The sequence below is a fragment of the Eptesicus fuscus genome, chromosome 1 (genome assembly GCF_027574615.1).
Source record: "Eptesicus fuscus isolate TK198812 chromosome 1, DD_ASM_mEF_20220401, whole genome shotgun sequence".
NCBI classification, from domain to species: Eukaryota; Metazoa; Chordata; class Mammalia; order Chiroptera; family Vespertilionidae; genus Eptesicus; species Eptesicus fuscus.
Window position 1 is genome coordinate 130,432,039 of NC_072473.1, and position 72,089 is coordinate 130,504,127.

Here is a 72,089-nt window from a genome sequence, read left to right on the forward strand (position 1 = left end):
AGCCAAACCGGTTTCAGCTATGTTGCATACTTTAAACTCATATGTCAATTATATCTCAATGAAACTGGAAAAATTATGACCATCCATATTAATTTTTTTAAATCCTCACCTGAGAATATTTTTTTAAAAATTTCTTTATTGATTAAGGTATCACATATTTGTCCTCATCCCCCCATTCCCATCCCACACCCCTCCCCACACATGCCCCCACCCCCCTGTTGTCCTTAACCACTGGTTAGGCTCATATGCATACACACAAGTCCTTTGGTTGATCTCTCCCCTTTATCCCCACCCTCTGAGGCCCGACCTGAGGATATTTTTTCCATTGCTTTTCAGAGTGGGAGAAACATCAATGTGAGAGAGAAACATCAACTGGCTGCCTCCCACACGCACCCCAACTGGGGATGGGGAGTGAACCTGCAACCCAGGTACATGCCCCTGCGGTGTTTGGGTCAACGCTAACCACTGTACACACCAGCCAGGGCTGCCGTCTATATTAAAATGAAACAACATTGGGATGTAACAATAGATGGCATTTTTATTAATACATCAAATGATAAGATATCCATAATTCCAATTAGTGACGAATGTGAACAATATTGCATGATGCCCATACAACCCTACTATAAAAATGAACTGATTTGATTTGGTTTGGCAGGAAAGTTGCAGGCACTGCTTTTATAATTATGATTTACTGCTAGAAGTTTATATTTGGGACTATAGCTAAATTTTAGTCATATTAGTGAAAATAAAGATGTACTATTTTCCTTCATCAAATTCATGGATACCCCTGGGAAGATTCAGAGAAGAGGCAAGATCTCAGTCAAGAACCCGTTGTGTAGTTCAAACGAACATTCCATGGTGTTTCTTTCCTGGCTGTGTTCCTGGTGGTCATTGCAGGTTCCCACTCGAAGCTTGTGTTCAGGGCCCAGTGACGAGATATTTGAAAAACAAGTTCATTAACACAAGTTCTGGCTCTCCTGACAGCAAACAGCTTCCAAGTTGTCGCAGACTGCCAGCTATTAAAAGGTTAAAGAAAAAGTTTTAAACAAAAACGCGTTTCCCCACTTTCTTCTACTTAATCATTGTCCACCCGGCTACTAACATTTTTGTGAAGTTTCCTCCCTACTTTTATTTTATTATTATTTTATTTTTTAAATATGTTTTTATTGATTTCAGAGAGGGAGAGGGAGAGACAGAAACATCAATGAGCATCAGATTGGCTGCCTCTTGCACGCCCCCTACTGGGGGTTGAGCCCACAACCCAGGCATGTGTCCTTGATGGGAATCGAACCTGGGACCTTTCAGTCTGCAGGCTGACGCTCTACCCACTGAGCCAAACCAGCTAGGGCTCCTCCCTACTTTTATTATAAACAGTGACATACAGAAAAATGCATAAAACACATATAAGTTCCGTTTAATGAGTAATAATAGGGTCTTATTTCATATAATCGTAGGATATTCATTCTTGTTGCCGATAATGCTCTGCCGTGAACAAACCATGATTTAATAAACCATTCTTTTTATTGATTTCAAAGAGGGAGAGATAGAAATATCAGTGATGAGAGAGACTCATTGATTGGCTGCCTTCTGCATGGCCCCTACTGGGGATGGAGCCCAAAACCCAGGCATATGCCTTGACTGGGAATCAAACCAGTGACCTTTTGTTTCCTGGGTCGATGCTCAACCGCTGAGCCACACCTGGCCGGGCTAACAATCTATTCTTCAGTTGATGGATGTTTGCACTGTTTCTAGTCCCGGGGTACTACAAATAGTGCCAACTAGGAAATTCTAGTACTTATTTATAAGCCATTGTCAGAAAGGGATGTTCCTTAACTTGAGGGCCTCAGGATGAGAAACTCCGGCACTGACAGGTTTAGCCCACTCTGCTACAGGTAAACTGCCCCCCCCCCCACTGCTCCCTTGCACACCAGGCACAGTTCCGCCTCAGGGCCATTGCATTTGCTATTTCCTCTCCCTAGATAGATACATGGATTCCCTCCCTCATCTCCCTCAGGTCTCCGCTCAAATGTTACCTCAGTGAGGCCTTCCATGTCAACACTATTAGAAAGTGCACACTGCCACCCCCAGAATTCTTGATTCTCTTTACCCTGCTTTATTTAAACTTTTTTCATATCCAATATTTTTTAAAAATATATCTTTTTATTGATTTCAGAGAGGAAGGGAGAGGGAGAGAGAGATAGAAACATCAATGATGAGAGAGACTCATTGATCGGCTGCCTCCTGCATGCCCCCTACTGGGGATCTAGCTCAAAACCTGGGCATGTGCCCTGACTGGGAATCTAATTGTGACCTCCTGGTTCAGGGGCCAATGCTCAACCACTGAGCAACATCGACTGGGCCAATATTACTTTTACATATTATATATAAAATACTAGAGGCCCGATGCACGAAATTTGTGCAAGAGTAGGCCTTCCTTCCCCCGGCTGCCGGCACCGGCTTCCCTCTGGCACTCCATGATCTCCCTCACAGCCCTGGCTTCGTCTGGAAGGTGGTCTGGTCTAATTAGCATATCATGCTTTTATTATTATAGATATGTCTATATAAAACACATTATATTACAATGCAAGCTATATAAATACATAGTGAAATACAAGCTGTAAGTGTGTATATATGTGTGGAGGGCAACTCTGCCATTCAGACCGTTTTATTTATTACCTCTTCCCCAATCTAGAAGCTCTACCAGGGCCATGGCCCCACTCTACCTCCAAACCTAGAACAATGCCCAGCACACAGTACAGGTTTAATAAATGTTTACCGAATGCCTCAATATGTAATATGTAAAATGCTTAAAGCAGTTCCTGACATACAATTTCAGATGCTTAGTAAAGGTTCGCTGAATGAAATCTTATCAGTTGACGTAAAAATGTCAAAGGTGAAATTTTACTGATCTTTTTCTTAAAGGTGTCCTTTACTCAAGCTCTTAGATAAAAAGGCAGATTTACCTTGATGTGTTAAGGTGAACAATTCATTCCACTGTCTTCCACCTACTCAAGAAAAAGAAAAGAGTCTCAGATGCTTGGCTAAGCTTTTCCATTCATTATAGTTGGTTTTACCCATTGATTTTTACAGCTATTGGGAGGCAGGGAAGAGAATTTTGACCCCGGAAGCCACATGATTTGGGGGCAGAAAGAGGAGTACTGGGCGGGGTCACTATGGGCACAGAGAAAGGGCACAGCAGTGCCCTGGGCCACATGTTTCCAGACCTCAGAGGCCTTCAGGGTGTGGCGCTGTGGGGCAGCCAGGGGCTGGGCCAATGTGTCCACTGTGTTGATGGGGCAGTCCTGGGAGCGGATCTCCTTGGCCAGCCGCCCCTTCTTCTTCAACGTGCAGGCTTCCTGGTATGGCGGTGAGATGGGGGGCTGCGTGGGAGGCGTGTACTTGTACTCTGAGCCATCCTCCAGCTGCAAGGACACATAGCGGGAAGCTGGTGAGGATCTGGGAACCTAGGAGAGCACCCTCCCTCCATCTGTCTACCGTCAGTTGGGCACTCACGGCCAGTGGGTAACTGCGGTCCGAATCATAGGAGCTCAGGTCCCCGCAGGCTACAAATGGCACAATGATGCGGGTGGGTCCATCTAATTGGTTGAGATCTGGATCTGACAAGCAGGGAGAAATAAGACAGGACAAGGCTCGGATGCCTGGGATCGGTCATGAATTGGGCTGCAGCATGGATACCGAGGCCCCCCGCTTTATCCACCAGCTACTCTCACTCCTCCACCGGAAATCCTTTATTTGGTTCAGATCACTTTCTCAGGGAGGCCCTCCATGATCACCCCTTCTAAAATATCAGCCCCACTGCTTTTTTCCACACTGTACTTTCTTTTTAAAAAAACAACAACATTTTATTGATTTTTTTACAGAGAGGAAGGGAGAGGGATAGAGAGTTAGAAACATCGATGATAGAGAAACATCGATCAGCTGCCTCCTGCACACCCCCTACTGGGGATGTGCCCGCAACCAAGGTACATGCCCTTGACCGGAATCGAACCCTGGGACCCTTCAGTCCGCAGGCCGACGCTCTATCCACTGAGCCAAACCGGCCAGGGCTCCACACTGTACTTTCATGTCTATCTGCCTTTCTATCATATACAGCCTGAACCTTGTCTCACTCAATCATGCTGTTACATGAGAAGGCTCTGTGCCCTTTCCCACTCAGAGCCAGGTGAGCCCAGCTGGTGTGGCTCAGTGGTTGAGCATCAACCATGAACCAGGAGGTCATGGTTCAATTCCTGGTCAGGGCACATCCCCGGGTTGCAGGCACAGTCTCCAGTAGGCGGTGAGCAGGAGGCAGCCGATTGATATTTCTCTCTCATTGATGTTTCTATCTCTGTATCCCTCTCCCTGCCTCTCTTTCTAAAAAAAAGGGCCAGGCGTAAGAACCTCATGGGGCAAAATTCCCACATGGGTAGGGTTTCCACATGGGGGTATGACCGAATCTTCTTAGGCTACAATCTCCTTAGGTGGGTGTCTCAACTGGGGCAGAGCTCAGACCTGCCTGGGACAGAATTTCACCAGGTCCAAGAGTAGTTACCACTAGAGGACTGGGCTGAAGATCCTGCTGGGATATAATATCCAGATGGTGGTGGTGGTGGGGGGGTTTCCACCAGAGGGTGGGGCTGATTCTCTAGAGACAGAATTCCCATTAGGAACAGTGTCTCTACCAGGGGGTGAGGCTGAGAACCTTCCTGAAACACAAATTCCACAAGGGGGCAGTGTCCCCAGGGACAAGCACAAGGCTCTGGCTCTCACCGTAAGAGTGGTCCAGCAGGGGTTTGGTCAGGTCTGGCAGGAAGCCCTCAGGGGGGTCATAACCCTGACAGACAGCGAAGGCCTCTGTGGGTGAAAAGTAGGGTGAAGGGCGACTGTCATCTCCACCTCAGGGCAGGACATGTCCCTGAGATGGCATTGACTGCCCAGCCCTTCCACCCCACTGACCGATGCTGGAGTTCCGGCTGCTCCTAGGCTTGGCACAGAGCACGTTGGAAAAGAAGACACGCAGCTGGCTGTAGATCAGGGTCACATCCCGGCCTCGGAAGATCTGCAGGGTGGAGGGGCAGAGATGGAGGCATGAGGGCGACCCTCAGGGACCCATCTCTGTCCCCCACTAGGTTTCCCAAGGCTTACCTTGGCTACAAAGCAGCCCCCTGGCTTCAAGACGTGTGTAGCAATGTTCAGAGCCTGTGGACAGGGCAGATAGCTAAGGCTGAGGCCGAGATAGCCAGGAGGGGGCCAAACTGAGGCAAGGGCAGCCAGGGTTACTCACGGCTAGGAGAAGCTGGGCCTGCATATACTCATCAACATCATGGAGGCCAGTTACTGCGGCAAGAGGAACGGCATTAGGGGGGGGGGCATCCAGTTCTAGCTATCTTCTTGTCCCAAAGAGGTTAGAAGGCTAAACACATTTCCCAGGCTCTCTTATTGCTAAGGTTCTGCATGCAAATTAATATCTTTCAACTAGATGCACATTCTGAGCTCCTAATCCCTAGGAGCTCATTTTCATTCAAAACAACCTTATCTGCAATTCTCTTTATCATCATGTTTACCTCCAGTTCAGATTCTGAAACTCCAGACTCAGATCAGAGTTGACATCTCAGACTTGAGCTGTCCAAAACCAAACTCCTGCCCAAACCTGTTCCTCTCACCATCTGCCCTGTCTCATCTGATCCTGCCAGTTGTTCAGACCAAAAACCTTCGTTACCTTTGACAAGCTCCATTCTCTCCTCACACCCATATTCAAGCCATTTGCAAATCCTGTCGGCCCTACTTTCAAAAGATCTCCTGAACTGACCCTCTTCTCGTCACTACTGTCATCAGTCACCTGGAATACTGCAATGGCCTCCTCCTCCCCAGCCCCCCCGGCTTACATCCTCGCCCCTCACACTGCTCACAGCAGCCAGGGGGATCCTGTCACAACCCAGAGTCAGGCATGGCCCTCTACTGCTTATAACCCTCTCATGGTTTTCTCTGAGTTCTCATCTCAGTGAAAAAGTCAAAGTTCTTACTGTGACCCATAAGGATCCACACAAGGATCTGTCCTTTTGTCACCTCATGACCTCACCTCCTACCACTCTCCTCACTCTGATCCAACCACACTGATCTCCACACGGGTGTTCACACACACCAAGCACCCTCCCACCTCAGGGCCTTTGCACAGCCTGGTCCTTTTGCCTGGATTGTTCTTCCTCCAGGCATGCCTCTGACCCACTCTCTCACCTTTAGGTCTTTGTGAGACCTTCCCTATCCACTTCATTTAATATTCCAATAGGTACTCCTTCCTTCCCCTTTTCATGGATTTCCCCAGGGTGCTTATCACCTTTTGCTATGCCACAGAGCTCAATCATGTTTCTTTTCCATCTGCTCCCACTAGACCACCAGTTCTATGAGGTCAGAGACTAGTGGAGTTTCATTCACAAATGTTTTCCCAACATATAGAACAGTGCCCAACACACAACAGGTGCTCAGTCAATGTGTGTTGAATGGATGACTGACTGAATGACAAAAATGAATGGGCTGTAAGATAGATTGGAGAGCTGCAGAGAGAAGAAAGACAAGATATGAAAGGAGGGAAGGGTGGGCAACAGACAAAACTGAGGTGGTAGGAGGGAGAAGACAGAGGCAGAGAGCAGGCAGCAGGGTAGAGAGAAGTTGCCAGATGTGGGGAACAGCTGACAGAGGAGGAGAGGCAGGGAGTTGAATTGGTGAAAGAAGCCAACAAAATGGGAGACACAGAAAGACACACATGGGACCCCCCACCTGGTCTCCCAACCCGTGTTTACCATCGGGAGCCCCGTCACACACCACTAGGTCCGCTGGGCAGCCCTCAAAGTGCCGGATGATCTCCTTGGCAGTGGACAGCTATGGAAGAGAGGGCGGATGAGTAGCCCCAAGGTCCCCGCATGCTGTGGCCATCTGACCCCACCTGTCCATGGCCCTAGCCTAGTGGTCTGCAAACTCATTAGTCCACAGAGCCAAATATCAACAGGACAACGATGGAAATTTCTTTGGAGAGCCACATTTTTTACACTTAAACTTCTTCTAACACCGCTTCTTCCAAATAGACTCGCCCAGGCCGTGGTATTTTGTGGAAGAGCCACACTCAAGGGGCCAAAGAGCCGCATGGGGCTCGAGAGCCGCAGTTTGCTGACCACGGCCCTAGCCCATAGGCCCAGAGTCAGACAAATGCTCATGCTTTGCCTGTCTAAGACCACACTCCGTCTCTGAGGACCCAGTCCCATAATTTTTTGCCATCTCTCTGGGATGACAGCCTGCTGGCTCTGTTTCTCGGCTTCCCTGTCGCACTCTCTCTGATTCTCTCCGTTACTTTATTTCTGTCTCTCTCTCTGTTTCTCTGTCTCTTCCACTTTCTGTAGCCCCCAGGTGAGAGGAGCTTCACCCAGGAAACACCTCCCACACCCTCAGCCATGCTCTTACCTGGGTGATGTCCCCCTGGATCTGTAACACACCTGGTAGTGGAGCCATAGCTTGAAGGTCTACAGCCACCACATGGCCAGACCCCTGTGGACTCCTGTGGACAACACGACCCATGTCAGCCCAGTTTTCATTCCTGGCCCGCCCCTCCCCCCCCACCTAGCCTGCCCTCCAGGAACCCCCCATCTGGGACTCCACACTCACCCAATCTTCTGGCTCAGCACCTGGCTCCAGCTGCCCGGGGCTGCACACAGGTCAACTGCCCGTGTCACACCTGAGCACACACAGGAAGGTGTAGTGTCAGATGCACCTACTGCTCCAACCCGGGGACCCTGAAAAATTCATCCCTCTCCCCTGGGGAGCTCCCACATCTATCTTCTGCCCACGGGCCCAAGACTTCTTGAGTATCTGCACACCTTCCTGCTTGGCCCCTGCCTCACGGACCCTTCAAGTTAGCCCACCCACCACAGATCGCTCTGCAGACCTAGATCATTTGCCTGTTCCCTGTGCCTGCCCCATCCCCCAGTGATCGGCCTGCCAGGTGGGGACCTTGGAAGAGTTGGAATTCCTCATTGAGTTGTAGCAGCTTGAAGGCGCTGCGGGCACGCCAGCCATTCTCCTTGGCCAGGCGGTAGTAGACATCCCGCTTGTCCTTCGACGTCCGTCCCATCTCGCACACTGTTTGCCCAGGGACCTGCCAACAGTAAGTTGATGCCATCCTGTATCAGTAACTGGGTGAGTGGACCACCACCTGCCTCTGTAGGTCAGTGAAAAACCACACTGGGCTCATCTGACCCACGTGACAGCTCACTCAGCAGATCAGAAGACTGGAACCCAGTCACCGATCCCACTGACCTCACGGAGCTTGAAGAACTCCAGGTTGAATCTAAGCTCCACCACTCACCCCCACAGAACCCATCACTCCCCGCACAGATCCCCAAACCCCAAATTTATCTCATAGGTGAATCATTACCGATCCTGTCAACCTCCACTCTTGTCACCCACACTCCACTTATTACACCCCAAGACTCTATCAACCCTTCTCTGCCCACCTTATCGCCATTAACATCTCACTGTCTCCCCAGATGTCCTCATTGCCCCTAGATTAATATAGCCCTATTAGTCCCTCATTAATCCCTTGTTTCATCCCCCTTATCTTAATACTATCTCATTGTACTCCCCACCCCCTTAATCTCTCTCTCCCTACCAACTTTTTATTAATCCCTGAAATGATTAGGTCCCCAGTAATTCCTTTATTACTACATTGTTATCAACACCCATTAATGCCTGGAGGATCATGGCCTATTAGTTCCCATTAAGCTCTCAATTGCTATGATCTATCAGTCCCCATTAATTCAGTCCTCCAATTGATCTCTCATAGATCACACCATTTGTACCTTGTAATTCCTTCATTACCACACACTAATGTTAATCCTGGATGATCAGTTTCCCATTCTCCCCTCATTGCACATTTTGCCCCCCAATAATTACTTGATGATCACCTCCCAACACCTTACTATTACCCTTTCTTTGCTCAGTTACCATTAATTCCTCAATGATCATGCCATGATCACCCATGAAAAGCCTTTGACTACAACACCTGTTCGTCTCTCATTTCCTTTTCTTGCTCACTGCTTCCATTAGTTCCTTGACCATGACCCCCACTGGTCTCTATTATTCCCTGCATAGCCTCACCATTATCTTTTCAATTACTATGCCCCAGCACTCTTCACTAACCTGTAGAAATCATACCTCCATCACTCCCTTAGGGATCACACCCCCGTTTGCCTTCCATTACCGTCTAGTTGCTCACTCTACCACCATCTCATTAATCAATGACCACACCCCCACTGGCCCCCACGAACATGTCGACCATTAGCCCCTATTGATCCCTCCATCACAGCCCCACCAGAACTCCGTACACTCATGCCTTCCCCAATGAACAGCCCTCTGGTCACACCACGGTTCCCTCCTCTATATTAACTCAAAGACCATGTCCCTACTGGGGCCTTCAGACCCTCCTCAAGGCGGATCCGCTGATATCTGGATCCCTGACTCCCCCAGCCCACCCCGCGATAGAAGTCCCCTTCTACTGGCAAACCTGGGGTCTGCAGCCTCCCCGGTGTCAGCCGGCCAGACTACTAGCAGCCGCGACGAGGGCGAACTTCTCTCCTTCCCTCGCTGGCGGGACAGTGAAGTCGTGCCTCAACTGCCCTCCGTGCCCCAGGGCCTACCGTAGCTTTCCAAGTGGGGAGGAGCGGGACGCGAGAGTCCCGTTCGCCAGCAGCCCGAGTCCAACCGGTGGGAAATCTTTGGGGTTCAGTGTCTGTTCTTAGTGGCTCTGAATGCCGATCGCGCACGCCTGCGGGCTACAGCAGCGGGGCGATCCTGTCATCGTGGAATGCGGAGGCTCCCGCGAGGTCCGGACCGACCCGAACTTACAGCGCGTGTCCCGTCACCGTGTGTCGACGTAGCTGGACGGGAGGACTGCGGTTCCCAGCATGCAAAGGGCGTGACCAAAGCGGCTGAACTCGCGCATGCGTGATGGAAACGTCACCGGGGACAAAAAAAACACACACAACACACACACAAAAAAACAAACAAAAACACACACACACACTACTGCCTTTGTTCTTTTGTCCCAAGGCTAAGATCGGTTTTCTCCCCGCTCCTTCCTTCTCAGTGGGCGGTGTGTGGACTACAGGACTACATTTCCCAAAATGCAACGAGGCACGACAGCACTTAGGCTGGGCGGTAGGCGGGAGAGGAGGGAATGTGCGTTCCAGTGCACTAGCTCGCTCCGCAGCACTTTTGTTACGGTATTATATGTGTACATATCTTACCATTGCCCCCCCCACCCCACTCCCATACATGCCCTCACCCCCCCCCCCAGAGTTTTGCGTCCATTGGTTATGCTTATATGCATGCATACAAGTCCTTTGATTGATCTCTTATCTTCCCCACCTCTCCCTAACCTTCCCCCTGTAATTTGACAGACTGTTTGATGCTTTACTGCCTCTGTATCTACCTTTTTGTTCAAGTTTATAATATTCTTTAGCACTTTTGCATTTCACTTCCTCAACGTGATGCTGCCCGTTTTAGAACTTCAGTTTCTCCACCTGTGAAATGGGGAAATAACTACAGATTTCACAGAGTTATCGGGAAGACTAAATGCCTCTCCACAAAAGAAACGCCTAGACCTGTGGAGGATCTTATAAGAGTTTATTTGAGCCAAACTGACAACATACGCTGGGGAGCAAGATCTCAAATGTTGCTGAGGATAACAGTTTTGCAGCTTCTTTTATGCGTTTGAAAGGAAGGAGCAAGCTTACATGGAAAATTGGAGAAAGCCAGGCAGGGATTGGATTACAGGGTAGTTAAGATGATGCCTTCTCTTGATGGTTAATACCCCCTTTGGAGGGTATTACTTCTGATATTTCAAAGGTGTGTTAATCTAGATGCACAAGAATAATGGACAGCCCTAGCTGGCTTAAAACCTTTCACTAAAGAAGTTACAGGCCTAGGGCGTAACTACACACTGGCCTGGTGTAATTCTGTGTTCTTCAAACATTTTTAACTGCAACCCACAAAACATCAACAAAACAAAACAAAAAACCCTATACATCCCCACCAGTGCAAAGGCAAATATAATGGAAGCATTTATTATACAGTTTACCATGTGCCAGGCACTATTCTAAGTGCTCTCAATTCTGTGCTGGTAAATGGTTAACAACCAACTATTTGAGGGGAGAGAGGGAGGAAGTCCTGATTTCAAACATTTGCCAATGTCCATGGTTTACACAACTGTCATCTTGCTAGATTTCAAGTTACTGATATGTTGTCACGGAACACTGAAGTGCACCATTGTATAATATGTTTATCTTACAGTTAAAATAGGGGTACATAAACCCAAGAGCATAGAGAATAGTGAAATGTAGTAAAATAAGAAAGTGAGTTTTGAGTATTTATTATCTTTAAAAATATGTAATTTATTTAATTGTAAGTTTACATCGTCTTGTTTTTAATAGCAGCTGTGTTTAACAACCAGTTCACAAAATCCCTGAAAATTGATCAAACAATCTGTACAAGAAGGTTCCAGTGCAGCGCTCAATCCTTTCCTTAAACTCATTTTAATCCTTACAACAACCATATGAGCAAGTTACTGTAATTATCCCCAATTTATAGATGAGGAAACGGAGACAAGGGAGGGTGTATAGTAAGTCCTCCCTTAACATTGTAAATATGTTTTTGGAAACTGGGACTTTAAGTGAAATGACATATAATGAACAAAACCAATTTTACCATAGGCTAATTGATATAATAAGAATTAAGTTTCTACAGCAAAAAATCAATTCCTAAAATAAAGACCAAACTTCTAAAACAAAGACCCCAAACACTTGTAATACTAAACATTGAAATAAATGTGAGCTATCCATACATTTAAGAAAGAGTAATAATAATGATAAAAAAGAAAGATTAATAAAAAAAATAAGATACTTATTTTCTAACTCACTTATTCCAGTTCAGGATTATGGTGGTTAAGAGTCTATCTCTATAGCTCAGGGTGGAAGGTAGGACCCAACCCTGGACAGGATGCTCTTCCATTACAGGATGCACTCACATACACACCCACACTAATTCACTTTGGGACAATGTAGACATGCCGATTCACCTAATGTGCATATCTTTGGGATGCGTGAGGACACTGGAGTCCTGGAGAAAACCCATGCAGACATGGGGAGAACATGTGAATGCCACATAATGGCCCCAATGAGAATTGACTTCTTTTCCCTCATTGATGGTATAACAAAACAACATTGAACAAAAGAATGTTATTTGAGGACCGCTTGTACTCAAATATATATATTAGGTATATAAACATATATGTTATTTAATATATATGTGATTATATAGAAATATAGTGACATATAATATTTACTAGTATATGTTACATATTAATCAAACATAAGTATAAATATGCTACTATATGTAAATATAAGAAAATACATAATAGTGTATATTTATGCATTCTGTATAGTGTATATGTAAAATACATGTACAGCATAAATATGCTAGTATCTATATACATTTACTTACTAAAATAACTGTACTAAATATAAATATACCATTAAAAATATCCTCACCTGCGGATAGAAAGAAACATCCACATGAGAGAGACACATCAATTGGTTGCCTCCCACATGTGCCCTGACTAGGAGTTGGATTGGGTCTGCAACCTGAGGTAGGTGCCCTTGACCAGGAATCAAACCCATGTTCTAACCACTGAGCAACCGGCCAGGGCTAAACATACTATTAAATATGTAAATATCCAATGTTATATCAGGTGGTATAAAAGCTATGAAGAATGATAAGGTAGGGTGAAAGAGATGGAGAGGAACTGAGCTGTTTTTTCGGTTATGTGTCAGAGAAGTCTTCTCTGAGGAGCTGACATTTGGGCTGAGACCCGAAGGGGAGCATACCCTACCAATATTTGGAGAAAGAATCCTCCAGGCAGAGGGAACACCAAGTGCAAAGACCCTGAAGTGGAAACAAGCTTGGTGAGTATTAAAAGAACTGAATGATGGAATCATCATCCCTTAGAACTGCGAGCTTCACTGGACAGGGGTGTCTGTTCTTTCTTGTTCATTCTTTCCTCAGTGGTGTGTTTTGCATTTCAGTGGGGCCCTGGGAGGTGTGGATAGATGACAGACGTATACAGAGACAGGGAGTGACACCTCCTGGAGTCTCTGAGAGCTAGGGAGGAAGCAAGAACTTGCAAGGGGAGTTCCAAGGTCTTGTGGGGGGTGGGGGTGGGAACACAGTTGCCTGCAGAAGTAAGCAATTGTGAGACAGCAAGGATTCCAGCCACCAGCCATTGCTCCACTGAGAGGAGAGGCTGCCAGGCATTGGGGACCCATGCAGTCATGTTCACCCTGTGGGATGCTTTCCATGTCCTGTTTTCTTGCCTCTCACAAAGAGGATGTTTAATTTTTTTTTTTTTGCAAAGAAACTTGCTTCCTCCAGCAGGGCCAGGGGACAGGAAGACAGGAACCAGGCTCTGAACTCCCCAGGCTCTTCCTGAAGTAGGGTGTCGGCCTGCAGCTCCCACCCGACACCCCACTGAGAATAAAGGTGTCCTCTCCATGGCCTCCCTGAAGAGGTCAAGGAGGAGAAGCTGCCAGGCCAGCTCTGTACTGGAGAGCATCTCACAGCTTGAGGGAAAGACGCGGGTGGTCCAGGTGTAGGGACTCAACCGCCTTGCTGCCCTGGGGCTGCTTGGAGGGACCAAAGAGTTACTCAGTGGGGGGCCTGCATGAAAGGGGAGATAAGAACCCTAAATGCAACCCGTGAGAGGCTGCTTTCACAGCAGGAGTTGTCTTCATGAATTCCTTTCACAAATATGTTATTGAGCAATTACTATGTTGTCAAGCATTGTTCTAAGTGATTTACCAGTAAATTCATTCAACCCTACCAACGGCCCCAGGCAGGATCTCGCCCTAGGGGAAGCTGAAACTGTCAGATTTCAGAAGTTGCTCCGGGCCACACAGCTACAAAGTGGCGGAGCTGGGAAGGTTCCCTCTGTTAACTGTGACGCTCTGCTCCCTCCCCTGAAGGCTGCTGAGTAGTGACCTGTTTTAATGAAAAGCAGGGATCTGCTTGGAAGGACGGACAAGAACCCAAATGGACGTTTAAAAGGTTCACTAGGAATTCCAAATGTCACCCAAGGGCCTGCTTTCCTGAACCAACAAAACTTTTAAATGACTCCGAGGAAGGGCCCTACTCTGATGAACTAATAAAGCATTCTTATCCCTGACACAGCTTCAATACCAGGTCAAGCTTCAAGACATCTGTTCCTTCCAAAGCAAGCTTCCCTGCACAGTCAGATTTCCCTTTCTCTTTGTTTCCCTACTAGCATAGGCAGAGCACCTGCTATTTGCAGTGCCTTGAGGCTGAGCTGAGCTATGGGGTATAGAGCTGGGTGAAGGTTAGTCCCTCTCTTAGAAGAGTTCACTTGGCAGAAATAAACAAAATAATAATGATAATATGACACGAATAAGTGGCATTTATTGAGCACTCACTTGTTACGTGTCTGGTGGCCCTGTGCTGGGCAATGGTGGAGGGCCTGGGAGAGGAGGGGAGTGATTAGAGTAGGAAGCTGCTGGGGGGAGGTGGTAGATGGGGGCATGTGTTTTTTTGTCCAAGGTAGGATCTAGTTCTTTGGGCAGGACTCTACAGACTTTTCTTGAAATCTAGACAGCTGCTTAGCTCCCACCCCCTACTCCCTTAGCCATCTGGGCCAAGGCCTCTGCTAACAGGTGTCTCTTTCCCAGGCCTGCCTGTAGCACAGATGTGTAATGGCTCTGAGGAGGTGGGGTATCAGAGGAGAGAGACATCAGAGTAGGCCAGGATAGACAGGGGAGTGTGTGCGTGTGCGTGTGCGTGTGTGTGTGTGTGTGTGTGTGTGTGTGTGAATACCTCCAAAGCATCTCATCTACCTGTACATGTTCTCAGCCACAAACATACATTTGTGAGCTCCACATGTGTCTTCCTATGTAACTTGCCTGGTTGTATCACCTGGTTGTATATTACGTCTACCTGGTTGCATCTTATGTCTATGGCTGCCTGTCCAATTTGTGTGTTTCCTTTTTAGCACCTGTGTGTATTGGTACTGTCTACTTGGGCAATTCATCTATATGGGACTGTGTGTGTGTGTGTGTGTGTGTGTGTGTGTGTGCTCCTTGAATGTTTATGTGTCTCCTTTATAATGCTTGTGTGTGATTAGTGTGTTTCTTCTGTGTGTGTCTACTATGTATGTGCGTCTTTCTTCTCTGCCACTGTGCTTCTGTCTCTCGGTGAGTGGCTGGCTATAGGTATGTGTGCTCTATGGGTATTTCTTTTTTTGGGGTTCTTTTTATTTATTGATTTATTTTTTAAAGGGGAGAATAAGGGAGGGAGAGAGATCGATTTGTTGTTCCACTTTATTTACGCATTCATTGGTTGATTCTTTTTTTTTCTTTTCATTTTTTTTGATATTCCTTTTTTTTAAAAAATATATTTTATTGATTTTTTACAGAGAGGAAGAGAGGAGAAATAGTTAGAAACATTGACCGTTTGCCTCCTAACACTCCCCACTGGGGATGTGCCCACAACCAAGGTACATGCCCCTGACCGGAATCGAACCCAGGACCCTTCAGTCCGCAGGCCGACGCTCTATCCACTGAGCCAAACCGGTTTTGACGCTTTTCATTTTTTTTTTAATTAAGGAATTATATGTGTACATATCTTACCATTGCCCCCCCCCCACATTGGTTGACTCTTGTATGTGCCCTGACTGGACATCGAAGCCACCACCTTTGGAATATCAGGACAATGCTCTAATCAACTGAGCTACCCAGCCAGGGCACTACGGATGCTTCCTTTGGTGCCACTGTATATGTACCATCTGGTTCCCTTGTTTCTTCTTTATGTAGCTTTAGGTGTATTTCCTTTTTATAACAATAGGAAGAGAACACTCTATATTCTGATTTTCCTGATTGTGTGCCTGTCTATGTTTCCCACGTGTTTCTTCTCTGACTTGATATGTCAATAGTTATGTGTGTACATTGTGTGTGCAGCTACCTGCTTGAATACAATTGTGTGCAAGTCTGTGGCTGTGGCTTCTCTGTACAATCATGTCCGCTGTGAGTACCTCTCTCTGCCACCAGAGCTGCATGTGGTCACAAGTTCACACATGAGTTCATATGCACACAGGTATCATTATAAAGCCTGAATCTGGACTTTGGCCTCGAGGGCTCTCTGAACGTGGAAGTGTGTGTGAGGCACTGGGCCTGTGTATGCAGTTGTTGGCTGTGTGAAATCAGATTTGTCTGTGCACTTTGTGTGTGGCTGTGAGTCTGTGGGCCATGATGTCCATGAATCTACAGTGGTTCGGTGTGAGCCTAATCCTGTGCCACTCTCTGCTTTCTGGGTGTGGTCTGGGGCTGTGGGTGATGAAGTCTGTAAGACTAAGTCACTCTGTGCGGCTGTGAGTGTGTGACTACCATGGCCTGGGCTCCCCATGTGCAGTCTGTGTGCATTCATATTTGTCAGCACATATTCTGTGTGTGTGGCTGTGGGTCTTCATGGAAGTTTGTATCTCTGTGGGTGATGGCAAGTCTGCCTCTATCTCTGAGCCCCTGGATGGAGCTGAGTGTGGGGGAGTCTCTCTCCTGCTGTGGGGAAGTAAACACCTCATCCCTTGCCCTCCTCCAATTGCACTTGGGGTGGGGGCATCTAGGTTAGCTTTGAACCCCAGCCAGCCCCTGGCCTTTCCGGGAATTCTGTGCTCCCTATGGGGGGTGGACAGGTGGGTGGAGGGGCTCAGACAGAGGCCTTTTGTCCACCAGGGCCTTAAGCAGCTCAGTAGACTTGGGCCAGGACCCCAAGTCCACCCCGTCTGACTTCCTGCTGGCGACATATGCCTGCCACATGCCTGGATGGGAGTGCACAGACCCCTCCCCCCCATATAAGACAGGCAGACAGACTGTAGAGCTCCTAGGTTAGGGTGTGGATAGGCCTCACCCAATGCCTGGGCTGGGTCCAGGACTTCAGGGTGTGCCTAGTTTGCACACTGTGTGTGTCCACCCTCCCTATCCAACCATAAATGTCTTCCCTGCCTCCCTCTGGGGACCTCCAAGATCTAGGGTCCTCTCTCGGCTAGGTTGCCTGTCTGAGGTCAATTTATAGTGGCCTGGCTGTGTCTGTCTATCCTGCACTTTTTCCACTGCTGTCCGTCCCCAGGTCTGTCCATCTACCTTGTGCGCCCCTCTGACTGAATCTGACTTTCTCTGCCTCTTGTCATCTGTCCCTCCAGGTGTCCCTCTGCCTCCATCACTTCCCGGGTCCCCTTGTCTCTCTGGGCTGGTGTGCCTGTTTCCAACCTCTGTTTGGGGATGTATCTGGCTGTGTCTCTTTCTCCCAGTGAATGCCCCTTTGTCTATCTACCACTCCCCCATACCCTGTCTATCTTTCTGTCCTCTCTGTTGTCTGTCCTTGTGCCTGCCTGTCTCTATTTGTGACTGTTTCTCTTACTATCTCTGTCTCTCCTCTCTGCATCTCTACCCTCCATCCATCTCCCATCCCACTGTGTGGCTGACCCCTAAGTCAATTCTCTCTGCCTGCCTGGCCCTTTCTTTGGGTGTGGATCTACTCCCTCAGTCTTTCTGTCCACTGCCCCTCCCCACAACCAAGACCTACACACACCTCAGTCTCCCTCCATGTGGGTACAGATGAGGGGGGTTCCCGCCTCTCCCCACTACTTCCCCCCTCCCCGCGCGCCCACAGCCACAAGGAGGGAAACAGAATTAAAATGAAAACTTCTTCCCAGAAAAAAAAAAAAAATCCGCGGGCCAGAGGGGCGCGAGCTGCGCTGATTGGCCACTGGGCGGGGCGGGGGCAGGTTCTAGAGGCCGTGGCAGTTGGTCCCTGAGCTCTCTATCTAGTCTGAGTCCTGCGACTGGTGGAGTTGAGAAGAGCCGAAAGGTGAGGAGGGGGCGGTGGCCGGGGTGGGGGGCTTTGGAGACCCCAAGGCACGAATGGGGGCCCCGGGAGGGGCTTCAGGGGATCCCTGGAGACCTTTTTAGCATTAGTGGGGAATTGAATGGGAGAGGGGTCCTTTGGTAACTGGCTCCCAAGAGTGAATTCGGGAGTGGGTAGGAGTCCTCAGAGGGTGCTCAGGGCTGAGGATGGTGCTCCATAAGAGCCCTCCCTCCCCGTCCCAGGAAAGGGACTCAGGACTTGGGGCGGGCGTCTCCCGGAGGCAGTTTTAGCGATGATGGGGGCATAGAAGACGGGGACTGTAGATTGGCCTGGGGATCACAGAGACACCCTCCACCCCAGGAACACATCAGGTCCTGGAAGGGGTTTCTGATGAGGTCTCAGGAGGGGAAATTAGCGCTCAGGCAAGATTCCTGAGACACCCTGAGCCCAGGAAGGGTCTCAAGTCTGGAAGTGACTACAGTTCCTTCTGCCAGAAGAAGAGTGTTTAAGACTTGACAGGGGATCTAGAAAATACCTCTGGTTCCTACAAGGGGGATTCATGGAGGTTTCCAGGGCACTTCTGTCCCTGGAAGGGGGCTCAGTTGGGAAATTGTCTCTGGCATCTAGGGAGGATATTCAGAGTTATGGCAGAGAGTTTGCCAAGTCAGGAGCTGGGGTCTCCAAGCCAGTCCCCACCCCCAGCCCAGTGGACAGGTTGCATCAGCTCTGGGCTAGGCTTGGGGCCCAGGCTTGGGGCTCAGGCGGGAAGGAGGAGGGTAGGAAGCATTGTGAGAAGTGGGGCAGTCAGCAGACACGTGGCCGGAGTGGAGATCTGGCCACGTGGTGAGGGTGAAGGGATGTTGGGGGTGGGGGTCGGTTTGAGGGAGACCTGGCAAGGGAAGAGGTAGTACAGCAAGAAGATAGAGTGAGTGTGAGGGTTGGGAGGAGAGGCTATCGCAGCTCCAGATGGCCATCTCGTCTGCTGTGAGGTTGCTTTCTCTCTTTATTTCTTTCTCTTTCCTCCATATTTATCTCTCCAAGTATGAGTAACTGTATCTCTCCTCTGATGCCCTTTTCTCACTCTCATCTCTTCTCTCAGCCTCTAACTCTTTTGAAAAAATTTACTTTTTCAAGGAAATTTTATAGTTTACATTCAGTATGATTTGTGTTAGTTCCAGGTGTACATCATAGGTGTATAGCTTCGTATACTTTACAAAGCCATCCCCCTGATATTTCAAGTACCCACCTCAGCCTTTTACTCTTCAATTCTCTCCATTTACTTCCCTCTCTCTGTCATCCTTCTGTTCTCGTTCCTCTCACCTCATCTCTGTTTCTGTTTCTCTACCTGTCTGCCTCTAGCTGAACCTCTACCCCTTCACCTAGCTCTCCCACCTTGTAGCCCCCCTGCTCCATCTCTGACCCCCACCCCCTTTCCCTGCCCATAGGATGGAACTGCAGGACCCAAAGATGAATGGAGACCTTCCTGCGGGTGCTGTGGGGTGAGTCAGGGCCTGAGGCGTCTGGGTCAGAGGGTCAGGATTACCTCTCATCAGCCCCAACTTCTCCAGCTACAGGCAGGAACGTGAGGGCTTCCTGCACAGCCATAATTCTGCTCCTGGGAGGAAGTCAGCTGAGTTCATGGATGTGAGTGACCCTACAGGATCTGTCCCAGCTGCACCTTGCCCAGTTCATCTCCTCCCCTACTCTTCCCTCTTCCCAGCTACTCCCCTTCCCAGCTGTTTGCCTTTGGTAGCTGCTCCACCCTCTCTGGTTTCTCTCCATGTATAGATGCTCCCCTCCAAAATTTCTCCTAGTTTCCCCCTTCCTGGTTCTCCTTTTCCCAGCTCCTTCCCATCTTCAACTCCTTTTCTTTCCTAATTCTTGGTTTCTCCTTTGGCCCTTCCTGGGCTTCTTCCTGTCCCAGTCACTTCCTCCCTAGTCTTTCTGGGCCCCAGAGCTGGTCTCCTTACTTGCCCCCTCCCCTCCCCATGTGTTCCTGGGCCTTGCCCCTTACCCACAGTTCGAGGGGAAGACATCATTTGGAATGTCAGTGTTCAACCTCAGCAACGCCATCATGGGCAGCGGCATCCTGGGGCTGGCCTATGCCATGGCCCACACAGGGGTCCTCTTCTTCTTGTGAGTCCTAAGCAGCCTGGGGGGGGGGGAGGGCGGGGAGCAGGGGTGTTTGGGGGCAGGCGGGAAGCCTTGGGGCCAAGTCTGAGTTGTGCCATCTGCCACAGGGCCCTGCTGCTGTGCATTGCTCTTCTGTCTTCATACTCCATCCATCTCCTGCTGACCTGTGCTGGTGTTGTAGGTGAGCCCCAGAGCTCAATCCAGACCCCTGACCCACTCCCCTGACCTGAGACACCAGATTTCAACCCAAACCCCCGACCCTGGACATACCACCCTGACCCCAGATCTTGGACCCAAGACCCCAAACCCCACTTAACTCCCTGGACTCCAGACCCCAGACTGACCCTGGCCCTCAGACCTCATCTCCCAGATCCCCAATTCCCAATCCCCAGCCCTCAGCCCTTAGTCTGGCCATAAACCCCATTGTTCAGACCCTCCTCATCCCTAGACCACTACATTCCACCTCTAACCCCTCCCTTCAGTCTTTAGTCCCCACAACCATGAAGCCAGCTAGCTGTAGAACCCCGAGACCCTCTGGTCCTTAGACCCAAGCTTCCAAGCTTCCACTGCTCCAGATGTCAGACTTTACTCCCACCAGGGACTCAGGCCATGTGTATGTGGTCTCAGACTATGTATATAGTGATTTGCCCCCAAGATCCCCACTACCAAACTCCAGCCCACCTCCTACCTTTTCCTTGGCCACAGTTCCTGACCACAGATCCCACTTCCCAGATTCCACCCCCAAGCCCAATTGTAACTAACTCTCATCCCCGGCCCCCATCAATCAGACTCAATTACTCTAAACCCCAACCCCTCAACTCACAGACCTTTTGGCCCCCAACCTCACCCTTGGTCCAGGAGGACCACAACCTGTTCCTTCTTGTCTCCCCCACAGGCATCCGAGCATATGAGCAGCTGGGACAGAGGGCACTGGGGCCTGTGGGGAAGGTGGTGGTGGCCATGGTCATCTGTCTGCACAATGTTGGGGGTGAGGATTCTGGGAGGTGGAGGGATCAGCTTGGGGGAAGAGGGTGGGGTGAGATGGGCTTCCCCAGGCTGGGCTGGGAAAAATGGGGTAAGGGGGTGAGGGAAATCCTTTTGTTAACACCTCCCCCCACCTGTACCAGCCATGTCCAGTTACCTGTTCATCATCAAATCCGAACTCCCCCTGGTTATTGGCACCTTCCTGGAAATGGACCCTAAGGGGTGAGTGAGCAACACGCCTTGGCTCTGATTCACAGGCCACTGACTCCACCTGTCAGGTCTGGCTGCTGTCTTCAACTCTGTGTCCCAGATGTTCTACTTTGAGACTGTTGGCCACTTTGATCAGACTGCAATTCCTGTGTATTGTGATGCCAGCAGTATGTGTGACTGTTGCTCTGACTATAGGAGTCTAATAGACTATGTTGATTTCTGTGACTGTTGTTCTGGTTGATTCCATCTGGTGGCTGAATCTGTATGTCCAGTGTACTCTCATGCTGATCATGCAACTACTCTCTAGCAGATCTAAACGCTGTGGATTTTGCTTCTGTTACTGTTGTATTGGCAGGTTCTCTGGTCAGCTGGCTGAAAGCTGACTACAGCTGTGTCCTGTATACTGTAATTCCAACCATGTGTATTTGACAGTTGTTTACTCTGACTTTCCATGTTCAACAGATTCTGTTTGATTCTGGGTCCATCAGGCTGGCTGAATCTGTCTCGCTTATAAGTGTGTGGTCACTGACTCCAACAGTGTGTATGTATGTGTGTGATGTATACTGTGGTGCCAACTATGTATATGTGATTTTCTCCAAATGTATGTGCCAATAGACTCCATCTCTGTTTAGTGACCATTGTTCTGGCAAATTCTTTCTGTGTGAGTGATCCTCACCTATAATTCTGTACATGCCCTCTGTATTGTTCCAACCATGTATGCTTGATTGTTGTTCTGAGTATGCATTCAAATGACTGCATATTTAAAATTCTGGATCCATATGCTGGCTGAAATTGTTCAGTTGTTTGGATGTGATGGTTGATTCTGTGTATCTTGTTAGATTTTTGGTTTGATTCTGAAACCATCCAGGTAGCTGGCAGTCTATGTACCTAGGTGTGTCTAATTATTGTAATTAGCTCCCACTGTATGCATGGCCAATGATGCTTTGTTGGTTTATGTCAGTGTAACTATGTGTATGTATGAGATGTAACATAGTAGGCACTCAATAAAATTCTTTTGAACAAATGAGCAGTTGTTCAACTGATTCTGTATTAACTGTCTTGCCTGAGCACCTCCCTCCAATATCTATACAGATCCCAGTCTTTCTTTGAGTGTGGTTCCAATAGTGTGGCCAGCTGGCTGATTCATATGATCTCTATTTCTGTCTTTGGTCACGTGGCCAAATCAGCCCAGCTACTTTCAGGTGTTCAACAAACCTTGAGCTGTTCAAACAACCACGCGTGTGCTTCTGACTTTTTGTCTGACTCTGCATCATTGTCTGCCAGCCAGCCTAATCATCAGACTATTGTTCTACCTGTCAGACACCAGGGTCATGGCTCACTCTGTGTCTGGAACTTTGTGTTGGACTATGTGAGTCTGACTGACTTGGGGTGTTGTTTACCCATCGGGTTGTGTATTCACTTGTGAGTCTGACAGCACAGTTTTGTCTAGCTGTGCATGTGTTCTTAGATGTACCCCTCTGACAGTGTCTGGCAGATAGTCTGATAATTAGTCTGGCTGTTTCTATCAATCTTGTTGTGCCATCATTGTAACCACCTGAATGACTTCTCATAGCTGAGGTGTTGGCTCATCTACTGATTACGGGCAGAAATCTGTCCGGCCATCTTCTGTCTGCCTGACAATTTTTTTTTTTGGCGGGCAACTAGTCACTATGTTTGCCTGTCTATCTAGGAGCTGGTTCTTGAATGGAAACCTTCTCATCATCATGGTCAGTGTGTTAATCATCCTGCCACTGGCCCTCATGAGACACTTGGGTAAGAGGCTTCCTGCGTTGGTCATAGGATAGTGGGGTTAGAGAAGGGTAGCCAGATTGAGAGAACCCCATTTTCAAGGGCTATTGAACACTAGGGGAGAGCTTTTTTGATGTGGGTTTTAACAGATGAATAGGAGTTTGCTCAATAGGAGTTTGCTCTGGAGGGGAGGCTGGTCCAGGCAGAAGTAAAAGCTTATGCAAAAGTGTGGCATAATTGGGCTGAGGGGATCTTGAAGGCTAGACTAGGGATTTGATATTTGCTGCAGGGCAAGCATGTCAAACTCGTGGCCGGCGGGCCACATAAATAAGGCATGTGGCCCGCTTACTGTGAGTTTGACATGCTTGCTGTAGGGGGGTCCCTGGATTTCTGAGTTTCTGCGTTATTGCTCCTTGCAGGCTACCTTGGATATACCAGTGGTCTTTCTCTGACCTGCATGCTGTTTTTTCTCATTTCGGTGAGTCTGAGAAGGACTTGAAGAAGTGGGGAGAGAGAGATTGGGGCATTGGGACACAGCCTTCCCTGTAAGCTCATTTCCCCATCCTTTCTTCTTCAGGTCATCTATAAGAAGTTCCATATTAGCTGTGATGTGGGCCACAATGAGACAGCAGCAGAGAGTAAGAGCCCCCCAGTCCATCCCATCCAGGGGCTCAACATAAGCTGTGAGGCCCAGATGTTCACAGTGGACTCACAGGTGGGTATGTAGGTCAATAGGGCTTGCACCACACTCAGGACCTCTGGAGCCATGTATTGGACATTGGGGGCTTCCAAGTATCTGATATGAAGAGCAGTGCTGGGGCCAGGAGTATGGAGAATAGGGGATGGAACCCTGTAGGTTCTGATCTGATGTACTTGGCCATTCCCCCAGATGTTCTATACAGTGCCCATTATGGCTTTTGCCTTTGTCTGCCACCCTGAGGTGCTGCCCATCTACACGGAGCTCTGCCGGTGAGTGGACAGGAAAGTGGGCATGTGTGATGAACCAACAGGTGGGGTGGTAGTCATAATGACTGACAATCCCTATAGCAATTCTGGGACTGTAACTTGATTATTGATTGTAGATTGTGCAAAGGGAGGGGTTTGAGGTGGTCAGGAGGTCTTGGGAGACACAGGAAAGTGACTGTTTATTGATTGGGGCTCAAGTATTTCACTCTTTTAACATCCAATACAGTTGTTAATGGACAGAGTGGGGCAGCAGAGGTGATCAGATGGAGGTGGTGGCATGCACGGATGGGGACAGGGATATGACAGGACAAAAGGAGCTCAGGGATGATATGATAGGAGATGTGTGGATAATTAGGTCAGATATAAGGGAGGGGCAGTGACAGTCAAATGGAAGGGAGAGGCAGAGATGGTCAGACAGAGGAGATGCGCAAAGATGGTCGTGTGGGATGAGATATGGATGGACAGAGAGGGGAGGCTTGGCTAGTTACACAAGGGAGGTAGAGATGAAAATCCAAGAGTGTGCCAGCTGAATGTCAGCTCTGGGAGAAGGGGATCTGGAGGGTGGAGGCTGGTTTTGAGGGGCCTGGACCAAGTCCAGGGATATGGGCATTAGAATTCTATGACCTCTGTACCTTAGGCCCTCCAAGCGCAGAATGCAAGCTGTAGCCAACGTGTCCATCGGTGCCATGTTCTGCATGTATGCACTTACAGCCACCTTTGGATACCTTACCTTCTACAGTGAGTGGAGCTGGAGCCAGGGTTGGGTGGCAGCTGGGGTGGGGACTGGGAAGGCTGGTGGGGCAGGAGCCTGAGCACTTTCCCTCCATGCCTCCGGACTCATCAGTTTCCAAATGGGCGGTATGCATCACACATGTAGATTTTGTTACTCTGTGTGTGTGTGTGAGGGGTGGTGGTGGTGGTGGGAGAAGGGACACTGGTTCTGGTTCTCCTGCCACATCCAGCATCCCTTGTCCCACGTTCCATGGCCCAGGCAGTGTGGAGGCAGAGATGCTACAAATGTACAGCCAGAAGGACCTGCTCATCCTCTGTGTGCGCCTGGCGGTGCTGCTTGCAGTCACTCTCACTGTGCCAGTTGTGTTATTCCCTGTGCGTAGGGACAAATTGGGGCCATGGAGCAGAGGGACATGGGTAGAGGGTACAGGCATAGATGTTTGGATGGATGTTGGAGATAGGAGTGGATGAAGGGATGGATGGAGGAGGCAGGGATGGACAGATAGGGAAGGCAGAGTTGTCAGACTGACAGAGAGAAAGCAAAAATATATGATAGGACAGAGACAGCCGGGAGGACAGGGGTGTGGGGAAGCATGGGACTTGGTTGTAATGTCTGTAAGGAGGATCCTTTGGAAGATCAGGGGCCTCTGGGGGGACCTTGCCAAAGGCGGCAGCCCCTACCTTAACTTTTCCAAACAAGTCTGATCCCCCAGGTGTTTTGCTAGAATCTCTATGTTTAGTTTTTAGACATGAACTTGTAGAAGCATGTGCTTTCTCAAGGATACTTACCCCTGCTGATTGTATCCAGAGATTAATTTGAGTTCAAGCTGTTGTTACAATAAAAGGCTAATGAGGCAGGCAATCAAGGCTTATTTGGCTCCTTATGCCAACTAGCCCCTTAGCCTCTCTTTCACAGAAACATGTGTCAGAGTAATCATTCATCCATCATTCAGGGTCTGCAGGTCAGCCCTGGCACAGGGGTAGTAGTTGAAGGAAGGAGGCACAGATGTCTGCCTAGACAGAAGAGGGAGGCAAAAATGGTCAGACAGAGGGTAGTGGCATAGATGGACAGTCAGAATGAAGAAACAGGCTAGACAGAAAAAGGGTGGAGGCAGAAGTAGTAAGGTGTAAGAGGGACTAAGCTCTCAGATGAGGAGGTGAAATGACTAGAAAGAGGGGAGAGATAGTGAGATGGAAAGAGGCAGGGATCTCAGATAGGATGGAAGGACAAGTGGGTAGTCAGGGGAGGAGAGATAGAGGAGGAGGCAAAGATTTAAGACAGTGGGTAGAGGCATAGATGGATGATCTGACAGAAAGAAAGAGGCATGGATTATCAGAAGGGAGGTGGATGCTCATTCAGAAGTTGAAGGCACAGATGGATGGTCAGATAAAGTGGAGACAGTCAGATGGAAGGGAAATCAGGGATCTCAGACAGAGGGTGGAGGCAAAGACAGATGACTACAAGGAGGGGGAGGCAGCATTTGGGCGCTGACTTGTGTCCCACCTTACTCTGGCTACAGATCCGCCGGGCCCTACAGCAGCTGCTCTTCCCAAGCAAAGCCTTCAGCTGGCCACGGCATGTGGCCATAGCCGTGATTCTGCTCGTCTTGGTTAATGTCCTTGTCATCTACGTACCGACCATCCGGGATATCTTTGGGGTTATCGGTCAGTACCCAAACCCCAGTCCCCATCTAATATGGGCCTTGTACCCCAAACTTACATAGACTCTTATTCCTCCTGCTTATACTTCAGGGTCCACCTCAGCCCCCAGCCTCATCTTCATCCTTCCCAGTGTCTTCTACCTCCGTATTGTACCCTCTGAGGTGGAGCCCCTCTCCTCGTGGCCCAAGATCCAGGTGAGTTTTCCAGGGGAGGGCTGGGAAAAGGTGGGTGCTCTGAGGATGGAGCACTCCAAGATGGCTAGAGATAGAAGGAACTTTTTCAAGAGGGGCCTGGGTGAAGATGGTGCATCCAGAGAGAAAGGTGGTTAGTCTGAAAGAATGAAGATTGTCTTAGGAAGGGGGTGAGCAAACAGAGAGCACCAGCTGGGTCTGGGAAGACAGAGGGGCACCCAATAAGGGGCTGGCATAGAGGGAGTGTTCTCCAGATGGAAGGTGCACTATTAGAAGAGAGTCAGGAGGACTTTCAAGGAGGATGGAGGAGAGTACTCCCTAAAAGGTTCTAGGAAGATGGAAGGAAGATTCAAGGAATGGTTTGGATTTAAGGAAAGAGGAGCACAAAGGAGAGTCAGAAATGAATGGGGACTCTCTGGAGGGCCTTGAAGAACATTCTCAGGAGGAGCTCTGCTGTGGTGACCCATCCAGTCTCATCTTCTCTCCCTCTTGCCCATAGGCTCTGTGTTTTGGTGTCTTGGGGGTCCTCTTCATGGTGATCAGTCTAGGCTTCATGTTTTTCAACTGGGCCACAGGCCGGAGCCATGTGTCTGGACACTGATTGTGCCCTGTTCCAGCAAGAATCCTGTGTGCATGCATCTCTGTGTGTGGAGGAAGATGGGGCCACTCTACCAGGTCCCTCCTGTCTGGTGTGTGAAGGTGGCTGGTTCCCATTAACATGGCTGTCGGAAGTAGGTGGCCACAGAGACTGCAGAGTGGTCCACTGTCCTCCCCAGGGATGCTGAGCTTGGATCATGGTCCTAATCTCAACTCCACAGGAGCAGGAGGAGGCCAGGTCCTCAGAGAGCCCCTGCCCAGCCCAGTCCTTTTTGCCTCCTCCTGGTAGAATCTGTCAGGATTACACTCAAGTTAAAGGGGAAAATAAAGATGTTACTTGCAACGCTTGCCTCAGCCTTCTGATCTATTTTTAAAACTTCTTGGTGGAGCTTGCTTAGGTTCAGACAGGGGTAAACTGAGACCCTGAGAGTAGTATTGAGCCGACTCTCATATGTTCGCTCACTTCTCCACTCCTTCAGTAACTTGCTACCCAACTCATTGTTTCATTCACTTGCTCATTTCAGAAACATCTATTGAGAGCCTACTAGGTGCCAGGCAGTGTTCTAGGTGCAGGGGTACAGCAGTGAATTAAGCAGACACTTAGCCCTGGAATTGATGTTCTAGCACCAGAATGGGAGAATTATGGCCCACAGGCCAAATTCAACCCATGATCTATTTTTGGCCCTTGAACTAAGAATGGTTTGCATATTTCTAATTGATTGAAAAAAAAAATCAAAAGAATAATTTGTGACACTTGAAAATTATATGAAGACTTGGATTTTCATATTGAAAAAAGCCCTAAGTTAGCCCTAAGTTCTGAACATGATTAATGCACACAGGCGCGCACGCACGTGCACGCGCACACACACACACACACATACACACACACACATGCAATAAATAAAATTTCTAGGTTTAAGAGACAATTCTAAAGGATAAGGTGAAGATCCCGCAAGGTCCCAGAGAAAAAAGAGGAGAAAATACAATGGAGACGTTCTTCAAAGAGATGATGAGAAATAACTTTGAACCTAGATTTCTATATCTAGCCAAGATAATCCATATGAAAGCAAAAATATTTCAGAAAATTCATCATGTACATGCCTTTTATGAAAGGATTATTATAGCATGTGATTCAGCAAGAAGAAAAAAATGGATTTAGGAGGAAGGAGGGGGTTCTAATAAGCAATGCTGAGGGGAAAAACAATAAAATTTATTGAAAAGTTTAAATAAGTTTTAATTGTAAAATTTAAAAATTAAAATCTTAAACTAAAGTTCTAGGTAATATAAACATGGAAGATGAGGGGAGGGACAGGAAAGAAAAGAGTTCTTGTTTTATATATTGCTCTGGCCAGTGTTCTCAGTGGTTAGAGCGTTGCCCCGAACACTGAAGGGTTGAAGGTTTGATTCCTGGTCAAGGGCACATACCTGGGTTGCAGGTTCTATCCAGGTGCGTGCGGGAGGCAACCAATTGATGTGCCTCTCTCACATGGATGTTTCTCTCTCTCTCTCTCTCTCTCTCTCTCTCTCTCTCTCTCTCTCTCTTTCCCTCCCGCCCTCCCTCCCTCCTTCCCTTCCACTCTTTCTAAAAAATCAGTGGAAAAAGTATCCTTGGGTGAGGATTAACAACAAAAAAAGAGATGGATATAGATTCTAATTAATGGTAGAATTGTAGAATAGTTAAGAGCACTTACCTTTTAGAGTGTAAAACTTTAAAGCCAGGCTGCATGGTTTCAAATCTGGTTTCTCAACTTACTAGCTGTGTAACCTTTTTTAAGTCAAATAACCTTTCTGCGCCTCAGTCTACTCAAGTAAACCAGGGATAACTAGGGTATCCAATTAATTGGATTACTATAATGATTAAATGAGTCAATATATGTAACACCTTAGACTAACACCTGTCATGTGATAAGTGCTATGTATATTTTTATTGTTGTTAGTAATGACTTAAAATGTTTAATATTAAAATGTAAAGCCAATAGTTGTTGGCTTCCTTCCCTAAACCCAGGCCTGCAGGTGCCACAGAAGAGGTGAGGAGGTGTTTGGATTTCAGGACTATCTCTAGCAATAAAACTTGATGGTTTGGTCCTCATTGGGGGATGAGATGGCTTAGAGTGTGGGAAAAGGTTGGAGGCCACAGACAGAGAATAAGCTGAGGTGGAGCTTTCTAATTGTATCCAGAACAGCTCATATTTTTGGGAAGGCTCATTACCTGTTCTGTAAACACCACAGAGTAGAAAAGTGGTAGGGCTGACTCAGTGCCAGTCTGAGGTGGCATGGTCACATCAAGGCATAGTGGGGTTGAAAAGCTCATAGAAAAGTTCAGCCTGGCTGGCTAGTAACTAGGTATTCCTTCCCTAGCCCTCCATCCTCGGGGTAGGCAATTACAGTGATTAACACCCCACTCTTAATGGTGCTTGTCCTGCTGGGTGTTGTTCACAGACAATATTTGGCAAGGCAAGTCAGAAACTTTATGCTTGGCCAAAGAATGGAGAAGGATAATTGAATGCCTAATGATTCCTTCTCCTTGATTCTGGGAAATTAGGAAAGTATTAAATAGTGGTGGTGGTGGTGGGGGGGGTAGGTGGGTTCAGAAGTGGGGATTCCCAAGGAAGATGTGTGAGGCAGGATAGAAAGAAGTTCAGGAAAGATCCTGACCAGTGCGGTGAGGAAGTAAGAACCCACATCCTCTCACTGGAGCCCCCACCTCTGGGCTTGATCAAAGGGAAACAGTTAATGGCAGGAAACTCCTGTGGTGGTCATTGAAGTCACAACAAGGCCCCCTCCCAACCAGAAGGTGGAGTCAGAATTTGGCGCCACAAAGCTTGGGGACAACCCTCCCCTTAGAAACAAAAGCCCAAGAAGCAACCGACCACAGAACACCTAACTTGTGGTTTGGCCTATGTCCGCTTGAATGCATACTTCTTGCTTCTTTCACAGCGGTGCTCACACCCTGGCCTCTTTCTTTTTCTCTATCTGAATAAACTTGCTTTGATCTCACTTCAATTCTTTCTTGACATTTTTCCTGGGTGAGTCAAGGACCTGGAGTTCCCCTGACACTCAAAAGGTCCCCCACTGTGCAAGGGTAGGACCAGCCCCCCCCCCCCATTCCCTTGCAGAAGCTGTCCATAACAGGTGGAGGGACTATGGATTTCCAAGGGAGCATGTGCAGTTCCCAAACATGTTTGGAACATATCTAGCTACTAGTATACATAACATGTCTCATTTTATTTTTTTATATACATATATATTTTAAAATATATTTTATTGATTTTTCACAGAGAGGAAGGGAGAGGGACAGAGAGCCAGAAACATCGATGAGAGAGAAACATCGACCAGCCGCCTCCTGCACACCCCCTACCGGGGATGTGCCCGCAACCAAGGTACATGCCCCTGACCGGAATCGAACCTGGGACCCCTCAGTCCACAGACCGACGCTCTGTCCACTGAGCCAAACCGGTTTCGGCAACATGTCTCATTTTAATGTTAAATCTCCACCTCTGGATGTAATTTTTAGTATACTAATGAAGAAAAGTTCCTCCAACCTTGGCTTGGGAAGGGGTTTCAGGTGCAATCTTGGATTTTTCCAGTGCAAACATTTCTTGAGGGTGGTCCTTGGATTTCTCATTTGATTCCTGTGAGCAGGCTTAGCTAACCCTGGAATTTACGCCTTTTTTTTTTTTTCTAGTTCAGCCTGCTTTTTGTCAGGGGATATGTTGGAGAGAATACAAGAAAGTCAGTAGAAGTTTAAAGATTAACTAATGATGTGGTGGCACAACATGGTGACATGAATAAGGAGAATTTTTGTGCATTGCTAAGCAAGAATCTGCTTTAATCATTCACCATTGTAAATGCTTTTTAAATTTAAAGTTCTTTTTGCCCCCAAGGTGAGTACTATATCGAATTTAAAAATTCATTCTATTGCAATTCTGATAGTTGCTTTACTTTGAACCTTACTGGATATTTAGACAGCTACAAACCACTCACTTTGATATGTATGTACATATTTTTATTTTTATTTTTATTTTTTTAAATAGCCAAGATTTTATTTTCTCTGATTTTTAAAATATATTTTATTGATTTTTTTTTACAGAGAGGAAGGGAGAGGGATAGAGAGTTAGGAACATTGATGAGAGAGAAACATCAATCAGCTGCCTTCTGCACACCCCCTACTAGGGATGTGCCCGCAACCAAGGTACATGCCCTTGACCGGAATTGAACCTGGGACCCTTCAGTCCAAAGGCCGATGCTCTATCCACTGAGCCAAACCAGTTAGGGCTATGTACATCTTTTTAAAAGCTAAATAAATTTCTTGCCAGCCCATAACCCACGAATGACTTTCTTAAGAGCCTTGGACCAATCTCTTTTAAATATAATGTCAAGGAAGATAAGCACCCCATCACTCTCTCACCTGGGAGTTTAACCTGGGTGCCTGGCTCCAAGCTATAAATAGTTCAGTCACTTGCCATAGAGAAAGATTAATTTTTCTTTCAGATTAAGGCAATTAGCTAGCACAGCTGACTACTACAATTAACAGGTGAATTTAGGTCTTGCCTGGGGGTATTTGGTTTTCACACTTGGATGCTGCTGTAAAGACAGGCCAATGAGCTGCACACTTGGACTTTCCAGCTCCTTCCACCATTTTTGGAATGTATGAAACACTACACCTTAAAGTGTGGTGTCTGGTTTCCAAAACAGCTGCCCCAGGGGCCAGATGATGCAATCTAGAAATATGGGGGAGTTAATATCTGTTGGGTACATTTTGACCATTAAGAAAAGAAACTGGGAATGAGCCAGGCAAATTCTCCCTCCTTCCTCCCTCTCACGCACTATTCTGTGCATGGTTTCTTTGTATTGTTTGGAGAATAAAAAAAATGTTTTTATTGATTTTTAGAGAGAGGAAGGGAGAGGGCTAGAGAAATAAAAACATCAATGAGAAAGAAACATTGATCTGCTGCCTCCTGCACACCCCTTACTGGGGATTGAGCTGCAACCTGGGTATGTGCCCTGACTGGGAATTGAACCGTGACCTCCTGGTTGACACTCAATCACTGAGCCATGATGGCCGGGCAAGGATAATTTTTGAACAGTACAGGAAAACAAGAAAAGGTGCTGGTGACAGAAAGGTGCGATCAAATTGATAGAGAAATCCAAGGAGACAAAATTGCAGTTAAAATCACCAGAGGCAAGAGCTGTTCTTTGTAACAGTCTTTAAAAAAAAACTCCAATCTCAGAATGAAAAAGGAGAAAGAGGGAATACTACGCTGCCGTAAAAAGGAAGGAACTCCTACCATTCGCAACAGCATGGATGGACCTAGAGAGCATTATGCTAAGCGAAATAAGTCAGTTGGAGAAAGATAAATATCACGTGATCTCACTCATTTGTGGAATATAATGAACAACATAAACGGGTAAACAAACACAGATCCAGAGATAGAGAAAGCATCAATCAGACCGTCAAACCTCAGAGGGAAGGTGGGGGAGGGTGGGGATAAGGGGGAGAGATCAACCAAAGGACTTATATGCATGCATATTGGCCCAACCAATGAACACAGACACCAGGGGGGTGAGGGTATGAAATGGGAGGTGGGGGGGAATTGGGGGATAAGGACACATATGTAATACTTTCATCAATAAAGAATAAAAAAAGAAAAAGGAGAAAGAGCAGGAGTGGGCCTTCGGTAAGTTATTGGGTGGAGGGGGGCAAAAAGGGGGAAATCAGAGACATCTGTAATACTGTCAACAATAAAATAAAATAAAACAAAATAAATAAATAATAATTTTTAAAAAGTTCATTTGTAGATTTTCCTCCAGCACCTCATAGATTGGCTAGAAGCTGCCACTTTCACCTCTATAATGAAACTCCAAGAATTGTTCTTTAACAAAAGTGAACAATCTATCTGCCCAACCTTCTGTATAATAACCATGAACATTAAAACATTTGATCATGTAGTAGGCCACAAATACAACCTTGAGAACCCCGTTAAATGTAGAAAAATGTAAGGAATATTTTCTAAACACAATATAATCAAACTAAAACAACTTTGTATACTAAGAAGTTTTATAAAACATCCTTAAAGTCTATCTGAAGATGGCTGATTGAACCAACTTGTCTACCTCCTCAGTGATCCACTGAAATGACAGAAGAATTAATAAAGTACAGATGTTCCTTGACTTATAATGGGGCTATGCCCCAAAAAACCCATCATAAGTTGAAAACTCATTTAATACTGAACATTATAGCATAGCGTAGCCTACCTCAAACTTGCTCAGAGCATTTACATTAGCCTCCAGTTGGGCAAAATCATCTAGCATAAAACCAATTTTGTAAGATAGTGTTGACTATCATGTAATTTATGTGTAAACACAAAACACAATTAAAAAAACACCCTGAAAACACAGTACAAGAGTATCAGTTGTTTACTCTCATGATTGTGTGGCTGATGAAGCTGTGGCTCATTTCCACTGTCCAGTATCACAAGAGAGCACTGTATCAAATATTGCTAGCCTGGAAAACATTAAAATTCGAAGTACGGTTTCCACTGAATGCATATTGCTTTTGCACTATTGTAAATGTGAAAACTTGTAAGTTGAACCATCATTAGCGGGGAAACCATCTGTACTGGAAAATAAGAAATTCTGAAGAATTCCTTAAAAAAAAAGAAATAAGTTCAGATAAGATATAAAAGGGTGAAGGGAACCAGAAGCCAAAATAAGCAGGAGGAATCAACTAAGAAGATAAGAGTATATCCAGAGAAACTCAAAGCAGAGCATAAATGGATGGAAAAAGCAAGAACTACCCCCAGAAGGGCTAGTTGGGCCTACAACACTCTTACACCAGCAGGTGGCACTCTAATAACCTTTAATGACTGAACTTCCTACCTACTACCTAGGAAGGGCTCCCTAAGATAGGTGTGGGTAATGCGAGAAAGGAGCACATCAGGGTCTGAAGTACCTTCAACCCAGCACAGTAATAATGAAGGAGAGAAACACATTTGTAGAGAGGGAACTACTTCAGCCTATCTGTTCCCTGGTTAATCACTCTAAAGAAAAGAGGATGGTCAGCGTGTCCTACCCCTTTATATAGTGTCTGAACCAGGTCCCATACAGTGATAGCTTGATTCATACATTTTATGAATATAATATTCATATAAAACTATAAAACACATGATATGTTGCCCAAAGCATCATTGGTTTATGTCATTGGTGCAAAAACAATGTTCCCATAAGCACATGTTTCTCTAAGAAAGAATAAATCTTAATAGAGCCAACAGAGTGAACTGAACTGGACCAAATCTAGGCAATATTATGGAGCCAGTGTAGTGTTCTCATTGTCTCCCAGTTTTCTTTCTTCCTCTGTCCCCCATCCAGTACTTTCCTGATTTCTAAAGTCTAGTGTTCCATCAAAAGTAGAAAAGTTATGATGACTGTGGTTCTCATATGTGGTTGGTTGGCTGACTTTCAGTGTAAAGTTTCCACACCCTTAGCAGTGCCCCTCAAGCCCTCTGTCTCTAATGGAGAAACAGAAGATCTGTTTTCTCTAACAGTTTCTTCAGGTGTCAATGGGATAATAGGGGCTAAGCACTTCCCTGAGCCTCAGGTCCCCACCACCCTTATAGGTTCTTGTGAGAAATAGAGACTAACAACAGAAACTAAATTGAACAAAAAATGTACAAACTGTGTATGCAACCAATAATAAAACATTAGAGAAAACACAAAAATACCTTAAAAATGGAGACATAGCCCAGGTTCTTGGATGGAAAGACTTGGCAATGTAAAGATGTCATTATCCCCCAAATTGATCTATAAATTCAAAGGAATTCCAATCAGAATCCCAATAGAGTTTAAAAAAAATCATAGAGCTTGACCAGCAGATTCTAAAATGTACCTTATGGGCGGATAAAAAGCTGTGGTACATTTACACAGTGGAATACTACACGGCCATAAAAAAGGAAATGTTACCTTTTGCAACAGCATGGATGTATCCAGAGAGCATTATGCGAAGTGAAATAAGCCAGTCAGAGAAAGACAAGTACCATATGATTTCACTCATATGTGGAATCTAATGAACAAAATGAACTAACAAACAAAATAGTGTCAGACTCTTAGAGAACAGACTGACAGGTGTCAGAGGGGAGGGGGCTGGAGGGATAGATGGAAAAGATGAAGGGATTAAGTGGAAAAAACACACCCTTCATAGATATACTAGACAACAGCATGGTGATCACCAGAGGGGAAGGGAGTGGGGGGGGGGGAGGTAGAAGAGTGTATAGGGGGGATAAATGGTGATAGAAGGGGACTTGACTTGGGGTGGTGAACACATAATACAATGCACAGATGATGGATCATAGAATTATATACCTGAAACTATATACTTTTATTAACCAATGCCATCCCAATAAATTCAATAAAATAAAATGTACGTGGAGAGGCAAAGGGCCTAAAGAAGGACGGAGTGGGGTGACTTTCTTTCTGGATAATCAGTCAATTATGGAGCTGACATAGGGTCATGCTGAGACAGAAGAAAAAGCAGAGAAACAGACCCCCACACAGGAACTCTTTACATATAGCTGATGTGGCCCCCAGAGTAGTGGGGACAAAAGGGCCCATGCACCATCAACTTTCTCCTTTAAGATGACTACAGAAACCCAGTCTCTCATCCTATCTGCCTTTACCATAGAGCTCTGCACACAGTCAAAGCCTCATAAGTGCCTTGTGATAAATGGATTGACTTAGAAACTGTACCATCCTTCTACTTGCCTACCCTCACGGAGACATCTCCTGTCTGACGCTTAAAATCTCTCAATTTAAATACTCCTTTAGCCAGGGTTTTCAACTCTGGCACCACTGACATTCTGGGTCAAATAATTCTTTGAGGGGGTTGCTGTCCTATGCATTGTAAAATGTTTAGCAGCATCTACCAACTAGATGCTAGTAACTTCACTCACCTTCAGACTCAGAGAGAGAACAGACTGACAGGTGTCAGAGGGGAGGGAGCTGTTGAATGTTGTCTGGGGGGGAGGTAAAATTCACACTCCTTTCCCCCCTGCCATCCTCCTTGTGACTGATTTTATTTTTTTTATTGCCCTTGTGGCAGATTTTAGAACGTTCACAAATAACCTATAAACTAGCCCCCACTTCTCCCAGAGGACTGCACAATCTCACCCTTATGGTCAGACTTAGCCATATGATGACCCAGTTCATGCTTAGCCACACTCTCCTTTCTCTCTGCCAGGCCACCTGTGTGGCTGCTCTGTGTCCTTGGGTCCTGACATGAGGGTGTTGATAATGTGGAGGAGAGCTCCAGTTCAGCTGAGAGGGACAAGAAGCATGAGTGATAAACTGTGGTCATCTGTCATTTCAGCATAACCCAGTTGGCTCTGAGCCCATATCCCTCCCCACCAGAATAAGCCCCGGTGTGAAATAATAAAAAAAACACATGCCAGCCTCTTCCCCCGGTTCCTGGCATAGACCACCTAAAATCCTTATAACTTCCTAAGTGATAAGAGCACTATTTGTTCTAATGAGGCAACTCTGAGGTGGCCCCGGAATGGGAGCTGTTCACAAGAAAGACCAAGGCGTGATTAGAAGCTTAGAACTTTCAGATTCACCCTCCATTCTCTTGAGAAGGAAGAGGGGCTGGAAATAGAGTTAATGATGGATCTTGCTTACATGATGAAGCCTAGATGAAATCCCAATAGTATGAGGTTCAGAGAGCTTCTGGGTTGATGAATACATCCATATGCTGGGAGAGTAATAAAATCCATCACCACGGAGACAGAAGCTCCTGTGCTTTGGACCTTTCAGATGTCACCCTATGTATCTCTTCATCTGGCTGTTCTTCTGCATCCTTTATCATATTCCTTATTGTAAACATTTTAGCAATTGACTGAACTGGAGGAGGGGTCATGGAAACCTTGGATTTATAGCCAGTTTTTCAGAATACAGGTGACAACCTGGGACTTGCAATTGGCATCTGGGCTGGGAGGAGCAGACTTGTAGGACTGAGTCCTTAAGTTGTGGGCACTGAGCTAACTCTGGTTAGTGTCAGGATTGAATTGAATTGTGGAACACATAGATGATGATGCTTTAGAGCAGTGGTTCTCAACCTTTCTAATGCCGTGACCCTTTAATACAGTTCCTCATGTTGTGGTGACTCCCAACCATAAAATTATTTTCGTTGCTACTTCATAACTGTAATTTTGCTACTGGTCTTAGGCGACCCTGCTAGCGGTTCTCAACCTGTGGGGCACATCGGAAATCACAGATATTTACATTACGATTCATTAACAGTAGCAAAATTACAGTTATGAAGTAGCAACGAAAATAATTTTATGGTTGGGGGGTCACCACAACATGAGGAACTGTATTAAAAGGTCGCGGCATTAGAAAGGTTGAGAACTACAGCTTTAGAGAATAGGTTAGTGTGAGGGAAAAGCCGGAAGTGTTCTGACGGTGGTAGTAGCGTGACACTAAAGAAGAAACACTGGAGTATTTGCCCAGACACCAGAAATGCCTCCCCCATCCAACCCACCCTGATCAGGCCTGGCCCAGGGGAGAAATAAGTCTCACGGTCACCATTTTCCAAGAAACTGCCTCAGAGAAAAATAGAGGCCTCCTTTCACCTTCTCTACAGGCCTCAGAGCAGGGAATCACCTGGTACACACACAGACCATGTAAAAGGGCTTTCCAAGCCGCAGGTTGTAACTCATGAACAGGCCAATGGAATGCTGTATGTCACTGGAGCAGAATTTCATGTCTTTAATGAATTACAATGGAATAACAGCACATCGCAGAACAGAATAGAAAATGCCAGGCTGTATCGCATGTGCAAAGGGTCAGTATGGGTTCATGGAGCATTTGGCTCAGAGTCACTGCGAAATGTGTTGCGTATTGTGGGTCTTGGTGAAGAAAGCTCAGAAGGCTCCTCTTGTGATGCATGTACTGCTCTTTGTCACACATCCCTGCATTTTCCAGTTCTGTGCTAGGAATAGGGATTAGCTATAGACCCAGCCTAAAAATGACTGGAACACAAACAATACAGAGAGGAGGGTATAAACAGTCATTTAGGACGTGATCAGAAGAGCATATGCATCCACATGGGGCATCAGACTTTGGGCGGGGGGGAGAAGTCTAATGGGGGGTGGACTTGGAGCCATGTACAGGGTGATTTCTGGGTTTAGGCAAAACCCTAGTCTCCTGACATCTCAAAATCTGGGTCTGCCTCCTGGAGCAGGGGGAGGAGGAAAGCATTATCTACCTTGGGACCAAAGGCCAGTTATTCCCTCTCATGACGACAACGTGTTTCCAAGTCGTCCTTTCCTGCACTTGTCTCCCTTGCTGGGCATCCATTTGGTGGGTCCATCTTCCCAGGGGGGAAGAGAAACGAAATCTTTCAGGATCTACTTTGGGGATTCTCTTCTGTTTTCACATGGACGAGAATGTACCCAATGGCTAATATCAGAATATTGAATTTGAGGAACGCAGCGCTATATTAGGGTAAAGGAGAGTTTGTTTCTGCTGAGGCGGAGGTGGAGCAGCATCCTCACTGACTCAGGCAGGACTCCCTTCTCACTGCTGAGCCACCCAGAGTGTGCTCCTAGTTCCGGAGGAACTCTGCCTTCGATATACTGACCCCTCACACCATCCTTCCTGGCACACTCTCCTTTCGATGGCTGTGATAGCACACACTGGGTCCTGGGTCTCCCTTGCCTGTATGCCAGGCACTCTCCCATGCACCCTGTGCATCTGTGTCCTCCCCTGCCCACACTATCACCAGGACACTGCCTCTCCCTCTCTGCATGTTCTGCCCTGGTGGTCCTAGTGATGGGAAAATGATTCCACTTCTCCCCTGAGTTCTGGGACAGAGTCCAGAGCATCTCTGTCTCCTCTCACACATTCCACAATGGACTGTACCAGCCCCTGAGCCTGATATCTGACAGAGTTAGTAAAGGCAAGGGTTTCAACATGTAAAAACTGGAAATATCCCCCAGGAGAATGTCAAGGTCAGGTGGGCAAGGATATTTGTGTCTTGTTATGTAATGTCTCCTCAGCACCACGGACAGCGCCCAGTACCCAGTATATGGCTCTTAGGTGTTTAACACATGAAATCTTTGATGCAGCAATTCCAGTTCTATTTATGTGTGAAAATGAACCACTCACACATGTGCACAGGGTTTGTGCACAAGAAGGAGAGGAGCAACCAACTGAGAAAAACTTTTGTTTATTAACTAACAGTAACTGATGAATGAGTAGTTGGGGTTTGCAACACAGAACTGCAGAACAGGGAACAGAACAAGAAGGACATGCCCAGGACACTTAGTACAGAAAGCAAATAGAAAATGCTCATAGATAAACTGTTAGTGTGTGTGTGTGTGTGTGTGTGTGTGTGTGTGTGTGTGTGTGTGTGCGTGTCTGTGTGTGTATGTGTATGTGTGTGTGCCTGGGTGTGGGTATAAATGCAGAGAAAGCTTCTGGAATCCAACTCCTGGAATGCCTTACAAGTCACACTGGGGAGACGGAGGGTAGTGCTCCTCTGAGCAGAGACACCTGCCAGTGCTGTTTCCCAAGGTAAGTGCATGGAGACACGGACAGAAACATGCATTAAGTACAGGTATTACTACACCTTGTATAACGAACATCTAACAGATCATGTCACACATTAAGAAACGAACTTTTAACTACTGCAAACTCTTTCTTTTAATTGCTGCACCCCTGGTGGCCAGTAGTTCACAGTCGTGCCCATGGTCATGAAGGGCCACCAGGTTCTGCTTCTCTTCATGGGCACTTGTCACATCCCTGAGGTGGAGACAAGGAGAGAAAAGGACAATAAGAGGCAGTGAGCTCCCCTTGCCTGATCGTTAATACCCAACCCCTCATCTGACTGCAGGACCCTGAGCACTCAGATTCCGCCCCACCTCATGCTGTGCACGCACCACCCACTGCTCCTCAAAGTGAATCTTCTGCTCATGCCACAGGGACTCTCACCTGTTGTATGAGTTCCTAGGCTAGAGGCAGCTGAGGCCTATAGTTCAGGAGCTGACCAGAGGGGAGGCCCAGGGCATCCTGGGTAGGGAGCTCCTTGGCTCCACAGAGCAGGGAGTAGAAAGAGGGAGGCAAGCCTGGTCATTTAGTGTCAATGCTGCACTCCAAGGGTCTTGGCAAAGGAACGATTTTGGGAAGGAATGACAAAGTGCGACTATGAGAACAGTGTGTTTTGCAGCGGTGTGAGCTGGAAGGAAAGGCCACTTACGTACTTAGTCATCTTCCTCCGGGTCACTGATCTCTTCATACACAATATGGTTCTTTCTTTCCCTCAGCCTGCCAAGCCAGACATTAGTCTCTTCTTTCCTGGATCCTCTGAGCTCCAGCATTGGGGCAGCAGCTTGAAAGGAACCTGGGACATTCGGGGTGGAAGTAACTTACCTGAAATGAGGACAAGAGCTGGAGGAGCAGCTTTCTCCCAGACAGAAATCCCGGCAGAGGACATTGTTCTTCTTCTGATCCCTTCAGTGTGCCCTGAACCTCTAAATAAGTAGCCCTAAGCCAGGCTCTAGCAGCAACCCACCTTGGTTCAGAGTTTGGCCTCTCCTGGGTACCTCCATACCCAACACTAGTAGCAGCCATCTGTAGATCGCTTTGTCACTCATGCTGGGTGGCCCCAGGCAGGGTGAGGGAAGTGGTTGATTTTGCACTTCCCAGGAGGTTCCAGAGCTAGTGCATCCAGGGTCAGCTTTGGCCATGCCAGATTACAACCCTACCACCTCCAAGAATGACACACTCGAACGGAAACCAAGATGGCGGCATAGATGAACATCTATACTGATGCCTCACACAACAATTTCAAAACTACAACTAAAAGACAAAGCAGACATCATCCACAACCACCGAAAAGCCGGCTGAGTGGAAATTCTACAACTACAAAGGAAAAAAAAAAGGACACTGAGATGCAGGAGCGGCAGAGGGCAGAACTGTGGAGAGACAGAGACATGCGCGTGTGAGAAAAAGGGCTGGGTGGCTGAATACATGGCTGGCTTTCTCAAACTGGAGCGAAACAAAGGCTCCCCATAGTGCTGAAATCCAGTCCCGGGATAGACTTGAGGAACCCAGACATATACGGGGAGAAAGTGGACTGTATGGCAGCGGGCAGGGCTCGAGAGCAGCTTTCTCTCAGAGGTGCGTGCAGCCATAGTCGCGGGGCACTGAGACCCAGCAGGACTGCGGAAGACACGCAGAGACGCAGAGATGTGTGCGCGAGAGGAAAGGCCTGGCGGCTGGATATGGGGCTGCCTTGATCTTTCCGGAGGGAAACAGGGACTCCCTACTGCACCGTACTTCAGTTTCAGAGGTGTGTGCAGCCATTGCTGCAGGGCACGGAGACCCAGAGGAATTCAGGAAGACAGGTGAGGAGGCGCTCGAGCGTGTGCAGAGACGGCTCGGGCAGTTGAACGTGTGGCTGCCTTTCTTATTCCAGAGGGAAACGTAGCCTCCCGACTACACGTACTCCAGTTCCAGGTGAACCTTTGGGTACCCACACTCATTTGGGGAGAAACTGGTCTGTCTGGCAGCGGGCAAAACTCGAGAGCAGCTTTCTCTCAGAGGTGCGTGCAGCTATTGCTGCGGGACACTGAGACCCAAACCGGGAAACCAAGGCTGCTGGCTCCGCCCCGAGACCCCACACCATCCAAACTGAGCACAGAAACTCTCCCATGTAGACACAGCTAATCCTCACAGCCAATTTGCCTGGAGTTCAACTCCGCCCAGTGATACCAACAACAATCAAGCCTTAACTACAACAAGTCTGTGCAGCCCATAAAGGGGTGCACCAAGAGCGTCCACCTCAGGTAACTGGGGAGGCTGAGCCACTGGGCCCAAAGGACACCTCGCACACAAAGCCACTCTATCAACTCAGGGAAGCAGCCAAAATGCAGAGACAAAGAGGCAAATCACAAATGAAAGAAATGGAGGAAAGCAGAAGACCAGACATAGAGTTCAAAACCACATTTATAAGGTTACTCAAGAATCTGCTAAAAACCTCTGAGGAACTTAGTGAGACCTTTAAAGATCTTAATGAGAATGCCAAAAAAAATGGAAAAGGACTAGACAGAAATTAAACATATATTGTCTGAAATAAAGAATATACAGAAATTCAACAGTGGAACAGAAGACCCCAAGAACCAAACCAAAGATTTGAAACACGTGGAAGCAAAAGACACCCAACCTGAAAAACAAAAAGAAAAGGGAATCCAAAAATATGAAGATAGTGTAAGGAGCTTATGGGACAACTTTAAGTGTACCAACATCCGAATTTTTGGGGTGCCAGAAGAAGAGAGAGAGCAAAATATTGAAAACCTATTAGAAGAAATAATGACAGAAAACTTTCCCTACATGGTGAAAGAAATAGACTTACAAGTCCAGGAAGCACAGAGAACCCCGAACAAAAGGAATCCAAAGAGGACCACACCAAAACACATCATAATTAAAATGCCAAGGGCAAAAGACAAAGAGAGAATCTTGAAAGCAACAAGAGAAAAATAGTTACCTACAAGAGAGTACCCATACGACTGTAGGTTGATTTCTCAACAGAAACTATGCAGGCCAGAAGGGAGTGGCAAGAAATATTCGAAGTGATGAACAGCAAGAACCTACAACCAAGATTACTCTACCCAGCAAAGCTATCATTTAGAATTGAAGGTCAGATAAAGAGCTTCACAGATAAGAAAAAGCTAAAGGAATTCATCACTGCCAAACCAGGATTATATGAAATGCTGAAAGGTATTCTTTAAGAAGAGGAGGAAGAAGAAAAAGGTAAAGATAAAAATTATGAACATCAAATACATGTCTATCAACAAGTGAATCTAAAAATCAAGTGAAGAGAAGATCTGATGAACAGAATAAACTGGTGAGTATGATGGAATCAGGGACATAGAGGGGGAGTGGACAGACAATTCTCAGGGGAAAGGGGGTGTGAGGGGTTCGGGAAGAGATTGGACAAAAATCTTACACCTATGGATGAAGACAGTGGTGGGGGGTAGGGTCATGGGTGGGGAGGGAATCGGGTGGAGGGAAGCTATGGGGGGGAAAAGAGGAGTATATGTAATAATTTGAACAATAAAGATTTATTAAAAAAAATAATGACACAACTCAGGGGGCAGACTTGGTGAGCACCAGAGCCCCACTAAAGCAAGTCCTGCTCCATAGGGTTGGTTCCTGTCCAGCAGCTCTTCTGCTGTAGTGTTAGCTGATCCTCCAAGGCAATTGTCCTAGGGGCAATCCCTCCCAGTGACACCATCATCAACCAAGGATAAACTACAAAAGCATAGTGCAGAAGAGGAAGATGGTGATTGGCAAGAAGGCAGGGAGGGAGAGGGTGTGAGAGAGTGAGGGAGCAAAGGAGGAGTGTGTTTATGTGTGTGGTCTGTGGTGGTGTGTGTGTGTGTGTGTGTGTGTGTGTGTGTGTGAGCTAAGTACAGTTAGATCCTGCAGGACTTTCAGGGGCTGGTGGATGGGGCAGTCTTAGACTGTGAGGCCCTGCTGCCACTGCAAACACTCCAGGGCGGCCAGTGATGGCACAGTAACCATGCCATCTTGAAGGGAATTACTGTTGCAACTAGGATCCTAGCCTCACCACCACCCAGACTGGCCTCAGATGCAAACTGGGACCGTACAGCCACTCTGGACAAAGACCTGTGAGCACAGCTGCAGACCCATGGACACTGAGAATATAGACATCCTGGCTGCAGATTTCTGTGAGTCACAGAGTGCGTCCTCCTCCCCACCAACCTGCTGCAGTGGCATATGGCCTGCTCTACCCACAGCATGCAAGCAGGCTTCCTGCTGACACAGGGTGGCTGTGCAACCAGGTCCCCCAAGCAGGCCAGGGAGCCTGATTCTCTGTGCATGAGGCTGCACTGAGCACCAGTGACTTTGACTCTTGGCATGTGCAAGCAGGGAGTCTGTTTCTCTTCGTGCGTGCACATGGGAATCCTGATTTTCAGTGCATGCACACTGAGCATCAGCAACTCCGATTGTCAGTGTGCACACGCACAGGGACCCCAATTCTTAGCACATGCAGGAGGCTGAACCAGTGCCAGAGACTCTTATTCTCAATTCTTGGTGCATGCACATGGGGACCCTGATTCCTGGAGCATGCCTGGGGACTCTGATTTTTGGCACACGCCTGTGGGGACTCTGTTTCTCAGTGCATGCATGCGGAGACCCTGATTCTAGGTGTGCGCATGAGGCTGCACTGAGTGCTGGGGACTCTGATTCTCAGCCCACATAACTCCCTCCGATCTATGGCAGCCACATGTTTTGGTGTCTGAGCTCTTCAGTGATGCTCAGGTGCCATGACACAAACACTGCACACAGCTCTGGCCCCTGCATCTCAGTGCTTGGACCTTCTGGTGATACTTAGAATGGGGAGACAAAAAAAAACAACCCCCAGAGGAAAGAAAAAGAGGAATCACCAAGAAAGGAACTAAATGAAATGAAGGCATGAAATATGTCAGAAAAATAATTCATAGTAATGAATTATAAACTGGATGAACGAGGAAATCAACAACCTATGCAAAAATCAGAAAGAAATCAAAAGTGATATAGCTACAATAAAAAACGCTATGGGAGTTTTCAACAGTAGACTAGGAGAAGAAGAGTTAGTGAGTTAGAAGATAAGGTAGAGAAACAAGTGTAATCTGAACAGCAACTGGAGAAAAAAATTAAAAAGCAGGAGGAGAGCCTAAGGAAGCTTTGGGAGAATACGAAACGAAGTAACATACGTATAATAGGGCTGCCAGAAGGACAAAAGGAGAAGCAAGGATTAGAAAATCTATTTGAAGAAATAATGACAGAAAATTTCCCTGATATGGCGAAGAAAAAAGTCACACAAGTACAGAGAGTCCCAAGCAAGATCAATCCCAAAAGATCCACACCAAGACACGTCATAATTACAATGGCAAATGTTAACAACAAAGAGAGAATCTTAAAGGCGGCAAGAGAGAGACAGAGAGTTACGTACATAGGCTCCCCCATCAGATTATCAAATGATTTCCAAACAGAAACACATCAGGCTAGAAGGGAATGAAATGAAGTATACAAAGTGATGCAAAGCAAAGGACTGAATCCAAGAATACTCTATCCAGCAAGACTATCAATCAAAATTGAAGGGGAAATCAGGAGCTTTGCAGACAAAAATAGGCTAAAGGAGTTTATCACTACCAAGCTAGCAATGCAAAAATGCTAAAGGGAATGCTGTAAAAACAGGAAATAGAAAGGGAGGAAGGAACACAGGCATAAAGTACAGAAATGGCTACAAACAAGTACAGATCAATAACATTAAACATAAATGGATTAAATGCTCCAATCAAAAGACACAAGTGAGTGAATGGATAAGAAAACATGATCCATATATATGCTGTCTACAGGAGACCCACCCCAGAACAAGGGACTCACACAGATTGAAAGTGAAGGGATGGAAAAATATCAGGCGAAAGGAAATAAAAAAAAAAAAAGCTGGGGTAGCAATACTTATATCTGACAAAATAGACCTCAAAGAGAAGACCATAACAAGAGACAATAAAGGCCACTTCATAATTCTAAAGGGATCGATACAGCAAGAGGATATAACTCTGGTAAACTTTTATGCATCCAATGCAGGAACACTGAAATACATAAAACAACTTCTAGAAGATATCAGGGGATATATTGACAGCAACACAATCATAGTAGGAGTCTTTAATACTCCATTAACATCACTGGATAAATCCTCTTGACAAAAAATTAGCAAAGAAAAATCAATATTAAATGACTCTCTAGAACAGATGGACTTAAGTGACATTTTTAGAACATTCCACCTGAAAACTACAGAATATACATTCTTCTGAAGTGCACATGGGACATTTTCAAAGATAGACCATATATTGGGACACAGGCAAAGTCTCTCCAAATTCAAGAAGATTGAAATCATATCAAGCATCTTCTCATATCACAATGGCATAAAATTAGAAATCAATTACAGTAAAAACAATCACAAAAATTCAAACACTTGGAGGCTGAATAGCACACTGTTAAACAATGATTGGGTTACCAAAGAGATCAAAGAAGAAATAAAACATATCCTGGAAATAAACGACAATGAAAACACAACAATACAAAATCTTTGGATCTTTGGGACACAGTGAAAGCAGTCATGAGAGGAAAGTTCATAACATTACAGGCATACCTCAAAAAAAATCCAAGAAAAGAAAAGAAAAACTGGTAAAAAACCACCTAACTCTGCAACTTGAAGAATTAGAAAGAGAGCAACAAGAAAAGTCCAGTGTGATCAGAAGGAAGGAAATAATAAAGATCAGAGCAGAAATAAATGACATAGACACCAAAAAAACAAAACAAAACATTACAAAAGATCAATGAAACCAAGAGCTAGTTCTTTAAAAGGATAAACAAGGGGGGCTTAACACCAGCCCCTGAAGGACAGGAGAGAAAGAAAAGCCTGGCTGCTGGCGAAGATCAGAAAGAAAGAGGGAAAGAAAGAGAGAGGTAAGATAGGTGACTCACCATAAAACTTCAGCTCTGTCAATTTGTGAACCCAATAATGACATCAGGTTTTCAGGTGACCTACCTTCTTTAATTTTAATCAAGATTGGCAGTGAAGGCAGCCAATGACATTTTTTTTCTTATCATTTGGGACACTAAAAGGAGAGAGAGAACTATATAACCAGACATCCTGAGAAAAGAGACCATGGGGAGACAAAGAAACAGCCTGCATATGAAACAAAAGCAGGCATCACTAGAAAAGGAAGTAAACTTAATGGAGGCAAGCAACCTGTCAGAGAAAGAATCAGAGAAATGGACATAAGGTGGCTGAAAAGAATGGAAGACAAATTCGACAATATGAGTAAGAACCAAGAGGAAATGAAGAAGAACCAAGAAGAAATGAAAAATGACATCACTGCTGTAAAGAACTCAAGAGAAAGCATCAAGAGTAGACTAGAAGAAGCAGAGGACCACATCAGTGAGCTAGAAGACAAGGTAGGAAAAAATACACAAGTAGAGCAGCTTCTAGAATAAAAAATTAAAAAGCAGGAGGAGAGCCTAAGGGAACTTTGGGAAAACACAAAACAAAACAACATGCGCATAATAGGGGTTCCAGAAAGAGAGGAAACTGAGCAAGGAATAGAAAACCTGTTTGTAGAAATAATGACAGAACACTTCCCTGATATAGGGAAAAAAAAACCCACACAAAACCCAGAAGCTCACAGAGCCTCAAGCAAAATAAACCCCAAAAGACCAACACCAAGGCACATTATAATTAAATTGGCAAACACCAATGACAAAGTAAGAATCTTAAAAGTGGCCAGAAAGAGACAGAAAGTTACCTACAAAGGAACCCCCATCAGACTAGCAACTGATTTCACAACAGAAACTCATCAGGCCAGAAGAGAATGGAATGAAATATACAAAGTCATGCAAAGGAAGGGTCTGCATCCAAGAATATTGTACCCAGCAAAGCTATCAATCCAAATTGAAGGTGAAATCAGGAGCTTCACAGACAAAAAAGGTCTAAGGGAATTTATTACCACCAAACCAGCAATGCAAGAAATGCTAAAGGGTCTTCTGTAAAAAAAAAAATGAAATAGGAAGCGAAGAAAGAACACAGGGGTAAAGAATAAAAATGGCAACAAATAAGTACCTATCAATAATAACTTTAAATGTAAATGGATTAAATGCCCCAATCAAAAGACATAGGGTAACAGATTGGATAAGAAAACAAGACCCATATATCTGCTGTCTATAAGAAACACACCTCAGAAAAAAAGACGAACACAGACTGAGGGTGAAGGGATGGAAAAAGGTTTTTCAGGCAAATGGAAATAAAAAAAAGCCGGGGTAGCAATACTTACAGCTGACAAATTAGATCTCAAAGTGAAGGACATAACAAGAGATAAGGAAGGCCACTTCATAATACTAAAGGGAGCAATCCAACAAGAAGAAATAACTCTGGTAAACATATACGCACCCAATACAGGAGCACCCAAATACATAAAAAAATCTCCTGGAGGATATCAAGGGAGAGATTGACAGCAATACAATCATAGTAGGAGACTTCAATACCCCACTATCACCATTGGACAAATCCTCTAAACAAAAAAATATCAGCAAAGAAACATCAATCCTTAATGACTCACTAGACCAGATGGAATTAACTGACATCTTCAGAACATTTCACCCCAAAGCCACAGAATATACATTCTTCTCAAGTGCACATGGGTCATTTTCAAATATAGACCATATGTTGGGTCATAGGCAAAGTCTCTTCAAATTCAAGAAGATAGAAATCATATCAAGCATCTTCTCAAATCACAGTGGCATAAAACTGGAAATCAACTACAGTAAAAATAATCCCCAAAAAATCAAACACATGGAGACTAAATAGCATGCTATTAAACAATGACTGGGTAACCAGGGAGATCAAGGAAGAAATAAAAAACATGATGGCAACAGATGACAGTGAAAACACAACAATCCAAAATCTATGGGACACAGTGAAAGAAGCTTGAGAGGGAAGTCCATAACTGTACAAGCCTACTAAAAAAAAGAAAGAAAGAAAGAAAGAAAGAAAGAAAGAAAGAAACACAGGAATGCTCAGGGCCTACTCAAAAAGTCAAATAATCCTTTCCACTAATATTTACAGGGTAAAATAAGACTGTTGTTAGAGTAATAAATTTGACAGTAAAATAGTAGTCAAGTTTTCAGGCTAATTTATATTGGCTAATTGAAACTAGCAAATATTCTAGAAAAATTAATAGTACTGGACAAAAAACAGTTCCTAAAGTGTTAAGTAAAATTTTTATTGGTAGTTCATCTCATGATAAAATTGCATAACATGTAATGAACCTAAAACAGTCATATTATAGTGCAAAAAATAAAATTTAAAAGCTATCAAGACTACATTAAAAATTTTTCAAAAGCCTCCTAATATTTAAATAAAAAAAGGGGGGATAGTAGAAGAATATCATGTAAGGAAAAATACCCTGTAAGTAATTTACATCTAGAAAATTTGTACTTTAGAAAATTAATTGTAATTCTAAAAGCAAGACACCCATGAAAAACACACAAGGTGTCAAAACAAGCAAGAGGAAAATCATTTGGGCAAAAACTGAAAAAGGATCCCAAGTCAAATTTATAGGAAATATTCCTTTATTAACTTTTGGTCGAAAATATGTTTGTATATTTTCAGAAAACAACTATGAGACCATGTGGATTCCGGCAACAGAGAGGAATCGACAGGACTACTCCAGCCATGAAGACAGAAAAGAAGCAGTCCAGAGATGGAAGTTGCTGACGTCGCCTTGCCATACTAGCAGTCAGCAGCTGTGTGTCACTGCAGGTTGCCCAGGACCAAACTAGAGAGGGTCGGACCTGCATTACCACCATTTGTCCACCATCCAGAACTGAAATATCATTGCTGACATGTACACATAAGGAACTGTTTGACATTGAAATTGGGTCTCAAAAGAACTGTTGGCCCAGAAAGAAACTCACTACAGACTGATTCATTTGCCTGTCAGCATAACCATTATTGCTTGTCTCATTTTCAGTTCTTATAAGTGTATTTCTAGTAGCACATGATCTCACTCATCTAGGGGAAATGATGAACAACATAGACTGATGAACAAGAACAGACCCAGAAACAAGGAGGCATGGATCAGACTGTTGGGCCTCGGAGGGAGGGTAGGGGAGGGTAGGAGTAAAGGGGAGAGATCAACCAAAGGACTTGTGTGCATGCATCTGTGCCTATCCAGTGGTTAAGGACAACAGGGGGGTGGGGGCATGCGTGGGGAGGGGTGTGGGATGGGAATGGGGGGATGAAGACAAATATGTGATACCATCCTATCTAATAATAGACAAATATGCAAATTGACCATACCTCCGACACACCCACAAGCCACGCCCACCATCCAATCAGAGCGAGTATGCAAATTAACCCAAACCAAGATGGCTACAGCCACAGAGAGCAAGGTTTCCTAGGTAACAGAGGAAGCCAAGCTTTCCGCCTGCCCTTACCAGGCCTAAGCCTCCACTCAAGCTACAAAGTTTCAATTATAGAAGGTAAACAAATTCAAACAAATGGCGGCAGAATGGAGCTTGAGAGAGCAGGCCAGGGTTGCCGCCGGCAACAGGGGAAGCAAAACTTTCCACACACCCTGGCCGGGCCCACCCACTTAAGGCAACAAAGTTTCAATTATAACCCCAACACAAATGGCTGCGGGCCTCAGAGGGAGCCCCAGGCTTGGCTCTGCTCCAGGCTACAAAGTTTCAATTGTAGAAGGAAAATAAATTCCAGATACCAGGGCCTCCGCTAGCGTTGCCAGGGGGTGTGGCCGGCCTGCAAACCACCACAGGCCCCTCGCTCAGGCCGCCCCACACCCCAAGGGAACCCCACCCTGATCAGGGACACCCTTCAGGGCAAACCAGCTGGCCCCCACCCCTGTACCAGGCCTCTATCCTATCTAATAAAAGAGTACTATGCAGATTGATCATCACTGCAACACACAATATAGCTGCCCCCATGTGGTCAAAGATCCTGCCCCCATGTGGACACAAGATGGCCACCACAAGATGGCCAGCAGGAGAGGGCAGTTGGGAGGCACCCAGCCTGCAAGGGAGGGCAGTTGAGAAGGACCAGGCCTTCAAGGGAGGGCAGTTGGAGGTGATCAACCCTGCAGGAGAGGGCAGTTAGGGGTTACCAGGTCGGCAGAGGAGGGAAGTTGGGGGCAAACAGGCTGGCAGCAGAGTGGTTAGGGGGTGATCAGGTTGGCAGGCAGAAGCGGTTAGGGGAAATCAGGAAGACAGGCAGGCAAGCAGTTGGGAGCCAGCAGTCCTGGATTGTGAGAGGGATGTCCGACTGCCCGTGTAGGCCCAATTCGATCAGGCCTAAACGGGCAGTCGGACATCCCTTGAGGGGTCCCAGATTGGAGAAGGTACAGGCTGGGCTGAGGGACAACCCCCCTCGGTGCACGAATTTCATGCACAGGGCCTCTAGTAATCAATAAAGAAATAAAAAAAAGAAATCTGAAAAAAAAGAAACAATGGTAATAAATTACCTAATTCTACAACTCAAAGAGTTAGAAAGAGAGCAACAAGAAAAGCCCAATGTAAGCAGAAGGAAGGAAATAATAAAGATCAGAGCAGAGATAAACGACATAGAGACCAAAGAAACAATACAAAAGATCAACGAAACCAAGAGCTGGTTCTTTGAAAGGATAAACAAGACTGATGAACCTCTAGCGAGGCTCACCAAGAAGAAAAGAGAGAGGAGCCAAATAAACAAAATCAGAAATGAAAGAGGTGAAATAACAACAGACCCAGTCGAAATACAAAGGATTGTTAAAAAATACTATGAACAAATCTATTTCAACAAACTGGACAACCTGGAGGAAATGGGCATATTCCTAGGAAAATATAACTTTCCAAAACTCAATCAAGAGGAATCTAAACATCTCAATCGGCCAATAACTATGGAAGAAATTGAAGCAGTTATCAAAAAGCTTCTGGCAAACAAACCCCGGGGCCAGACGGCTTCACAGGTGACTTTTACCAAACATTCAAGGAAGACCTAAAATCTATCCTCCTCAGACTATTCCAAAAAATTCAAGAAGAAGTAATACTTCCAAGCTCCTTCTTTGAAGCCAGCAGCACCCTAATACCAATACCAAATAAAGACAACACAATGAAAGAGAATTACAGGACAATATCCCTCATGAACATAGATGCCAAAATCCTCAACAAAATTCTATCAAATAGGATCCAGCAGTACATCATAAAGATCATACACCATGACAAAGTAGGACTTATCCCAGGAATGCAAGGATGGTACAATATCCGCAAATCAATAAACGTGATATATCACATAAACAAATTGAGAGATAAAAATCACATAGTCATATCAATTGGTGGAGGAAAAGTATTTGACAAAATCCAACACCCTTTCTTGATAAAAACTCTCAACAAGGTGGGAATAGAAGGATCATACCTCAACATGATAAAAGCTATATATGATAAACCCACAGCTAACATCATACTCAATGGGCAAAAACTAAGACCATTTACCCTAAGAACAGGAACAAGACAGGGATGTCCACTCTCACCACTCCTGTTCAACATAGTACTGGAAGTATTAGCTATCGCAATTAGGCAAGAAGAAGAAATAAGAGGCATCCAAATTGGAAAAGAAGAAGTGAAGCTGTCCTTATTTGCAGACAACAAGATATTGTACATAAAAAACCCAAAAGACTCCATAAAAAACTCATAGACTTAATAAATGAATTCAGGAATGTAGCAGGATACAAAATTAACGCCAAGAAATCTATGGCATTTCTATATTCCAACACTGAACTTACAGAAACAGAGACTAAAAAAGCAATCCCATTTACCATATCACCAAAAAAATTAAGATACCTAGGAATAAACTAAGGAGGTAAAAGACCTATATGCAGAAAACTACAGGACACTGAAAAAAGAGATAGAGGAAGACGTAAACAGATGGAAGAACATACCATGTTCATGGATTGGTAGAATCAACATCATTAAAATGTCCATACTGCCCAAAGCAATCTCTAGATTCAATGCACTCCCCATTAAAATACCAATGGCATATTTCACAGACCTAGAAAAAACTCTCCAAAAATTCATCTGGAATAAAAAAGACCCCGAATAGCCACAGCAATCCTGAGAAAGAAGAATAAAGTAGGTGGGAACTCAATACCTGATTTCAAGCTGTATCACAAAGCCACTGTTCTCAAAACAGCCTGGTACTGGCATAAGAACAGACATATAGACCAAGGGAATAGAATAGAGAATCCAGATATCAACCCAAACCATTATGCTCAATTAATATTTGACAAAGGAGGCATGAACTTAAAATGGAGTTAAGACAGTCTCTTCAATAAATGGTGTTGGGAAAATTGGACAGATACATGCAAAAAAATGAAATTAGACCACCAACTTACACACCATACACAAAAATAAACTCAAAATGGATGCAGGACTTAAACATAAGACGGGAAACCATAAAAATACTAGAGGAATCCACAGGCAGCAAAATCTCAGACATATGGCGAAAGAACTTCTTCACCGATACTGCTCCTAGAGCAATGGAAACTAAACAGAAAATAAACAAATGGGACTACATTAAAATAAAAAGCTTTTGCACAGCAAAAGAAACCATCAACAAAACAACAAGAAAGCCCACTGTATGGGAGAACATATTTGCAAATGTTATCATTGATAAATATTTAACCTCCAACATCTACAGGCCACGTATACAGCTTAATAAAAGGGAGATACATGATCCAATAAAAAAATGGTCAATGGACCTAAATATGAGAGGTGTGCCCAGCAATCGTTTACTGTGTTGGGGTGCGGGACGTGGGGACTTGGAAATGTGGAGATGCAGAGAAGGCTGACTGGCAGCCATTTCTGTTTGCCACACCCTAGCCTAGTGACTCCCTGAGACCCCGCCCCGCAATCTACAAACCCACCCAAGCTCCACGCAGCGGCTTCTGCATATAAATGGCCTGCCCTATCGCAGCTTAACAAAAGAAACTGGAGCTTTGGTCAGACAGCTCCAAAACCTCCAAACCCCAAGCAAAGAGGAGAAAACTGTAGTTCTCGCTGTAGCTCCTGCTGGGTGGCCTCAGACAGTAGCTGACCTGCACCCCATTGGAGATCTAGAAGCTAGTGTATCTAGTGGTCAGTGTGAGACGACACCAGAGTTAAACTACTCACATTCATAAGTGACACATTCAAGAGGCTGACTCAGTGAGCACCAAAGCCCCACTGAAACAAGTCCAGCCCTGTAAGCGTGTCTCCAGCACAGCAGTTCTTCCATTATAAACACAGCAGGTCCTCACAGCCAATTGGCCTGGAGGTCAATTCCTCCCAGTGACACCAACAACTATCAAGAGTTAACTACAACAAGGCTGTACACACAGTCCACAAAGGGGCGCACCAAGAGTGTCCACCTCAGGTAACGGGGGAGGCTGAGCCACTGGGCCCTGTAGGACACCTAGCACATGATGCCACTCCATCAACTCAGGGAAGCAGCAAAAATGTGGAGACAAAGAGGCAGGTCACAAATGAAGGAAATGGAGGAAAGAAAACAACTGGATATAGAGTTCAAAACCACGGTTATAAGGTTTTTCAAGAAATTCCTAGAAAAGGCTGATAAATTTAACGAGACCATAGAGGATATGAAAAAGGACCAACTAGAAATTAAAAATACACTGACTGAAATAAAAAATATTGTACAGAGACCCAACAGCAGACTAGAGGAAAGCAAGAATCAAGTCAAAGATTTGAAATATGAAGAAGCAAAAAACACTCAACTGGGAAAGCAAAAAGAAAAAAAAATCCAAAAATATGAAGATAGTGTAAGAAGCCTCTGGGACAACTTTGAGCTTACCAACATCCGAATTATGGGGGTGCCAGAAGAAGAGAGCGCAAGATACTGAAAACATATTTGAAGAAATAATGACTGAAAACTTCCCCCACCTGGTGAAAGAAATAGACTTACAAGTCCAGGAAGCACACAGAACCCCAAACAAGAGGAATCCAAAGAGGACCTACCAAGACACATCATAATTAAAATGCCAGGGCAAAAGACAAAGAGAGAATATTAAAAGTAGCAAGAGAAAACAGTTAATTACCTACAAGGGAGCACCCATACGATTGTCAGCTGATTTCTCAACAGAAACTATGCAGGCCAGACGGGAGTGGCAAGAAATATTCAAAGTGATGAATAGCAAGAACCTACAACCAAGATTACTCTACCCAGCAAAGTTATCTTTCAGAATTGAAGGTCAGATAAAGAGCTTCAAAGACAAAAAATAGCTAAAGGAGTTCATCACCACCGAGCCAGTATTATACGAAATGCTGAAAGGTATTCTTTAAGAAGAGGAAGCAGAAGAAAAAAGTAAAGATAAAAATTATGAACAACAAATACATATCTATCAACAAGTGAATCTAAAAATCAAGTGAATTAAAAATCTGAGGAACAGAATAAACTGGTGAATATAATAGAATCAGGGGCATAGAATGGGAGTGGATTGACAATTCTCAGGGGGAAAGGGGTGTGGGGGTTATGGGAACAGACTAGACAAAAATCGTACACCTATGGATGAGGACAGTGGGGGTGAGGTAAGGGCAGAGGGTGGGGTAGGAACCGGGTGGAGGGGAGCTATGGGGGGGGGGAAAAGGAGTAACAATTGTAATAATCTGAACAATAAAGATTTATTAAATTTAAAAAAATATTAAAAAAGAAAGAAAGGATATATGCACCACTATGTTCATAGCAGCATAATTTACAATAGCTAAGATTTGGAAACAGCCTAGGTGCCCGTCAGCAGATGACTGGATCAGAAAACTATGGTACATCTAGACAATGTACATTTACACAATGGAACATCTACACTATGGTACATCTACACAATGGAATTCTATGCTGCTTAAAAAAGAAGGAATTCTTACCATTTGCAGCAACTTGTATGGAACTGGAGAACATTATGCTAAGTGAAATAAAAGCCAGTCAATTAACGAAAAAGACCACATGATCTCACTCATTTGCAGATAATAGAGAACATTATAAACTGATGAACAAAAAGATAGATACAGAGGCAGTAAAGCATCAAATGGACTGTCATATTACAGCAGAAGGTTAGGGAGAGATGGGGGGAGATAAGAGATCAACTGAAGGACTTGTATGCATGCATATAAGCATAACCAATGGACGCAAAACACTGGGGGGTGAGGGCATGTATGAGAGTGCGGGGGGCATTGGTAATATATGTACACATATAATACCTTAATAAAAAAAAAAGAAAAAAGAACGATAAATAAGATTGATGAACTTCTAGCCAGGCTCACCAAGAAGCAAAGAGAGAGGACCCAATAAAAAAAAAATCAGAAATGAAAGCGATGAAATAACAACAGACCCCACAGAAATATGAAGAATCATAAAAAAAAAAAAAATACTATGAGCAACTCTATTCCAAGAAACTGGTCAACCTAGAAGAAATGTACATATTCCTAAAAATATACGACCTTCCTAAAACTCAACTAGGAGGAATAAAATAAATCGCAATAGGCTGATAACTATGGAGGAAATTGAAGCAGTAATAAAAAAAACTTCCAACATACATAAGCCCTGGACCAGATGGCTTCACAGGGGAGTTTTATCAAACATTCAAAGAAGAAATAAAACCTATCTTCCTCAGACTATTCCAAAAAATTCAAGAGGAAGGAGCACTTCCAAGCTCTTTCTATGAAGCCAGCATTGCCCCAATCCCAAAACCAGATAAAGACAATACAAAGAAAGAGAATTACAGGCCAATAACCCTCATGAACACAGACACCAAAATCCTCAACAAAATTCTAGCAAATCGTATCCAACATTATATTAGAAAGATTATACACCATGACCAAGTGGGATTTACCCTGGGGATGCAAGGATGGTACAACATCCACAAATCAATAAATGTGATACATCACATAAACAAACTGAGAGGTAAAAATGAGTGGGTTACCAAAGAGATCAAAGAAGAAATAAAACATATAATCATACCAATTGATGCAGAAAAAGCATTTGACAATGTCCAACATGCTTTCTTGATAAAAACTCTTAGCAAGGTGGCAATAGAAGGATCATACCTCAACATAATAAAAGCCATATATGACAAACCCACAGCCAACATCATACTCAATTGGATAAAACTAAAACCATTTCCCCTAAGAACAGGAACAAGACAGGGATGTCCACTCTCACCATTCCTGTTCAACATAGTACTGGAAGTACTAGCCATTGCGATGAGACAAGAAGAAATAAAAGGCATCCACATTGGAAAAGAAGAAGTAAAACTGTCCTTATTCACAGATGACATGATACTGTACATAGAAAACCCCAAAGACTCCATAAAAAAAACCTATTAGACTTAATAAATGAATTCAGGCCCTAACCGGTTTGGCTCAGTGGATAGAGCATTGGCCTGCGGACTGAAAGGTCCCAGGTTTGATTCTGGTCAAGGGCATGTACCTGGGTTGTGGGCACATCCCTAGTAGGAGGTGTGCAGGAGGAAGCTGATCAATATTTCTCTATCCTCAATGTTTCTAACTCTCTATCCCTCTCCCTTTGTCTCTGTAAAAAAAATCAATAAAATATATTTAAAAATAAAATAAAATAATAAATGAATTCGGCAATGTAGCAGGATACAAAATTAACACCCAGAAGTCTATGGCTTTTCTATACACCAATAATGAACTTACAGATAGAGAAATTAAAAAAGCAATCCCATTTACCATTGCAACAAAAAAAATTAAGATACTTAGGAATAAACTTAACCAAGGAGACAAAGGACCTATACTCAGAAAATTTCAGGATGCACACACAGCACCCGATCCTGTTAGTATACACACACACACGCGGACCCTGCGTAGATCCAAAGCAGGAGTCAAAACAGCATTTTGAGTTTTCTACCAGCTCCTCGTTTTCTTACAAAGAAGGAAGAAACAGGAGAGAGAGAACTACATAACCAGACACCTGGAGAAGAGAGATCATGGGGAGACAAAGAAACAGCCTGCATATGAAAGAAAAGCAGGCATCACCAGAATAGGAAGTAAACTTAATGGAGGCAAGCAACCTGTCAGAGAAAGAATTCAGAGAAATGGACATAAGGTGGCTGAAAAGAATGGAAGACAAATTCGACAATATGAGTAAGAACCAAGAGGAAATAAAGAACCAAGAAGAAGTGAAAAATGACATCACTGCTGTAAAGAACTCAAGAGAAAGCATCAAGAATAGAACAGAAGAAGCAGAGGACCACATCAGTGAGCTAGAAGACAAGGTGGAAAAAAATACACAAGTAGAGCAGCTTCTAGAAAAAAAATTTAAAATCAGGAGGAGAGCCTAAGGGAACTGGGGCACAACACAAAACAAAACAACATCCAGGAGATACCAAGATGGCAGCATAGGGAAACACCTACACTGCTGCCTCACACAACAATTTAAAAACTGCAACTGGGAAGGACCAAGATGGCGGCATAGGGCGGACACCTGATTGTTGCCTACCACAACAATTTTTCTATTTTTTTATTTTTTTAAATTTCTTTATTGATTAAGGTGTCACATATTTGTCCTTATTCCCCCATTCCCATCCCCACCCCTCCCCACTCATGCTCCCACCCCCCTGTTGTCCTTAACCATTGGTTAGGCTCGTATGCATGCACACAAGTCCCTTGGTTGATCTCTCCCCTCTACCCCCACCCTCTCCTACCCTCCCTCTGAGGCCCGACAGTCCGATCGATGCCTCCTTGTTTCTGGGTCTGTTCTTGTTCATCAGTCTATGTTGTTCATCATTTCCCCTAGATGAGTGAGATCATGTGTTACTAGAAATATACTTATAAGAACCGAATGTGAGACGAGCAATAATAGTTATGCTGACAGGCAAATGAATCAGTCTGTGGTAAGTTTCTTTCTGGACCAACAGTTCTTTTGAGACCCAATTTCAATGTCCACCAGTTCCTTATGTGTACATGTCGGCACTGACTTTTCAGCTCTGGATGGTGGACAAATGGTGGTAATGCAGGTCCGACTCCCTCTGGTTTGGTCTCGCCCGGATGCAGGGGCACAGCTTCACCCGGACTCAGGGGCACGCAGCCTCACCTGGATCTTGGACCCAGCATCACCCAGGCCCCGGGGCGCGTGGCCTCACCCGGACCCAGGGGTGCGTGGTCTCTCCTGGACCCAGGGGCGCGGCCTCACCTGGACCCGGGACCCAGCCTCACCCGGATCCAGGGGTGCTTGGCCTCTCCCGGACCCATGGGTGCAGCCTCACCCGGACCCAGGACCCAGCCTCACCCAGATCCAGGGGCACACGGCCTCACCCGGACCCAGGACCCAGCCTCACCCAGATCCAGGGGAGCACAGTTTCACCCGAACAATTTTGAAACTACAACTGGAAAACAGAGTGGACACCATCCAGAACCACCAGAGGGCTGGCTGAGTGGATGCTCTACAACTAGAATAAAAGAGAGGGGGATGCGGGATGATGCTGATGCCGGTGAGCCAAAGATCACACTTTAAGAACTACGGCTCTGGCGACACAAAGGCGTCCTAGAATGTGCTCGGCGTGGTTCCCCTGGCGGTCTCTGGCTGAGGGGATGGCTCCGCTCGCTGCCGAGCATGGACAGACGAGCCCCTGGGGGACATGGGGTGGGAGACTCCGCGCTTGCTGACTTCCGAGTCCTTCGAGAATCTCTGTGCCCCGGAAGTGTCCAGGTGTGCACGCCCGGCGACCGGCTGCTGCTGCAGACCCGAGCGCCTTCGCAGTGACCTCGGACCAGCCCGCTGCCACGCACCGGGTGCACTGGAGCCTTGCCGAGCCCGCCGCCCAGCAAGTTCCGAGGCAGCCTCCCCGGATATTTGAGAAAATGGCCAGAGAAATTGCTGAGAAGGAATCGACCGATGAGAGTTGGGATTGGGAAGACGAGGCCCTGCTGGGTCCTGGATTCAGGTGCACTCGCCCGGCGACCGGCCGCCGCTGCAGACCTGAGCACCGTCGCAGCGACCTCGGACCAGCCCACCGCCGCGCACCGGGCACACTGGAGCTTCGCCGAGCCCGCTGCCCAACGAGTTCCACGGCAGCCGCCCAGAGCTTTGAGAAAGTGGCCGAAGGAATTGCTAAGAGGGAATTGACCGACAGGAATTGGGATCAAGAAGATAAAGCCCCACTGGGTCCCGGGTCCGGGTGAGGCTGCTCCTGGGTCCAGGTGAGGCTGGGTCCCGGGTCCGGGTGAGGCTGCACGCCCCCGGGTCCAGGTGAGGCCACGCGCCCCTGAGTCCAGGAGAGGCCATGCGCCCCTGGGTTCGGGTGAGGTTGGGTCCCTGGCCTGGGTGAGGCCGCGTGCCCCTGGGTCCAGGAGAGGCTGGGTCCTGCGTGCCCCTGGGTCCAGGTGAGGCCGCGCCCCTGGGTCCGGGCGAGACCAAACCAGAGGGAGTCGGACCTGCATTACCACCATTTGTCCACCATCCAGAACTGAAAAGTCAGTGCTGACATGTACACATAAGGAACTGGTGGACATTGAAATCGGGTCTCAAAAGAACTGTTGGTCCAGAAAGAAGCTCACTACAGACTGATTCATTTGCCTGTCAGCATAACTATTATTGCTCGTCTCACATTCGGTTCTTATAAGTATATTTCTAGCAACACATGATCTCACTCATCTAGAGGAAATGATGAACAACATAGACTGATGAACAAGAACAGACCCAGAAACAAGGAGGCATCGATCGGACTATCGGGCCTCAGAGGGAGGATAGGGAAGAGTGGAGGTAGGGGGGAGAGATCAACCAAAGGACTTGTGTGCATGCATACGAGCCTAACCAATGGTTAAGGACAACAGGGGGGTGGGGGCATCCGTGGGGAGGAGTGTGGGATGGGAATGGGGGGATGAGGACAAATATGTGACACCTTAATCAATAAAGAAATTTAAAAAAATAAAAAAAATAAAAACTGCAACTGGAAGACAGAGCAGACATCATCCAGAACCCCCGGAAAGCTGGCTGAGTGGAAATTCTACAACTAGAAGGGAAGAGAAAAGGACACTGAGACTCAGAAGAGCCATGGAGGACAGAGGTGCAGAGATCCACACGTGCAGAAAGGGCAGGTGGCTGAATTTGCGGCTGGCTTACTCACGGATTGCAGAGAGGGCAGGCAGCAAGTGCGTGGCTAGCTTTCTCGCTCACTCAGAAAACAAAGCCTCCCGACTGCACTGAACTCCAGTTCCGGGTGAGACTTTTGGGTACCCAGACTCATTCGGGGAGAAACTGGACTGTCTGGAAGCAGGCAAAACTGGATAGCAGCCTTCTCTCAGAGGTGTGTGCAGCCATTGCCGAGGGACACTGAGATACAGGGGCCTCTTAGGGCGGGGCTGATGGGAAACCAGGGCTGTCTGCTTTACCCTGAGACTCCGCCCCATCCAAGCTGAGCACAGAAGCTCTCCCAGTGGAGACACAGCTGATCCTCACAGCCAATTGGCCCGGAGATCAACTCCCCCCGTGATACTAACAACAATCTAGGCTTAACTACAACAAGACTGCACACACAGCCCACGAAGGGGCACAAAAAGAGTGTCCACCTCAGGTAACGGGGGAGGCTGAGCCACTGGGCCCTATAGGACACCTAGTACACGAAGCCACTCCATCAACTCAGGGAAGCAGCGAAAATGTGGAGACAAAGAGGCAGGCCACAAATGAAGGAAATGGAGGAAAGAAAACAACTGGATATAGAGTTCAAAACCACGGTTATAAGGTTTTTCAAGAATTTCCTAGAAAAGGCCAATAAATTTAACGAGACCATTGAGGATATGAAAAAGGATCATAAAACTGGCATAAAACTGAAAATCAACTACAATAAAAACAATCCCAAAAAATCAAACACATGGAGACTAAACAGCATGTTATTAAACAATGACTGGGTTACCAGACAGATCAAAGAAGAAATATAAAATCATCATGGCAACAAACGGCAATGAAAACACAACAATCCAAAATCTATGGGACACAGCAAAAGCAGTCTTGAGAGGGAAGTTCCTAGCTCTACCAGCCTACTGCAAAAAACAAACAAACAAAAAAATGGTAATAAATTACCTAACACTACAACTCAATGAGTTAGAAAGAGAGTAACAAGAAAAGTCCAGTGTAAGCAGAAGGAAGGAAATCATAAAAAGATCAGAGCGGAGATAAACGACATAGAGACCAAAGAAACAATACAAAAGATCAACAAAACCAAGAGCTGGTTCTTTGAAAGGATAAACAAGATTGATGAACCTCTAGCCAGGCTCACCAATAAGCAAAGAGAGAGGACCCAAATAAAAAAAATCAGAAATAAAAGAGGAGAAATAACAACAGACCCCACCAAAATACAAAGGATTGTTTAAAAAATACTATGAACAGCACTAACCGTTTGGCTCAGTGGATGGAGCATCAGCCTGCGGCCTGAAGGGTCCCAGGTTCAATTCTGGTCAAAGGCATGTACCTTGGTTCGGACACAGCCCCAGTAGGGGATGTGCTGGAGACAGCTGATTGATGTTTCTTTTTCTCTCATCTATGTTTCTAACTCTCTCTCCCTCCCCTTTCTCTCTGTAAAAAATCAATAAAATATATTTTAAAAAAATAAAATAAATAAAAAATACCATGAACAACTCTATTCCAACAAACTGGACAACCTGGAGGAAATAGACATATTACTAGAAAAATACAACCTTCCAAAAACTCAATCAGGAAGAATCTAAACATTTCAATCATCCAATAACTATGGAAGAAATTGAAGCAGTCATCAAAAAGCTTCCAGCAAACAAAAGCCTGGGGCCAGACAGCTTCACAAGGGAGTTTTACCAAACATTCAAGGAAGAACTAAAATGCATCCTCCTCAGACTATTCCAAAAAATTCAAGAGGAAGGAACACTTCAAAGCTCATTCTATGAAGCCAGCATCAACCTAATACCAAATCCAGATAAAGACAATATGCCAAAATCCTCAACAAAATTCTAGCAAATCAGATCCAGCAGTACATGAGAAAGATCATACACCATGACCAAGTAGGATTTATCTTAGGGATGCAAAGATGGCACAATATCTACAAATCAATAAACGTGGTACATCACATAAACAAATTGAGAAATAAAAATCACATAGGCATATCAATTGATGCAGAAAAAGCATTTGACAAAATCCAACACCCTTTCTTTTTAAAAATATTTTATTGATTTTTTACAGATAGGAAGGGAGAGGGATATAGAGTTAGAAACATCGATGAGAGAGAAACATAGATCAGCTGCCTCCTGCACACCCCCTACTGGGAATATGCCCACAACCAAGGTATATGCCCTTGACTGGAATCGAACCTGGGACCCTTCAGTCTGCAGGCTGATGCTCTATCCACTGAGCCAAACCAGTTAGGGCCCAACACCCTTTCTTTATAAAAACTCTCAACAAGGTGGGACTAGAAGGATCATACCTCAACATAATAAAAGCCATATATGAAAAACCCACAGCCAACATCATACTCAATGGGCAAAAACTAAAACCATTTCCCCTAAGAACAGGAACAAGACAGGGATGCCCACTCTCACCACTCCTGTTCAACATAGTACTGTAATTATTAGCCTTTGCAATTGGAAAAGAAGAAGTAAAGCTGTCCTTATGTGCAGATGACATGATTTTGTACATAAAAAACCCGAAAGACTCCATCAAAAAGCTATTAGACTTAATAAATGAATTCAGGAATGTAGTAGGATACAAAATTAACGCCAAGAAATCTATGGCATTTCTATACACCAACACTGAACTTACAGAAAGAGAGACTAAAAAAGCAATCCCATTTATCATCACACCAAAAAAATTAAGATACCTAGAATAAACTTATCTAAGGAGGTAAAAGACCTATATGCGGAAAACTACAGTACACTGAAAAAAGAGATAGAGGAAGATGTAAACAGATGGAAGAACATACATGTTCATGGATTGGTAGAATCAACATCATTAAAATGTCCATACTACCCAAAGCAATCTATAGACTTAATGCACTCCCCATTAAAATACCAACAGCACATTTCACAGACCTAGAAAGAACTCTCCAAAAATTCAACTGGAATAAAAAAAGACCCCGAATAGTCACAGCAATCCCTAGAAAGAACAACAAAGTAGGTGGGATCTCATTACCAGATTTGAAGCTCCATTACAAGGCCACTGTTCTCAAAACAGCCTGGTACTGGCACAAGAACAGACATATAGACCAATGGAATAGAATAGAGAACCCAGAAATTGACCAAAACCACTATGCTCAATTAATATTTGACAAAGGAGGCATGAACATACAATGGAGTCAAGACAGTCTCTTCAAGAAATGGTGTTGGGGAGAAACCAATATGGCGGCATAGGTAAATACCTAAACTGCTGCCTTGCACAACAATTTCAAAACTACAACTAATGGGAAAGCTGGCTGAGTGGAAGTTCTACAACCAGAAGGAAAGAGAAAAGAGCATTGAGACATGCACAAGCTCTGAAAAGCTGAGGTACAGAGGCGCGCGATTCAGGCTGGTGGCGGGTGTCTGGGTGCGCTGCTTCTTTCAACCTGAAGGGAGACAAGCTCCCGATTACTCTGAACTCCAGTTTCTGGGGAGACACTGGGGACCCAAACTCCTACAGGGAGAAGCTGGACTGTCTGCCATCGGGTCGGAAAGTGAGGGCGGCTTTCTTGCAGAGGTGTGCCCAGCAATCATTGTTTACTGCGCTGGGGCTCGGGATATGGGGACTTGGAAACGTGGTGACACAGAGACGGCTGACTGGCAGCCATCGCTATTTGCCACACCCTAGCCTAATGACTCTCGGATAGCCCACCCCACTCAATCTACAAACCCACCCAGCTCTGCATAGCGGCTTTTGCATATAAATTGCCTGCCATATCGCAGCTTAACCAAACCAACTGCAGCTCTGGTCAGACAGCTCCAAAACCTCTAAACCCCAAGCAAAGAGGAGAAAACTGTAGTTCTCGCTGTAGCTCCTGCTGGGTGGCCTCAGACAGTAGCTGACCTGCACCCCATTGGAGATCTAGAAGCTAGTGTATCTAGTGGTCAGTGTGAGACGACACCAGATTTCAACTACTCACATCCATAAGTGACACATTCAAGAGGCTGACTCAGTGAGCACCAAAGCCCCACTGAAGCAAGTCCTGCCCCATAAGCGTGTCACCAGCACAGCAGTTCCTCCATTAAAGACAAATCGGGTCCTCACAGCCAATTGGCCTGGAGGTCAATTCCTCCCAATGACACCAACAACAATAAAGACTTAACTACAACAAGGCTGTATGCACAATCCACAAAGGTATGCACCAAGAGTGTCCACCTCAGGTAACTGGGAGGCCGACCCACTGGCCCATATAGGACACCTAGCACACAAAGCCACCATATCAACTCAGGGAAGCAGCCAAAATGCGGAAACAAAGAAACAGATCACAAATGAAAGAAATGGAAGAAAACCAACGACTGGATATAGAGTTCAAAACCACGGTTATAAGGTTTTTAAAGAATTTCCTAGAAAAGGCCGATAAATTCAATGAGACCCTCAAGGATATGAAAAAGGACCAACTAGAAATTAAACATACACTTACTGAAATAAAAAATATTATACAGAGACCCAACAGCAGACTAGAGGAAAGCAAGAATCAAGTCAAAGATTTGAAATACAAAGGAGCAAAAAACACTCAACCAGGAAAGTAAAAAGAAAAAAGAATCCAAAAATTTGAAGATAGTGTAAGAAGCCTCTGGGACAACTTCAAGCGTACCAACATCAGAATTATGGGAGTGTCAGAAGAAGAGAGAGAGCAAGATACTGAAAACCTATTTGAAGAAATAATGACTGAAAACTTCCCCCACCTGGTGAAAGAAATAGACTTACAAGTCCAGGAAGCGCAGAGAACCCCAAACAAGAGGAATCCAAAGAGGACAACACCAAGACACATCATAATTAAAATTCCAAAGGCAAAAGACAAAGAGAGAATCTTGAAAGCAGCAAGAGAAAAACAGTTAATTACCTACAAGGGAGCACCCACACGATTGTCAGCTGATTTCTCAACAGAAACTATGCAGGTCATATGGGAGTTGCAAGAAATATTCAAAGTGATGAATAGCAAGAACCTACAACCAAGATTACTCTACCCAGCAAAGTTATCTTTCAGAATTGAAGGTCAGATAAAGAGCTTCACAGACAGGAAAAAGCTAAAGGAGTTCATCACCACCAAACCAGTATTATATGAAATGTTGAAAGGTATTCTTTAAGAAGAGGAAGCAGAAGAAAAAAGTAAAGATAAAAATTATGAACAACAAATACATATCTATCAACAAGTGAATCTAAAAATCAAGTGAATAAAAAATCTGAGGAACAGAATAAACTGGTGAATATAATAGAATCAGGGACATAGAATGGGAGTGGATTGAAAATTCTCAGGGGGAAAGGGGTATGGGGGTACGGGAAGAGACTCGACAAAAATCGTACACCTATGGATGAGGACAGTGCGGGGGGGGGGAGGTAAGGGCAGAGGGTGGGGTAGGAACCGGGTGGAGGGGAGCTATGGGGGGAAAAAAGAGAAACAATTGTAATAATCTGAACAATAAAGAGTTACTAAATTTAAAAAAAGAAATGGTGTTTGGAAAATTGGATAGATACATGCAAAAAAAAAAAAAAAAGAAAGAAACTAGACCACCAACTTACACCATACACAAAAATAAACTCAAAATGGATAAAGGACTTAAACATAAGACGGGAAAACATATAAATACTAGTGGAATCAACAGGCAGAGATATCTCAGACATATGCCGAAGCAATTTCTTCACCGATACCGCTCCTAGGGAAATGGAAGCTAAAGAGAAAATAAACAAATGCGACTACATAAAAATAAAAAGCTTTTGCACAGCAAAAGAAACCATCAACAAAACAACAAGAAAGCCCACTGTATGGGAGAACATATTTGCAAATGTTAACACTGATAAAGGTTTAATTTCCAACTTCTATTGGGAACTTACACAACTTAATAAAAGGAAGATAAATGATCCAATAAAAAAGGGGCAATGGACATAAATAGAATCTTTTAGAAAGAACGCAGAAGGAAGGCCAAGGGTCATATGAAAACATGCTCAAAGTCACTATCTGAGAGATGCAAATCAAAATGACAATGCGGTACCATCTCATACCTGTCAGAATGGCTATCATCAACAAATCAACAAACAAGAAGTGCTGGTGAGGATGTGGAGAAAAAGGAACCCTCGTGCACTGCAGGAGGGAATGCAGACTTGCCGGAAACAAATCAGTTTCACTAAAAGAGAGATGTTGACAGGAAGCCAGGAAGGCTGGTCAACAACCTTAATTGCTCTAACCACTCACCCTTTAGTTGAGACATTGTTAGCTGAAGCAGCCTCCACCTTTGTTTTTCCCATGTAAATTTCTGTTTATCCTGGCTAAGATGTTTTCCCCAAAACCTCAATAAAAGGGATGGCAGGGCCAGAGCAGTGAGTAGTTCTCCCACTAGAGTTGGACTACCGCCTGGCCCCCCATTTCGCCAAATTGAATTTCTTCAAGTCTCCTTTCATTTGTGTGTGGCCTTTCTCCAGAACTCGAACCCTGAACCAGAACCTGGACCACGCGGGACGTGGAAAGGGATTCCTACACAGACTGGTGCAGCCACTGTGGAGAACAGTATGGGTTTCCTGAAAAAAACTAAAAATGGAGCTCCCATTTGACCCAGTAATCCCACTTCTAGGAATATGTCTCCAGAAACTAGAAACACCAATCAGAAAGGATGTATGCACCCCTATGTTCATAGCAGCACAATTTACAATAGCTAAGATTTGCAAACAGCCTAGGTGCCCGGTCAGCAGATGAGTGTATTAGAAAACTATGGTACATATACACAATGGAATACTATGCTGCTATAAAAAAGAAGGAATTCTTACCATTCGCAGCATCATGGATGGACCTGGAGAGCATTATGTTAAGTGAAATAAGCCAAGCAATGAAAGAAAAATACCACATGATCTCAATCATTTATGAAAAATAAAGAACATTTATGATGAACAAAAAGATAGATACCGAGGAAATAAAGCACTGAACAGACTGTCAAATTACAGCGGGAAGGCAGGGGAGTTTTGGGGAGGGGGGGAAGGAGTTCAACCAAATGACTTGTATGCATGCATATAAGCACAACCAATAGACACAATATACTGGTGAGGGGTGGAATCAGGGTATGCGACAGGGGGTAGGGGAGGCTGGGGGAAGGTCAATGGCAAAAAAAGGAGATATATGTACTAATATATGTAAAACTTTCAACAATAAAAAAATAAATAAAAAAGGGAAAAGAAGAAAATTTCAGGACGCTAAAAAAGAGATAGAGGAAGACATGAACAAATGGAAGAATATATCATGTTCATGGATTGGTAGAATCAACATCATTAAAATGTCAATACTACCCAAAGCAATCTATAAATTCAACACAATCCCCATTGAAATACCAACGGCATACTTCAAAGACCTAGGACAAATTCTCCAAAAATTCATCTGGAATAAAAAAGACCCAGAATAGCTGCAGAAATCTTGAGAAAGAAGAACAATGTTGGAGGGATCACAATGCCAGATATCAAGCTATACTACCAAGCCACGGTTCTCAGAACAGCCTGGTACTGGCACAAGAACAGACAAATAGATCAGTGGAACAGTACAGAGAACCCAGAGATCAACCCAAGCCATTATGCTCAATTAATATTTGACAAAGGAGGCAAGAACATACAATGGAGTCAAGACAGTCTCTTTAACCCTTTGCACTCGCTTGCTTTTTTCTCGATTCCTTTATTCTAATGCTAACTGTGTCGAGTCACACTCGACATCCGAGTGCAAAAGGTTAATAAATGGCGTGGGGAAAACTGGACAGATACATGCAAAAAAATGAAACTAGACCACCAACTTACACCATACACAAAAAATAACTCAAAATGGATAAAGGACTTAAACATAAGACGGGAAACCATAAAAATCGTAGAAGAAGCCATAGGCAACAAAATAGCAGACATTTGTCATAGCAATATCTTTACCGATACAGCTCCTAGGGCAATGGAAACTAAAGAGAAAAATAAACAAATGGGACTACCTCAAAATAAAAAGCTTCTGCGCAGAAAAATGAACCATCAACAAAACAACAGGAAAGCCCACTGCATGGGAGAACATATTTGCCAGTGTTATCACTGATAAGGGTTTAATCTCCAACATTTACAGGGAACTCATACAACTTAACAAAAGGAAGATAAACAACCTAATCAAAAAATGGGCAATGGACCTAAATAGATACTTTTCGAAAGAGGACATACAGAAGGCCAAGGGACATATGATAACATGCTCAAAGTCACTAATCATCCAAGAGATGAAAATAAAAAAAATGAGGTACCCTCTCACACCTGCCAGAATGGCTATCATCAACAAAGGACAAGTGCTGGCGAGGATGCGGAGAAAAAAGATGCACTGCTGGTGGGAATGCAGACTGGTGCAGTAACTGTGGAGACAGTATGGAATTTCCTCAAAAATTTAAAATGGAGCTGCCATTTGACCCAGTGATCCCACTTCCAGGAATATGTCCCAAGAAACTAGAAACATGAATCAGAAAGGAGATATGCACCCCTATGTTCATAGCAGCACAATTCATCATAGCTGAGATTTGGAAGCAGCCTAAGTGCCCATCAGCAGATGAGTGGATTAGAAAACTGTGGTACATCTACACAATGGAATACTACGCTGTTATAAAAAAGAAGGAATTCTTACCATTTACAACAGCATGGATGGACCTGGAGAGCATTATGCTAAGCGAAACAAGTCAGAGAAAGATAAATATCACATGATCTCACTCATTTGTGGAATATAAAGAACATCATAAATTGGTGAATAAACATAGATACAGAGACAAAGAAGCATCGAACCAAACAAACTGTCAAACTACAGTGGGAAGGCAGTGAAGGGTAGGGGGTGGGGGGTGATAAGAGATCAACCAAAGGATTTGTATGCATGCATATAAGCATAACCAATGGACACAATGGAATCTACACTAATAAAAGAGAAACGTGCAAATTGACCATCCCTCTGCTACACCCACCAGCCAATCAGGAGTGAGTATGCAAATTAACCCAACAAAGATGGCAGCAACCATGGAGCTGGAGTGAGCAGGAGGCTTGGGTTGCCCCCGGCAACAGAGGAAGCCATGCTTCCTGCCTGCCCTGGCCACCGCTGAAGGAGTGGCTGGCGACCCAGGCTTCCAGCCCGCCCTGGCCTCCGCTCAAGGAGGGGCTGGGAGCCTGGTCACTGGGGGGCATAGCCAGACTGAAGACAGCCCTCAGCCCCTTACCCAGGCTGGCCACACCCCTATGGGGTGAGGGTCCCTGCTGGAGGGCTTGGTCAGCCTGCAAACAGCCATCAGCCCCTCACCCAGGCTGCCCCATGCTCCAAGGGAACCCCTACCCTGATCCGGGACACCCTTCAGGGCAAACCAGCCGGCCCCCACCCATGCACCAGGGCTGTATCTATACTAATAAAAGGGTAATATGCTAATTAGACTGGGAGACCTTCCAGGAGACCTTCCGGACGTTCTTCTGGACAAAGCCATGGTGGCAGGGCCAAGGTAGAGGTGGTTAGAGGCCAAGAGGGGAGGGCAGTTGTGGGTGATCAGGCCAGGATAGGATCGCAGTTGTGGGTGATCAGGCCTGTGGGGGGGGCAGTTGGGGGCAAGCAGGCCATCACCGGGGGTCAGTTGGGGGTGATCAGGAGAGTGGGGGGGCAGTTTGGGGTGAGCAGGCCAGCAGGTGGGCAGTTGGGGGTGAGCAGGCCAGTGGGGAGGGCAGGTGGGGGTGAGCAGGCCAGCAAGGGGGGCAGTTGGGTGCAAGCACACTGGCATGGGGGCAGTTGAGGGTGATCAGGCTGGTGGGGGGCCATTTGGGGGCAAGCAGGCCAGTGGCGGGGGCAGTTGGGGGCGAGAAGGCCGGCAGGCAGAGTGGTTAGGGGCAATCAGGCAGGCAGGTAGGTGAGTGGTTAGGAGCCAGTAGTCCTGGATTGCGAGAGGTATGTCCAACTGCCGGATTAGGCCCGATCCCTGTAAACCGGCAGTAGGACATCCTTCGAGGGGTACCAGATTGGAAAGGGTGCAGGCCAGGTTGAGGTACCCCCCCCCCCGCATGCATGAAGTTTGTGCACCGGGCCACTAGTCTAAAAATAAAATTGAATGAACAAGAACAGAAACAGATCCATAGATACAGAGAACATTTTGACAGTTGCCAGATGTTTGCAGGGATGGGTGAAAAAGGTAAAGGGATGTAGAAGTACAAATCAGCCATAGATCATGCACACAGAAAACAGACAGGTGAAGGCCTGGGATGGTGGGAGAGGGGTGAAGGGAGTCAAAGGGGATGAAATGGGGGACATCTGTAATACTCTCAACAATAAAATAAATTAAAAGTAAAATAAAATGGCCTACAAGTGGCAAAAGAAGGACCCCCTGAGAATCTTTTCTGAGCAGCTGGACCTCAAAGAAGTTGGTCTTCAGGAACTATTTCCAGGCCCTTCCTGTTACTAACCATGATTCCCGGGGTCCTGAGCTTCATCAGAATCATGTTTACGAGCTTCTGTGGTCTGATTATTTGGATGCTTGGAACCTGGGACAATGCTGATGAGACCTAGGAGAAGCAAAATATTTGTTGCTGAAGAGACAACCTGAGAGGAGGGTGGATGAAGGGAGGCAGCAGGGACAGGAAAGGTCATGAGGTGGAGATGGAACAAGGGCCAGTGGGAGTGAAAATGCAGGGTCCAGGTCTGAGCATCTCTGTGGCCACTCCTGACCTTGACCCCTGTTCAGGATACAATAGAAAATAAGGTTCTGAAGCTGCCCAGGGATTTCTCCCTGCACAAATGAAATGGGATAGATTTTGCTGAGCCTAAGAAGCCATGTAAAGGGAAAGAGGGGCCAGCCAGCATGACTCAGTGGTTGAGCATCGACCTATGAACCAGGAAGTCACAGTTTGATTCCTGGTCTAGATGCATGCCAGGGTTGTGAGCTCAAGCCCGAGTGTGGGGTGTGCAGGAGGCAGCTGAGCAGTAATTCTCCCTCATCATTGATGCTTCTATCTCTCTACCCATCTCCCATCCTCTCAGAAATCAATAAAAATATATTTTAAAAAACAACCCAATAAAAAAATGGGCAACTGACCTAAATAGATACTTTTCGAAAGAAGACAGAAGGCAGGCCAACAGACATATGAAAACATGC

General features: G+C 45.5%; 2 protein-coding genes across 3 annotated transcripts; one reads left to right on the forward strand and one right to left on the reverse strand.

Annotated features, from left to right (window-relative positions):
• Positions 1-518: 518 nt before the first annotated feature.
• On the reverse strand, positions 519-9,944 carry FTSJ1 (FtsJ RNA 2'-O-methyltransferase 1). 2 transcript variants are annotated; one of them, XM_054718609.1, is made up of 13 exons: positions 9,687-9,944; positions 8,002-8,146; positions 7,657-7,726; positions 7,456-7,549; positions 6,801-6,879; positions 5,288-5,340; positions 5,149-5,202; positions 4,960-5,062; positions 4,774-4,857; positions 3,517-3,614; positions 3,228-3,425; positions 2,967-3,008; positions 519-1,019 (listed from the first exon to the last, which is right to left on the reverse strand). In XM_054718609.1, the coding sequence occupies exons 2-12, from the start codon at positions 8,120-8,122 to the stop codon at positions 2,976-2,978; spliced, it is 987 nt and encodes a 328-aa protein (XP_054574584.1). In that variant the 5' UTR covers positions 8,123-8,146; positions 9,687-9,944; the 3' UTR covers positions 519-1,019; positions 2,967-2,975. The 2 variants fall into 2 exon arrangements, with proteins under 2 accessions (XP_054574584.1, XP_054574579.1); XM_054718604.1 differs by having other exon boundaries at positions 3,517-3,620.
• A 7,996-nt stretch (positions 9,945-17,940) lies between these two features.
• Positions 17,941-27,518, forward strand: SLC38A5 (solute carrier family 38 member 5). Its single transcript, XM_008158189.3, has 16 exons — positions 17,941-17,973; positions 19,416-19,469; positions 19,539-19,614; positions 19,991-20,106; positions 20,211-20,284; positions 20,999-21,091; positions 21,231-21,309; positions 22,988-23,070; positions 23,466-23,524; positions 23,624-23,761; positions 23,936-24,015; positions 24,650-24,750; positions 25,004-25,119; positions 26,265-26,409; positions 26,497-26,600; positions 27,097-27,518. The coding sequence occupies exons 2-16, from the start codon at positions 19,417-19,419 to the stop codon at positions 27,196-27,198; spliced, it is 1,419 nt and encodes a 472-aa protein (XP_008156411.1). The 5' UTR covers positions 17,941-17,973; position 19,416; the 3' UTR covers positions 27,199-27,518.
• Positions 27,519-72,089: the final 44,571 nt, after the last annotated feature.

Excerpts from the sequence above, each read along its gene's own strand:
- FTSJ1 (XM_054718604.1), bottom strand. The coding sequence starts at position 8,122 with ATGGGACGGACGTCGAAGGACAAGCGGGATGTCTACTACCGCCTGGCC. Across the intron at positions 5,203-5,287 it reads AGGCCCAGCTTCTCCTAGCC|GCTCTGAACATTGCTACACA; the intron begins GTGAGTAACCCT and ends CCCTGTCCACAG. Across the intron at positions 3,621-4,773 it reads CCTGCTGGACCACTCTTACG|ATCCAGATCTCAACCAATTA; the intron begins GTGAGAGCCAGA and ends CCTGCTTGTCAG.
- SLC38A5 (XM_008158189.3), top strand. The coding sequence starts at position 19,417 with ATGGAACTGCAGGACCCAAAGATGAATGGAGACCTTCCTGCGGGTGCT. Across the intron at positions 21,092-21,230 it reads CTGTCTGCACAATGTTGGGG|CCATGTCCAGTTACCTGTTC; the intron begins GTGAGGATTCTG and ends CACCTGTACCAG. Across the intron at positions 23,071-23,465 it reads GGCCCTCATGAGACACTTGG|GCTACCTTGGATATACCAGT; the intron begins GTAAGAGGCTTC and ends TGCTCCTTGCAG.